The following is a 72,089-nucleotide window of genomic DNA, read 5'->3' on the forward strand; positions in this document are numbered from 1 at the left end:
AGAAAATTAGAGATATCAAGGAAACATTTCATGCAAAGATGGGCTCGATAAAGGACAGAAATGGTATGGACCTAACAGAAGCAGAAGATATTAAGGAGAGCTGGCAAGAATACACAGAAGAACTGTACAAAAAAGATCTTCATGACCAAGATAATCATGATCACGTGATCACTGACCTAGAGCCAGACATCTTGGAATGTGAAGTCAAGTGGGCCTTAAAGAGCATCACTATGAACAAAGCTAGTGGAGATGATGGAATTCCAATTGAGCTATTTCAAATCCTGAAAGATGATGCTGTGAAAGTGCTGCACTCAATATGCCAGCACACTTGGAAAACTCAGCAGTGGCCACAGGACTGGAAAAGGTCAGTCTTCATTCCAATCCCAGAGAAATGCAATGCCAAAGAATACTCAAACTACCACACAATTGCACTCATTCTCACATGCTAGTAAAGTCATGCTCAAAATTCTCCAAGCAATATGTGAACCATGAAATTCCAGATGTTCAAGCAGGTTTTAGAAAAGGCAGAGACACCAGAGATCAAATTGTCAAAATCCGCTGGATCATGGAGAAAGCAAGAGAGTTCCAGAAAAACATCTGTTTCTGTTTCACTGACCAGGCCAAAGCCTTTGACTATGTGGATCGCAACAAACTGTGGACAATTCTGAAAGAGATGGGAATACCAGACCACCTGACCTGCCGCTTGAGAAACCTGTATGCAGGTCAGGAAGCAACAGTTAGAACTGGACATGGAACCACAGACTGGTTCCAAATAGGAAAAGGAGTACGTCAAGGCTGTATATTGTCACCCTGCTTATTTAACTTCTATGCAGAGTACATCATGAGAAACGCTGGGCTGGAAGAAGCACAAGCTGAAATCAAGATTGCTGCGAGAAATATCAATAACCTCAGATATGCAGATGACACCACCCTTATAGCAGAAAATGAAGAGGAACTCAAAAGCCTCTTGATGAAAGTGAAAGAAGAGAGTGAAAATGTTGGCTTGAAGTGGGAAATAGATGGGGAAACAGTGTCAGACTTCAGTTTTTTGGGCTCCAAAATCACTGCGGATGCTGATTGCAGCCATGAAATTAAAGGATGCTTTCTCCTTGGAAGGAAAGTTATGACCAACCTAGACAGCATATTAAAAAGCAGAGACATTACTTTGCCAACCAAGGTCCATCTATTCAAGGCTATGGTTTTTCCCATGGTCATGTATGGATGTGAGAGTTGGACTGTGAAGAAAGCTGATTGCTGAAGAATTGATGCTTTTGAACTGTGGTGTTGGAGAAGACTCTTGAGAGTCTTTAGGACTGCATGGATCCATTCTCTCCATTGTAAAGGAGATCAATGTGTGTTCATTGGAAGGACATGCTAAAGCGAAACTCCAATTTGGCCACCTCAAGCAAAGAGTTGACTCACTGGAAAAGACTCTGATGCTGGGAAGGATTGGGGGTGGGAGGAGACGGGGACGACAGAGAATGAGATGGCTTGATGGCATCACCTACTCGATGGACATGAGTTTGAGTGAACTCTGGGAGTTGGTGATGGACAGGGAGGCCTGGCGTGCTGTGATTCATGGGGTCGCAAAGAGTCAGACACGACTGAGTGACTGAACTGAACTGAACTGAATATCCAAATATAATATGAAGTCTCCATTTAGTTTAATTGCAGTTAAACATTTAACATTTTCCCTGAAAAAGGAAGAAGAGATTAGCTGATGGAAACTCTACATTGAAATGTGCTGTATAGTCATTGTTTTCCTCTATAGAGATCATGTGTGTTATGCTTTCACATTTCAAAGTAATGAACAAGAAATTAAACATTCAATGTGGTTTATTTTCAGTCAAGAAAGAGATACATCAGAGATACTAGGATTGAAATAGCCAAGCCAAAATTTAGTAAGAAAAATGGAAAGTTTCCAATGCAAGAATATATATAAGCTGAAGATCAGAAAGGAACATCAAAGAACAAGGGAGTATGGTAGAAGAAGTTGAGGTCCATTTCAGAACAACAATCACAAGCCAGTCAATCAGTGAGGAGAAAAGGTAACAGATAGTGCTTTGAAGACACAAATTTAAGCTGAAACCAGGACAAAATCAGACAGCCTCTTTTTAATTCCATGTGGACTGACTGGCTTTTCTCAGCATATTTTGATAAGCAGTTTATCTCACTTTAAACAGAAATCGAGTTTATTACAAAACAGGCAGGATGTTTTATAAACATTGATGATGCTTAGATAAAATGTAAAAGTATAAAATGAATCTGGTATTTCATTGTTGATAATGTTCAGTTCAGTTCAGTTCAGTTCAGTCACTCAGTCATGTCCGATTCTTTGCGATCCCATGAATCACAGCACGCCAGGCCTCACTGTCCATCACCAACTCCCAGAGTTCACTCAAACTCATGTCCATCGAGTCGGTGATGCCATCCAGCCATCTCATTCTCTGTCGTCCCCATCTCCTCCCACCCCCAATCCCTCGTAGAAGAGACAAGCAAAGAAATTGAAGCAGAATGCCAGAATTGCAGTATATATTTTTCACTTAAAGGCTCAGAACAAACAACAACCTTAATAAAATTTAAAAGATGCTCTTTAAAAAGATATATTTTATTTTCTTCATTTTTCATAGATAGTACATTTGTAACTTACTAAATTCTAAAGGAATTGAAGAGTAAGCATTTTGAAGAGTCTCACTCAGGACACTTTGACTATGACTCCTGAGCTCCAATCTTCAAAGATGATTATCAGGTTGTAGTGTTACCATTCCCATATACTATGCATATGCAAAGATGTGTACTCTTATTTGAACACATCTGTGTCTTTCTTTCTTTTGAAAATTTGGGTCTTCAGGGTCCAGATATTGCTTCAAGAAGAGGCACTGGTCTTCGATGTAACCATATTTCTTTTCTCATCATTAACCCAACTGTAGATCAGCATGATATAAATTTCATCAATAAAAGTAATGATGGAAATTAGAGATTTATATCAACCAAAAGATGCAAAGCTCTGCTTTGTCCTGCGTTACAAATATTTAATTCTCTTTCAATCTGTATTTATTGCTTCCCCATTCCTAGCCTGGTCTTTGTCAGTTGTATGGACCATGATCTATCTTTACCATTATGTTAGGAAATGTTTCTACTTCTCTCCTTTGTTGGAGCCTCTTTTTTTATTTTTTTTAAGTAATTAATTTATTTTTTATTGGAGGCAAATTATTTTACAATATTATATTGGTTGGTTTTACCATATATTGACATGAATTCGCCCCGGGTCTACATAAGTTCTCCATGAGCCTCATAAGCCTCTTTTTTTAAGTGCCCTGTACATCCAACCCTTTATACTCTTTTGGTTTAATCTCCAGTTATGTTCTGTATATGAGAAGTTTTGTTCATTTTGTCTTTTAATCTTGGCATATCTGTCATTTTTTTATTCTGTCATTTTGCATAATTGGTGATCTTATTCAAGGTTGGAGACACTTTTCTTTACAAGTTTTAAAGTATTAGGATGTTCAAAGTTTTCTATAAGGAATTTGATAATTATGATTCCTCAACTTTTTTCTTCTTAATATCTCTTTATAAGATCATAGAATCGTCTCTTTGCCCAGAGTTCTTAAACTTCAAGTGATAGAAAACGATATATGTGCTGTTTTATCCATCATGCGGGGTACTTAGGATGTTTCAATCAGGAAACTCATATATTTTCCTTTTGCAATGTTTATTGTTAGTTAATTATTTCATTAATGATATTGCTTACTCTATTTTATTTCTCTTTCTAAAACTTCGATTTTTTAAGGTTGTATTTCTAGTAGGTCCTCTAATTTTTTGTCATTTGTCTCCTGATTTTCAGGTCTTCATTATTGATCCATTTTGTGGGGCATACTTTAACCCCAGTTTTTAATTGCTTATCAAGTTATTATTTGAATGTTAGTTCATAGTTCTTTTAAAAAGAGAAAACTCCAGGACTTTCAAGATGGTGGAAAAGGAAGAGGGGGAGATCACCTTCTTTTCTGCAAATACATCATAAATACATCTACATATGGAACAACTCCTACAGAACACCTTCTGAACACTGACAGAAGACTCCAGACTTCCGAAAAAGCAAGTGCATCTTCACAGAATGAGGTACAACAAAAGATACTACAAAAAATAAGGAGACAAAGGATTTGAGATGGGGGACCTGTGTTTCAGGGTTGGAACTCTGAAGGAGGAAAAGGTTTTGAACACTCAGAATCAACTTCATGGGTAGGGACAGGGTTAGATTTATAACCTCAGAGGGGAGCACAGTGACAGATGCTCAGAAGGCAAAATGAAGAAAATTCAGCAAAGGGGTCATTGTCAACCAACACTTCCCAACTCAGTCACTGTTTGCATGCCTACTTCGGTGGGTGCTGAGGCTGAGGCTTTGCGGCCAGACCCTAGGGAGAGGAGTTGGATTGGCCACCACGAAGATACTCTAAAAGGGCTAGTATGAAAGAAATGAGGGAGTCCAGGGAAAATCCTAGGCCTTCCAGAAAGGTAAGAGATCACTGCCACAAGGGCCCTCCCACTCTGTGCTCTCACAAACTGCATGCAGGAACCTGCCTTTCTGAGTGCCATAGGTGGGACAAACCGTGGCTGTGGACTGCTACTCCAGAGGGTAGACACTGCTGCCCCAGAGGTAGACACACCAAAGCCTGTGTGAGTGCCACAGGCAAGGGACAAAATGCCGCTATGGTCCTGGCCCCAAAGGTAGCAGCTACCACCAAAGCACGAGCAGGTACAGGTCACTGCCCACCCCTTTCCAGGAGGCTGGGCAGCATGGCTCTGCCGAGGAACACATGATCTGGGGCCAACACGCGCCCTCTGCCCCCCGAGGGAGTTGAAAACCTGCCTCACACTGTAGCAACTCACTGCAGGCCTCAGCCACTGTTGCCACTCTCCACAGATCCCAATTGTATCTAGTGTACCCCGTTCTCCCTAGCCTGATAGGATAAGTGAGCCCCAGTAAGCTGCTAACTTTGCCCTTTCTTGTCTGGGTGGGGAACAGACACTGGTGAGTGGCCTACAGGCAAAGGCAGGCCCAAACCAAAGCTGAGCACCAGGGGCTGTGTGATGAAAGAGGCATGCTTGCATGATCAGTTGTGTCCAATATTTTGTGACCCCATGGACTGTAGCCTGCCAGGCTCCTCTGTACTTGGGATTTCCCAGCAAAGAATGCTGGAGTGAGTTGCCATTTCCTCCTCTAGGGGACCTTTCTGACACATGAATTGAACCAGTGTCTCCTGCACTGGCAGGCAGATTGCTTACCTCTGAGCCAACTGGGAGGAAGGGAATTTGTTCCCTCAGTCAGACACGTATATTAAGTAGCTTTCAGTTCAGTTCTGTTCAGTTTAGTCGCTCAGTCGTGTCTGACTCTTTGCGACCCCAAGAAAAACAGCACGCCAGGCCTCCCTGTCCATCACCAACTCCCGGAGATCACTCAAACTCATGTCCATCGAGTCGGTGATGCCATCCAGCCATCTCATTCTCTGTCGTCCCCGTCTCCTCCCACCCTCAATCCCTCCCAGCATCAGACTCTTTTTCAGTGAGTCAACTCGTCGCATGAGGTGGCCAAAGTATTTGAGTTTCTGTTTTAGCATCAGTCCTTCCAATGAACACCCAGGATTGATCTCCTTTAGAATGGGCTGGTTGGATCTCCTTGCAGTCCAAGGGACTCTCAAGAGTCTTCTCCAGCACCACAGTTCAAAAGCATCAATTCTTCAACGATCAGTTTTCTTCACAGTCCAACTCTCACATCCATACATGACCATGGGAAAAACCATAGCCTTGACTAGACGGACCTTGGTTGGCAAAGTAATGTCTCTGCTTTTTAATATGCTATCTAGGTTGGTCATAACTTTCCTTCCAAGGAGTAAGCGTCTTTTAATTTCCTGGCTACAATCAGCATCTGCAGTGATTTTGGAGCCCAAAAATAAATAAAGTCTGACACTGTTTCCACTGTTTCCCCACCTATTTCCCATGAAGTGATGGGACCAGATGCCATGATCTTCGTTTTCTGAATGTTGAGCTTCAAGCCAATCTTTAAGTAGCTTTAGTTGTGTCCAACTCTTTTCCACCATATGGACTGTAGCCCACCAGGCTCTTCTGTCCATGGGATTCTCCTGGCAAGAATGTTGGAGTGGGTTGCCATGACCTCATCCATCTTGAAGACCCAGGGATGGAACTTGCAACTCTTACATCACCTGCATTGGCAAGCAGATCCTTTACCACTCCTGCCACCTGGGAAGCCCATGGTAAATTTATTCCTAGATTTTTTTTTTTTAAGGAATCTCCATACTGTTCTCCATAATGGATGTATCAGTTAATAGTCCCATCAATAGTGCAAGGGAATTCCCTTTTCTCCACATCCTCTCTAGCATTTATTGTTTGTAGATTTTTTTGATCATGGCCATTCTGATTGGTGTGACATTATAGTTCATTGAAGTTTTCACTTGTATTTCTCTGATATTTAGTAATATTAAGCATCTTTTCATGTGTTTATTGTCCATCTGAATCTCTTCTTTGGAGAAATGTCTGTTTAGGTCTTCTGCTCATTTTTTGATTGGGATGTTTGTTTTTCTGATATTGAGCTGTATGAGCTATTTATATATTTTGGAGACTAATCCTAGTTAGTTACTTCATTTCCAATTATTTTCAGCCATTCTGAAGTCTGTCTTTTAATCTTGTTTATAGTTTCCTTTCCTGTGCAAAAGCTTTTAAGTTCAATAAGGTCCAACTTATTTATTTCTGTTTTCATTACTCTAGGAGGTGAGTCAGAGGATCTTGCTGCAATTTATGTAAAATAGCGTACTACCCATGTCTTCCTCTAAGAGCTTTATATATAGTTTCTGGTTTTACATTTAAGTCTTTAATCTGTTTTGAGTTTATTTTTGTGCATAGTGTTAAGAAGTGTTCTAGTTTCATTCTTTTACGTATAGTTGTATGGTTTCCTTAGAACAAATTGTTGAAAAGTCTATCTTTTCTTCATTATATATTCTTGCCTCCTTTGCCAAAAATAAGATTACCATAGGTGTGGGGGTTTATCTCTGGGCTTTCTATCTGGTTCCATTGGCCTATATTTCTGTTTTGGTGCCACTTCCATACTGTCATGATGACTGTAGCTTTGTAGTATAGTCTGAAGTAATGAAGGTTGATTCTTTCAGCTCCATCTTTCTTTCTCAAGAATGCTTTGGTTAGTCAGGGTCTTTTGTGTTTCAATGGATATTGTAAAATTTTGTTCTAATTCTGTGAAAAATGCCATTGGTGTTTGATAATGATTAGTAGTTTGATTTGTGGAGAAGGCAATGGCAAGCCACTCCAGTACTCTTGCCTAGAAAATCCCATGGACAGAGGAGCCTGGTAGGCTGCAGTCCATGGGGTCACTCAGTCAGACACGACTGAGAGACCTTACTTTCACTTTTCACTTTCACACATTGGAGAAGGAAATGGCAACCCACTCCAGTGTTCTTGCCTGGAGAATCCCAGGGACGGGGTAGCCTGGTGGGCTGCCGTCTATGGGGTCGCACAGAGTCGGACACGCCTGAAGCGACTTCACAGCTTCGCACCGCAGCTTCACACCGCAGCTTCGCAGCAGTAGTTTGATAGGCTTTCCATTCATGCTTGGTTTTTCTTGATTGGATTGGCTGCACAGGTAGAAACTAACCTGCAAATTGGAAGCTCTGTGCATTTGGTTTGTGGGAGAATGAATTTCTGCCTTTGAAATTAACTGTAGGCTTTGAATTTCACTAGGATGTTAGTGTATTTATTTATTTATTTTAATTTTTTTGTTTAGACTGTCCCTTCTCTTCAGTGTTTAAAGGGAAAATGTTGACCTGCTAGTGTTCCCAAGTCTAGTTTCAGAAGTATCCTGAAGTCTTTGTGATTCATTTATACATATAATCACTTACTCCTCTGTTTCTAGCATGATACCCAGGTTCTCATCTGTGCCTGGCTCCCCAAGCCAGCCGCTTCTTTCTTTTGTATTCAGTGAAGATAAATCTTCATATTCCTCTGAGGGTAAGGAAGAGACCTGGAAATGTAATGAATAGCTTTGATCCAATCCTTATTTTGATCACCTTTGCAATTTCACTTTCAGAGATATTATGTACTTGGTGATGGACAGGGAAGCCTGGCGTGCTGTGATTCATGGGGTCGCGGAGAGTCGGACACGACTGAGCGACTGAACTGAACTGAATACCTGAAGTGTCCAAAGAAACTGTGAAAACACCAGAGCATTTATCAGCTATTTCTACTGTTGGCTTAATATTTTACTTCTTCAAGTCTTCTCAAGTAGGTGTAATTCTATACTTCCATTTCTTTTACATCTTTCAGAATGAGAGCTATATACATTTCTTTTATTCTCCTGAGAGAATAACTTTTTAAAAAGAAGTGAAAAATAAATGTGGGCATAATTTAGTCAATCTAACATTTAAATCAGATTATTTCAATTTTTTTACCAACTATAATGTTAATTTTGATAAATTATTTCTTGTAAAAAGTACAGTAATTATAGAAAATTAAAAATACATTTCACCCACATTAAAATTATGTTTCTTAAAATTTAATCATATGAGTAAATACTTTTTATAGTTTCGGAACTTCCGTTGTTTTATAGATTTTATGTCTCTGATGATATGCTTTATCTTTACCTTCATATACTTGAGAATAGTTATAAAAGTTGCTCTAAATTTCTCATCTGATAATCTCAACATGTGTGTTATTTAGGGCCACTGCCATTGATTGCCTGTTTTTCTTGAAAATTACAGTTTCTTTGTTTTAATATTGGGTAATTTTGGATTGCATACTAGACATTGCGATAATGTGTCTACTCCATACTAGAATCTGTTCTGTACTTGTAGAGACCCAAGCTGAAAATTCTGTCTCCCCATTAGTGGGTAGCAGCTAGAAATTTAATTCCCTTTGTTTAAGTCTAACTTTTTGGAACTTAACCTAAAAATGTGTTGTTAGAGTCAGCCAGGGAATTTGGCTTAGACAGTAAAGAATCTGCTTGCAATGTGGGAGACCTGGGTTAGGTCCCTGGGTTAGGAAGATCCACTGGAGAATGGAACAGCTACCCACTCCAGTATTCTGGCCTGGAGAATTCTCTGGCAAAGGAGTCCAGCAGACTACAGTCCATGGGGTTACATTATCAGGTTTCTCTAGTAGCTTAACTGGTAAAGAATCTGTCTGCAATGCAGGAGACTCTGGTTTGATTCCTGGGTTGGGAAGATCCCCAGGAGACAGGAACAGCTACCCTCTCCAGGAGAATTCCATGGACTTTATAGTCCATGGGGTTACAAAGAGTTGGACACAACTGACCCACTTTAACTTTCACTTATACATTAGAGTTTGGCCCTATGCCTCTCTTGCTTTCTCTGAGCTTTTAAGGATTTTTTGCTTCAATTTATGTTGATTTGTAGATTCTTGAAACTCTGTCCTCTAATGTTTAAGCCAATAAGCTTGCAGATTTTCCATTGGAATTTTAGCGACCCTACATTAGACAGACTTGGGCAAGCCACAGGCTAAATCTAGTGAAAGACAGTAAAATCACCAGTGTTAGTCCATTCTTCCAAGTTTCAACTTCCCATCAGTTCAGTTCAGTCACTCAGTCATGTCCAACTCTTTGCAACCCCGTAAACTGTAGCACACCAGTCCTCCCTGTCCATCACCAACTCCCGGAGTCCACCCAAACCCATGTCCATTGTATCGGTGATGCCATCCAACCATCTCATCCTCTGTCTTCCACATTTTTTCCTGTCCTCAATCTTTCCCAGCATCAGGGTCTTTTCAAATGAGTCAGCTCTCCACATCAGGTGGCCAAAGTATCAGAGTTTCGGCTTCAGCATCAATCCTTCCAATGGACGCCCAGGACTGATCTCCTTTAGGATGGACTGGTTGGATCTCCTTGCAGTCCAAGTGACTCTCAAGAGTCTTCTCCAACACCACAGTTCAAAAGCATCAGTTCTTTGGCACTCAGTTTTCTTTATGGTCCGATTCTCACATCCACACATGACTACTGGAAACACCATAACCTTGACTAGATGGACCTTGGTTGGCAAAGTAATGTCTCTGCTTTTTAATATGCTATCTAGGTTGGTCATAACTTTCCTTCCAAAGAGTAAGCATTTTTTAATTTCATGGCTGCAATCAGCATCTGCAGTGATTTTGGAGCCCCCCAAAATCAAGTCTGACACTGTTTCCCCACCTATTTGCCATGAAGGGATGGGACCAGATGCCATAATCCTTGTTTTCTGAATGTTGAGCTTTAAGCCAACTTTTTCACTCTCCTCTTTCATTTTCATCAAGACGTTCTTTAGTTCCTCTTAAATTTCTGCCATAAGGGTGGTGTCATCTGCATATTTGAGGTTATGGATATTTCTCCCAGCAATCTTGATTCCAGCTTGTGCTTCATCCAGCCCAGAGTTTCTCGTGAAGTACTCTGCATATAAGTTAAATAAGCAAGGTGACAATATACAGCCTTGATGTACTGCTTTTCCTATTTGGAACCAGTCTGTTGTTCCATGTACAGTTCGAACTGTTGCTTCCTGACCTGCATACAGGTTTCTCAAGAGGCAGGTCATGTGGTCTGGTATTCCCATCTCTTTCAGAATTTTCCACAGTTTATTGTGATCCACACAGTCAAAAGCTTTGGCATAGTCAATGAAGCAGAAATAGATGTTTTTCTGGAACTCTCTTGCTCTTTCAATGATCCAGTGAATGCTGGAAATTTGATCTCTGGTTCCTCTGCCTTTTCTAAAACGAGCTTGAACATCTGAAATTTCACAGTTCATGTATTGCTGAAGCCTGGCTTGAAGAATTTTTGAGCATTACTTTGCTAGCGTGTGAGATGAGTGCAATTGTGTGGTGTTTGATCATTCTTTAGAATTGCCTTTCTTGGGGATTGGAATGAAAACTGACCTTTTACAGTTCTGTGGCCACTGCTGAGTTTTCCAAATTTGCTGGCATATTGAGTGCAGCACTTTCACAACATCATCTTTCAGGATTTGAAATAACTCAACTGGAATTAAATCACCTCCACTAGCTTTGTTCATAGTGATGCTTCCTAGGGCCCAACTGACTTCACATTCCAGGATGTCCATCTCTAGGTGAATGTGAGTGATCACACCATCATGATTATCTGGGTTGTGAAGATCTTTTTTGTTTAGTTCTTCTGTGTATTCTTACCACCTCTTCTTAATATCTTTTCTTCTGTTAGGTCCATACCGTTTCTGTCCTTCACTGAGCCCATCTTTGCATGAAATGTTCCCTTGGTATGTCTAATTTTCTTGAGATCTCTAGTCTTTCCCATTCTATTCTTTATTTTTGCTTGTACTCCAATGCCTTATTTTACTCTGCATTGATGTTTCTCTGAGGCTTGCTAGTCTCCAGTGTTCTATTGTTTTTATATCTAGGTAAAAGATGCATAGTGTTTCATCCTCTTTATTCTTATAATTACTTCCTATTTGTGAGAAATGTATGCTTTATAATCTATAGGACATTAATTTTGCAAAAAGCATGAGCACACAAAATCTAAAATTTAAAGATACTTTTCTTTATCATTTAAATTCTGATGGAAAATATACAATAGAAACAAGCAAGTAAAGGGCCGGAGAAAGAAGTTATGTTGCTGACAGAGCAGTGCTTAGGAGCAGAATGGAAATACTATATTGAAATTTTTAACTTAGAGAAAAGCCACTTTCTCTGTAGTAATAGATGAGACAAAGAGGAGATAAGTACTGTTTTCAATTATTGATAAACCTCAAAAATTGTGTAAAGAATGAGGAAATATAGGAAAATGTTGAAATGATAGAAGGAGAAAAGAAGTGAAGGACACAGGAGGATAATTCTATATAACAATGGATATGAGGCAGGAGGTAAGATTGACACCTTATCTCTTAGGGAAAACAAATTGAGTTTACTCCCTGTGGCCAGAACGTCCAAAATACCAATAGTAGTATAATTGAAGCAAGAGCCTAGGCCCTGCCCAGACAAAAGAGATCACATATTTCTCATTCTCAAAGCCAAGGAAGCCTTCCCAACTGGAAAATTCCTTGGAGGTCAAAAGGGGAGGGGTACCACCCCATAGTAAGTGATAGCAACTCCCTGTAGGCCTCTTCAGTGAAATCTATCTTGACAGAAAGTTTGTGTGTATATGCATGGGAGGATCCTGAGATATATCAAATACAGACTCAGAACCAGGCAAATCAGAGTGTTTGATCAGCCAAAACAAACCCAGAACAAATGTCCCATATAAGTGATTTAAAATATCATGAGGGCATGCCTTTCTGAGTCTGCCCATGTCTCTATCCATGCATACCATACTCTTTCTCCCCTAATAAACACCTTACTTCTTTCTGTCTTTGTGGGAATTCTTTTCTGTGAACCTGAAGAACCAGGGCCTTGTCACTGACCACTGGTCTATTGGCTAGTATTTGACTCTCACTGCTGTGGCCTCAGCCTCTGGCCAGGAACTGAAACCTTGCTTCAAGCAGAAGCAGACTGAAGCCACCCTAAGGTCAGAGATTCTCTAAAGGTAAGTTATCTGGAAAGATTGTTGGTGGGGACTAGGATTTCTGATTTAATATTTGGTGGTTGAGAGAATTTGTGGCAACTCTTAGGACATGATACAAAAAGAAAAACACTGTGGTGGTGCAGAGTGGGAAGGTCAGTAGAGCTTATGCTGAAGTAAAGAAAAGGCAGGATGTTAGATAAGTTTTGAAATAATCTAAGATAAAGGCGAATATTATGAAATCAGATACTAAAAGCCAGGTAGGCTGTATCTTTATAAATGTGGTAAACAGGAAATCTCTACTTTTTTGTTTGTTTGTTTTCATAACAAGTTAAGGGAAACAGTAATCTGAGTTTCAAACAAACAAAATTATTTTTTAAAAAATATAAAAATAAGGGAGAAATAGTCTAAACAAGAAGACATTGATTCCATATCCTGAGTCTAAGGTACAGAAGACATGAGAAAAAAATAACTTTGGCTTTAAAAGTGTGCAGAAAAAGTAGTCACGTTAGAGTCTAGTTCAGGCCAGGATATAGAGTATCTATGGACGAGTTTAAAATTTTAGAGGGTTAACTCATAGTGAAGAAGATATATTAGAAGACACATTGTAAAAAGATTTAGGGGAAAGGTGAGGAGTAAGATGTTAGTTAGAAGAGAAAGCTAACATCTATAACCATTGACAGACCATTGGTGCATTGCCATCTTCATTGTGTCTTGAAAGAGAGTGGATGCTTTTTTGATGAGTATATGCAAATAAAATAAAATGTTCATATCTCACAAGCAAGCAAACAGATATATCCAGATTCTCTCAAGTCATAAAGACTAATATTTTTCATTTAAGACTGGCACAGTCTGAAACTTATAAAGATAAAATCTTTTAAAATGCATGTCCTCTGTTAGAAAGGAAGGAAAAGGTTTGGCAGTCTAGCGTACATGCAACTGGAAGCACTTCTGGGTGATAAAACAGTGTCATCTAGCGAGAGTTTTAGGTGAGAAAATTCCATGCCTAAAGAGGTCTATTTACAGGATTCAAATTTCTAGGATTTAAAAAAATCCATTATCACTTCAATGATATGTAAATGAGAGTGGATGATTTAGATGAGCTTTCCATACTGAAAAAGACACAAAGATTCAGAAAATCAAGAAACACCTTACTTAGTACCATAAATGGTATATTATTAGGTAGTCCAGATAAAAATTTTGAAAATTCTGTATTTAAAGATTCATTCCTTTGTATTACGGAAGCATAGAGGTAGTTCACTGCTTTTCTTTTCTTTGTTTGGTGTTTTGCTTTGTTTTTTATTTCCCTCTGAGAAAACAAATAGCTCCTGAAACAATTAAATCATGAATGCCAAAGAATGCTCAAACTACTGCACAATTGCACTCATCTCACACGCTAGTAAAGTCATGCTCAAAATTCTCCAAGCCAGGCTTAAGCAATACGTGAACCAAGAACTCCCAGATGTTCAAGCAGGTTTTAGAAAAGGCAGAGGCACCAGAGATCAAATTGCCAACATCCGCTGGATCATGGAGAAAGCAAGAGAGTTCCAGAAAAACATCTATTTCTGCTTCATTGACTATGCCAAAGCCTTTGACTGTGTGGATCACAATCAACTGTGGAACATTCTGAAAGAGATGGGAATACCAGACCACCTGACTTGCCTCTTGAGAAACCTGTATGCAGGTCAGGAAGCAACAGTCAGAACTGGACATGGAACAACAGACTGGTTCGAAATAGGAAAAGGAGTCAAGGCTGTACATTGTCACCTTGCTTATTTAACTTATATGCAGAGTACATCATGAGGAACGCTGGGCTAGAAGAAGCACAAGCCGGAATCAAGATTGCTGGGAGAAATATCAATAACCTCAGATATGCAGATGATACCACCCTTATGGCAGAAAGTGAAAAAGAACTCAAGAGCCTCTTGATGAAAGTGAAAGAGGAGAGTGAAAAGGTTGGCTTGAAGCTCAACATTCAGAAAACGAAGATCATGGCATCTGGTTCCGTCACTTCATGGGAAATAGATGGAAAAAGAGTGGAAACAGTGTCAGACTTGATTTTTGGGGGCTCCAAAATCACTGCAGATGCTGATTGCAGCCAGGAAATTAAAAGACGCTTACTCCTTGGAAGGAAAGTTATGACCAACCTATATAGTATATTAAAAAGCAGAGACATTACTTTGCCAACAAAGGTCCATCTAGTCAAGGCTATGGTTTTTCCCGTGGTCATGTATGGATGTGAGAGTTAGACTGTGAAGAAAGCTGATCACCGAAGAATTGATGCTTTTGAACTGTGGTGTTGGAGAAGACTCTTGAGAGTCCCTTGTACTGCAAGGAGATCCAACCAGTCCATTCTAAAGGAGATCAATCCTGGGTTTTCACTGGAAGGACTGATGCTAAAGCTGAAACTGCAATACTTTGGCCACCTCATGCGACGAGTTGACTCACTGGAAAAGACTCTGATGCTGGGAAAGGTTGGGGGCGGGAGGAGAAGGGGACAACAGAGAATGAGATGGCTGAATGGCATCACCAACTCTGTGGACATGAGTTTGAGTGAACTCCGGGAGTTGGTGATGGACAGGGAGGCCTGGCGTGCTGTGATTCATGGGGTCATGGAGAGTCGGACAGGACTGAGAGACTGAACTGAACTGAACTGATTCTATTAGTTTAAGTTTTCTTGTTCAAATGTTGATTGACAACTGTTAGGACAAAATAGATATGGTTGCACAGAGTGGCACTCATTTTGGAAGTGTTGTTAGGTTTTACAAAGAAATACTGAAAGTGTAAAAGGGGATCATCACAGCTTGACTTTCCTGTTCAAATATATCCATTAACTGAGGCCGCCTTCATCCTCAGGTTAAGTGTACATGCCTTTTAGAAATCACTATTGACAGTATCAAATTCAAATATTGTCAATACTTTTGACAGCATTCTCTGAGATTTTGTCCCCCTGGAAATATCAAAACTTCTTTCACAAATTACTTTGAAACAAAATCCAAAAAATACCTTAGAAATTTGGAAGTTATTTAGGGTAGAATTTTCACAGTGTTGAGAAATCCACTAAAAAGCACGCTTGTAAGAAGTGAGTAGGCAAATGGTATACGTTTGGCCTGTAGTGTAGTAGGTCCATAAGGGAACAAGCAGGCGATGCTTTTTGTCAGAATAGTACTGCCATACAATTTAATGACATCTCTTTTGTGTTAAGTTCCAGAGACAATTCCACATGGAACACATTTTTGAGATGGTAGCATTTTTCACTGTTTTTATTGTTACATTGTCTTTCATACCGATGACTCAGCTCTTTTATGAGTTCTCTTCTCAATCTAAACTGGAATCTCAAGCATTTATTAAATTCCAAGGTATTACTGTAACTGAATAAAATGAGCCCAAACATTAAGAAACCCTTTATTCTAACAGTAAATAAAAAGTATCACTAAAGCATGAAATGCTACTCAGTCAATGAATAATTCAATTGAGCTTGTTTAGAAAGTCACTTAATAGCATTTACTTAGAATAAATATAATCTGATTTTAAATAAACTTAATAATTGCATACTAAAATGTTATTAAGGCTATTGGCCTTCTAATCTGGATCATAAGATACAATTGAATGTAGTAAATGTCAGTTCTTAGTTGGAAACCTTTAGACAATTGTGATTTTTAATGAAACTTGAAAACACTATTTTTCAATTGAAAATTAATTAGTAGCACTAGTTATTCATGGCCACTTGCACATAATTTGTCATTTCAATGCAATTAAATTTTCTTCCAACACTAATATTCTCATTCTTCATAATAGTGATTTAATTTATTGTGATTATGGCATCAATTTAAAAAATCCACAGGGGAAGATTATCACCATAATCTGTTTAAGAGACCCCCACTATGCATTCTACCCCTATTTATCTAGGCCACTATAGCAAGCCAAGTCTCTCTCTTTCTATGTGGAAGCTGATCCCCTTGAAGTTCCTTGTGTTCACCAACCCAACTCTGTTTTTTCACCTCTCACTAAGCTTTCACTGTGTACTCTGGACTTCAAGCCCTCCATCAGCACACTCCCTCTATCACTCACATCTTTCCCGAAGTTCTGCTCACTTTCTTGTGAGAACTGTTTCAGGCTGGAGGCACTGCTCCCTCTGAGGCTCACTGACTCAGCTTTGCCTCCCCACATCACTCGATCTGGAGGTGTAGTAGCTCTTTTTTGGCTTCACTTTAATGAATCCAGGCTTTTCTCAATTATTCTCTGAAAAACATCACAGTCTTTGAAGTTTTGACCTCAGATTTTTGCTGTCAGAATTCTTGAAGTTTTCACTATCCACAAAGTAAATGAATTTGTTGGTTGTTCAGCTCCTCTTCTTCAGTGCCATTCTCCCACTACTTCAGCTACCAATACCTATGAACACATCTAAATATCATCACTAATGATAATAGTACTTCCTCCATAATGCAGTCTTCAGGTTGTTATGCTCCATCTGCCAGTTTGTTCTTATTTTTCCAGCTCATAACCCCTACTGAGCAAGCTCCAAAAATTATTAATCCACCTAGGGACTCCAATTCATTGACCTTACCACTATTCTCAATCTCCACTTCCTCATGTCCTCATTTTCTCTAATTATTGAGATTAGATGCTAACAGCCATACATATTATAACTCCATTTTGTGAAGCCTTCCATGAACCCATAGTGCTCTGGATTTTCTCTCTTCATCATTTTAACCTGGCAGAATACCAACTATGTCTTTATCCAAATATATCCAGAGTGCATCCACCAAATAATCAATGCATTTTGTAGCCTAATATTCTGCTACCTCACTATTATTTTCCTTCTCTTTCTGCAGGCATCCAGTACTTGTTTCTGATTCAGCTGTTGATCTTGCTACCCTTCCCCACTTATCAGTTCAGTTCAGTTCATTTCAGTCGCTCAGTCCTGTACGACTCTTTGCGACCCCATGAATCACAGCACACCAGGCCTCACTGTCCATCACCAACTCCCGGAGTTCACTCAAACTCCTGTCCATCGAGTCGGTGATGCCATCCGGCCATCTCATTCTCTGTCGTCCCCGTCTCCTCCTGCCCCCAATTCCTCCCAGCATCAGAGTCTTTTCCAGTGAGTCAACTCGTCGCATGAGGTGGCCAAAGTATTGTAGTTTCAGCTTTAGCATCAGTCCTTCCAGTGAACACCCAGGATTGATCTCCTTTAGAATGGATTGGCTGGATCTCCTTGCAGTCCAAGGGACTCTCAAGAGTCTTCTCCAGCACCATAGTTCAAAAGCATCAATGCTTCAGCGATCAGCTTTCTTCACAGTCCAACTCTCACAACCATACATGAACACAGGAAAAAGCATAGCCTTGACTAGACGGACCTTTGTTGGCAAAGTAATGTCTCTGCTTTTTAATATGCTGTCCAGGTTGGTCATAACTTTCCTTCCAAGGAGTAAAGCGTCTTTTAATTTCATTGCTGCAATCAGCATCTGCAGTGATTTTGGAGTCCAAAAAAATAAAATCTGACACTGTTTCCACTGTTTCCCCATCTATTTCCCATGAAGTGATGGGACCAGATGCCATGATCTTTGTTTTTATAAAATAAAGTAAATCAAACCAAATGAGAAGCACCATCTCATAGAAACAGAGGACAGATTGGTGGTTGCCAGAGGCAGAGTGTGGGGAGTGGTGAAATTGCATAAGGAGATCAAAAGCTACAGACTTCCAGTTGCAAGATAAGATCTGGGGATATAATATACAGCCAACAACACTGTACTATACAATTTGGAATTTGTTAAGAGAGTAAATCTTCCAAGTTCTTATCACAAGGGGAAAATATATGTAACATGATGAATGTTAACTAAACTTATTGTGGTAATAGTTTTGAAATATATGCATATATTGAATCTTTATGTTGTATAGTTTAACCTGTTATAGGTAGATGTCAATTATAGATCAATAAAACTGGGGAAATAAAAGTCAGTTTAAGGATATCTTCTGGCTTTTAGCATCAAGTTTGAGCACATATGTTCTGCCTTCCTCATTCATAAGTCAGGTTTCTCCATATTTCGATGAAGCTGCAACCACTCTTCCATCCAAGCTCATCCCTCCAACAATTTTCTACTAAATGATTCTCTTCAGCGTAAAATCATTATGTAATAGATCTTAACTTGAAAAAGAAAACCTGCCTTTCCATTCAACTACCTTGTTTCTCTGTTTTGTCTTTCAGTAAGTGTTATTAAAAAGTTGCCTATACTCACTATCAATTTATATTATCCAATGTTCTCTCATTTCAGTCTATTTAGGAGTTCACTCTCATCACATAACTTAAATAGCTTGCCCAAGTTGCCATTAACTTTTCATCTTTCATGGCTTATCAGCACCATAGGATACATTTAATAGCTCCTTTTGTTTTCTTTACTTGACTTTCAGGATCCAACACTCTCTTTTTCTGCTGCTCAAAAGGAGTATTTTTCTCTGCTTCAATGGTTCCTTTTTATATCACTGATCTGTAAACTATCTAGTACTATCTAGTATCTGTAAACAGTCCTTGGTGCATTCTATTTTTAATCCACTCAATGGATGATCTAATTCACCATTAGAGGCTTTAGATACTGGGAACCTCCAAATATGTATGTCTGTCAGTCAGTCAGTTAACTAGTTCAGTCGTTTAGTCGTGTCCGACGCTTTGCGATCCCATGAATCACAGCACACCAGGCCTTCCTGTCCATCACCAACTCCCGGAGTTCACTGAAACTCATTTCCATCGAATCGGTGATGCCATCCGGCCATCTCATTCTCTGTCGTCCCCGTCTCCTCCCACCCCCAATTCCTCCCATTATCAGAGTCTTTTCCAGTGAGTTAACTCGTCGCATGAGGTGGCCAAAGTATTGCAGTTTCAGCTTTAGCATCAGTCCTTCCAAGGAACACTCAGGATTGATCTCTTTTAGAATGGACTGGTTTGATCTTCTTGCAGTACAAGGGACTCTCAAGAGTCTTCTCCAGCACCACAGTTCAAAAACATCAATTCTTCAGCGATCAGCTTTCTTCACAGTCCAACTCTCACATCCATACATGACCACAGGAAAAACCATAGCCTTGACTAGATGGACCTTGGTTGGCAAAGTAATGTCTCTGCTTTTTAATATGCTATCTAGGTTGGTCATAACTTTCCTTCCAAGGAGTAAGCGTCTTTTAATTTCCTGGCTGCAACCAGCATCTGCAGTGATTTTGGAGCCCCCAAAAATCAAGTCTGACACTGTTTCCACTGTTTCCCCATCTATTTCCCATGAAGTGATGGGACCAGATGCCATGATCTTTGTTTTCTGAATGTTGAGCTTCAAGCCAACCTTTTCACTCTCCTCTTTCACTTTCATCAAGAGGCCTTTGAGTTCCTCTTCACTTTCTGCCACAAGGGTGGTGTCATCTGAATATCTGAGGTTACTGATATTTCTCCTGGCAATCTTGATTCCAACCTGTGCTTCCTCCAACCCAGCGTTCCACATGATGTACTCTGCATATAAATTAAATAAGCAGGGTGACAATATACAACCTTGATGTACTCCTTTTCCTATTTGGAACCAGTCTGTTGTTCCATGTCCAGTTCTGACTGTTGCTTCCTGACCTGCATACAGGTTTCTCAAGAGGCAGGTCAGGTGGTCTGGTATTCCCATCTCTTTCAGAATTTTCCACAGTTTATTGTGATCCACAAAGTCAAAGGCATTGGCATAGTCAATGAAGCAGAAATAGATGTTTTTCTGGAACTCTTTTGCTTTCTCCATGATCCAGCGGATGTTGGCAATTTGATCTCTGGTGCCTCTGCCTTTTCTAAAACCTGCTTGAACATCTGGGAGTTTATGGTTCACATATTGCTGAAGCCTGGCTTGGAGAATTTTGAGCATGACTTCGCTAGCGTGTGAGATGAGTGCAATTGTGTGGTAGTTTGAGCATTCTTTGGCATTCCCTTTCTTTGGGATTGGAATGAAAACTGATCTTTTCCAGTCCTGTGGCCACTGCTGAGTTTTCCGACTTTGCTTGCGTATTGAGTGAAGCACTTTCACAGCATCATCTTTCAGGATTTGAAATAGCTCAATTGGAATTCCATCACCTCCACTAGCTTTGTTCATAGTGATGCTCTCTAAGGCCCACTTGACTTCACATTCCAAGATGTCTGGTTCTAGGTGAGTGATCATGCCATCATGATTATCTTCATCGTGAAGATCTTTTACACTAATCCAAGTCTATGCCCCAACCAGTAATGCTGAAGAAGGCGAAGTTGAACGGTTCTATGAAGACCTACAAGACCTTTTAGAACTAACACCCAGAAAAGATGTCCTTTTCATTATAGGGGACTGGAATGCAAAAGTAGGAAGTCAAGAAACACCTGTAGTAACAGGGAAATTTGGCCTTGGAGCACGAAATGAAGCAGGGCAAAGGCTAATAGAGTTTTACCAAGAGAACGCACTGGTCATAGCAAACACCCTCTTCCAACAACACAAGAGAAGACTCTACACATGGACATCACCAGGTGGTCAACACGGAAATCAGATTGATTGTATTCTTTGCAGCCAAAGATGGAGAAGCTATATACAGTTAGCAAAAACAAGACCAGGAGCTGACTGTGCCTCAGATCATGAACTCCTTTTTGCAAAATTCAGACTGAAATTGAAGAAAGTAGGGAAAACTACTAGACCATTCAGAAATGACCTAAATCAAATCCCTTATGATTACACAGTGGAAGTGAGAAATAGATTTAAGGGACTAGATCTGATAGATAGAGTTCCTGATGAACTCTGGATGGAGGTTCGTGACATTGTACAGGAGACAGGGACCAAGACCATCCCCATGGAAAAGAAATGCAAAAAAGCAAATTGGCTGTCTGAGGAGGCCTTACAAATAGCTGTGAAAAGAAGAGAAGCGAAAAACAAAGGAGAAAAGGAAAGATATAAGCATCTGAATGCAGAGTTCCAAAGAATAGCTAGGAGAGATAAGAAAGCCTTCCTCAGCAATCAATTCAAAGAAATAGAGGAAAACAACAGAATAGAAAAAACAAGAGATCTTTTCAAGAAAATTAGAGCTATCAAGCGAACATTTCATGCAAAGATGGGCTCGATAAAGGACAGAAATGGTATGGACCTAACAGAAGCAGAAAATATGAAGAAGAGGTGGCAAGAATACACAGAAGAACTGTACGAAAAAAAAAAAAAAATCTTCACGACGAAGATAATCACAATGGCGTAATCACTCACCTGGAACCAGAAATATGTATGTACCTTATACCAAACACCTGATTGATTCCCTCATCCCTCAATCCATCTGAAATTCAACTTTTCCGTTTGGATGCTTAATAGATACTTCAACTTTAACATAACTTAAACTCATTTCCTTATCTCTACTCTTTTTTTCCAAATCAATTATATATCAGAAAATAATAGGTTTAATTTTCCAATTGCTCAGTCTCTAACTCAGAGTTTTCTTTGACTCTCATAACTTACTGAATCAACTAAAAAATCGTATTTGATTCTCACTTCAAGTTCTATGATGAATACACCCAGTTCTCATCACTTGCATTGCTGACTTCCTAATCCAACTTGCCATCCACTTTGAATTAGTTATCTATTGCTAGTGATAATAAACAGCATAAAACCTATCAGCTTAAAATAACAAGTTTACTGTCGGACAGCTCCACAGTTCAAAAGTCCTAAAATCAAAGTGCTGGAAGAGTTGCATTCCTTATAGAGGCTTTAAAGGAGAATATTTTCCTTATCTTTTTCAGCTTTTAGAGGTAACTATGCTCCTTGGATTATGGACCCTTTTTCCATCTTCAAAGTCAGCATCATGGCATCTTCAGGTATCTTTCTCTCTGACCTCTGCTTCTATTGTCATATTTCCTTCTCTCATTCTGTCACTCCTACCTCCACCTTATAAAGACATTTGAAATTATCTTGAGCTCACCTGTATAATCCAGTATATTTTACTATGGCAAGATCCTTAACCTCATTTGCAGTCCTTTTGTCTTGTAAGATAACACATATATAGGTTTCAAGGATTACGACATTGACATCTTGGGGGAGGTTCCTTCCTCCACCACCACACACTTCGATCTGTAATACTACTAGAGTTTGAACTGGTTCCCCAAACTCTACCCTTCTCACACCACACCCCCAACTGATTCCTTTAAAATCTGTCAAAATTTTAGTTTTTATGGATGGATGGAAAGATAGCATCAAAAGATATAAGCCATTTAAACTAATCTGTAGACTGTTATTCCACTTGACTCTGTGAGGAGTTCTTTTCATAAAATTTGAAGAGATGATTGTAGGCAATGGCAAGCCACTCCAGTACTCTTGCCTAGAAAATCCCATGGACAGAGGAGCCTCGTAGGCTGCAGGCCATGGAGTCGCTACAAGTCAAACATGACTGAGCAACTTCACTTTCACTTTTCACTTTGGAGAAGGAAATGGCAACCCACTCCAGTGTTCTTGTCTGGAGAATCCCAGGAATGGTGGAGCCTGGTGGGCTGCCGTCTATGGGGTTGCACAGAGTTGGACACGATTGAAGCAACTTAGCAGCAGTAGCACCAGCAAGTATTAAGAAATAGATACAATTTTAAAGAAAAAATAAGAATACATAATACTTTAATGATTTCAAAGTTTATTGTAAAAGAGTAGTAGTTAATATAGTAAGATTGAGTCTGTGGAGTAGATAAAAATATAACTAAGCACAATAGAAGGTTTATATAAAAGTTTTCACATATATAGAAATAAATCTGATGATATATTGTAGCTCAAATGATACTACTGGTTATGCATAATGAATAATTAAATTTCTTTAAGATTTACACAAAAATATCTATCAATTTAGAAGAAAATATAAAAGATATACCTAATTAACTTGAATAGAGAAGTTCTGTTAAACATGGTATGCACTCCCAAACCCTCAAACAATATGGAGAAGATTGATAAATTTACCCACATTTAATTAAATAATTGTGTTTATTAAGAGAATTTCTAAAGAATGGAAGTACAAGCCATGAGCATGAAGAAGAAATTTGCAATGGAGTTAATCAATAAAGAAATAATATCTTTAATATATAATCTTATATATGGATAAGAAAAAAGCACTCCTGCTGAAACTAGTCAAATGACATGAACAGGCTTTCTATAGAAGAAAGATTATAAATAGCATATCAACATATGGAGATGTGGCTTGCCTAATTAATAATCATAAGTATATAAATAAAATCACAATGGTACCACTTCAAATCCACTTGATTAAAAAATTATTTTAAGCAATTTTAAAATAAAATAAAATTCAATAAAGTTTTTATTTATTAAAAACAAACTTATTAGTTACTGCAAAAAAATAAGGTCTCTCTCATTCTGTTGGTGTGAATATAAATTGGTAGAATTTGAAAAAGAACTTTTCCTACATGAATAAAGTGCATATACACAATACAATCTAAACCAACAATTCCAATTCACCTCTCACACATTAGGACAGGACTCCTTCCAGACAAATCCAACTACCTCTTTGCGTAAATAATATTTTATTAGAACACAGCCATGCCCATTCAAGTACATATTGTTTAGGATTACTTTTGTCCTAATAAGAAAAGGTTGAATAGTTGCAACAGAGACCACATGGTCTGCAAAGTCTAAATTATTTATTGTGTGGCCCTTTATAGAAAATTTGCCAGCCCCGTCCTCTAGGAACTGCTGTATGTAAGCAATAAGAGTTGTGAACTGGAAAATTCATAGCACTATTGTTAGAAATAATGCAAAAATTGGGGGACAACTCTAATATCAATCAAAATAGAGTGGGAACACAGTTTTATATTCTTATCATGACATAACATAGAGCACAGAAAATGAATATCTTCATATATACCTTCATATGTATGGCTCAGATAAAATGATAACAGCAAAATCAAGTCACAAAAGAATATTCACTAATATGACTCTTTCTGTAAGGATTAATGAACATGTTAAAAAGAGCAATATATTGTTTCACTGTGTCTAACTGTGTGGTAAATCTTTAAAGAAAAGTAAAAGAGTAATTAACCACAAAATTTAGGAAACTGGTTACAGATGGAGAAGGATGAGGATTGCAGTAACTAGAATGAAAATATTCACTCAAGACAAAGTTATCTGTGTCCAAATCTTTGCAACCCAATGGACTATAGCCTGCCAGGTTCTTCTCTCCAAGGAATTCTCCAGGCAAGAATATTGGAGTGAATAGCCATTCCTTTCTCCAGGATATCTTACCAACACAGGGATCGAACCTGGGTCTCCTATTTTGCAGGAAGAATCTTTATTTTCTGAACCACCAGGAAATGGACAAAGGTGACTTAAAAGTTTTTATGATATTCTGTTTCATAAGCTAATTTATAGCTATTTATTTCTTAATATCCTTATAGTGTATGTTATATATAATTTTTGTTTGTATGTTGTATTATTTTACCTAAGTAATCGTATACATGTGAAGATATAGTTTTGCAAACAAAAATTTTATGAAATTGATATCATGAAATAAAGTTATCTTTCATTGTGTTTATACTTTGACAGCACTATTCTGAGCTATTTGCTTAAATTATTTCTTTTTAAAAACTTTTTATGTTGGATTGTAGTTGATTGCAGCCATGAAATTAAAAGACACTCCTTGGAAGGAAAGTTATGACCAACCTAGATAGCATATCAAAAAACAGAGACATTATTTTGCCAACAAAGGTCCGCCTAGTTAAGGCTATGGTTTTTCCAGTGGTCATGTATGGATGTGAGAGTTAAACTGTGAAGAAAGCTGATCGCCGAAGAATTGATGCTTTTGAACTGTGGTGTTGGAGAAGACTCTTGAGAGTCCCTTATACTGCAAGGAGATCCAACCAGTCCATTCTAAAGGAGATCAATCCTGGGTGTTCATTGGAAGGACTGATGCTGAAGCTGAAACTCCAATACTTTGGACACCTCATGCGACGAGTTGACTCACTGGAAAAGACTCTGATGCTGGGAGGGATTGGGGGCAGGAGGAGAAGGGGATGACAGAGAATGAGATGGCTGGATGGCATCACGGACTCGATGGACATGAGTTTGAGTGAACTCCGGGAGTTGGTGATGGACAGGAAGTCCTGGCATGCTGTAATTCATGGGGTCCAAAAGAGTCAGACACGACTAAGCAACTGAACTGAACTGAACTGATAGTTGATTAGCAATGCTGTGATAGTTTCAGGTATACAGCAAAGTAACTCGATTATACATAGTGAAAAGTGAAAGTCACTCAATCGTGTCAAACTCTGCAACCTCATTGACTATAGAGTCCATGCAATTCTTCAGGCCAGAATACTGGAGTGGGTAGCCTTTCCCTTCTCCAGGGGATCTTCCCAACCCAGGGATCAAACCCAGGTCTACCACATTGCAGGCAGATTTTTACCAACTGAGCCACAAGGGAAGTCCCTCAATTATACGTGTGTGTGTCTTCTTTTTCTGAGGTAAATTCACCCATTCCAGTCCATTTTAGTTCGCTGATTCCTAGAATGTCTATGTTCATTCTTGCCATCTCCTGTTTGGCCACTTCCAATTTGCCTTGATTCATGGACCTAACATTCCAGGTTCCTATGCAATATTGCTGTTTACAGCATCGGACCTTGCTTCTATCACGGGTCACATCTACAAATGGGTATTGTTTTTGCTTTGGCTCCATCCCTTCATTCTTTCTGGAGTTATTTCTTCACTGATCTCCAGGAGCATACTGGGCACCTACCGACCTGGGGAATTTCTCATTCAGTATCCTATCATTTTGCCTTTTGATACTGTTCATGGGGTTCTCAAGGCAAGTATAATGAAGTGGTGTGCCATTCCCCTCTCCAGTGGACCACATTCGTCAGACCTCTCCACCATGATCTGCCTGTCTTGGGTATCCCCACATGGCATGGCTTAGTTTCATTGAGTTAGACAAGGCTGTGGTCCATGTGATCAGATCGACTAGTTTCCTGTGATTATGATTTCAGTGTGTCTGCCCTCTGATGCCCTCTCGCAATACCTACCATCTTACTTGGGTTTCTCTTACCTTGGTTGTGGGGTATCTCTTCACAGCTGCTCCAGCAAAGCGCAGCTGCTGCACCTTACCTTGGATGAGGGGTATCTCTTCAAGGCAGCCCCTCGTGACTTTGAACGTGGAGTAGCTACTCTTGGCCCTCCTGCACCTGCGCAGTTGCCTCCACTTGGACGTGGGGTAGCTCCTCTCAGCCATGCTTCTGCGTGTGGTCGGTCATGGATCGGTGTCGCTTCTGCACGCTCAGAGCCGCTGGCATGAATTTAACTCAAATGACCATTATATCTGCTACTGTGGGCAGGAATCCCTTAGAAGAAATGGAGTAGCCATCATGGTCAACAAAAGAGTCCGAAATGCAGTACTTGGATGCAATCTTAAAAATCGACAGAATGATCTCTGTTCGTTTCCAAGGCAAACTATTCAATATTACAGTAATTCAAGCCTACGCCCCAACCAGTAAGCTGAAGAAGCTAAAGTTGAAGGGTTCTATGAAAACCTACAAGAACTTTTAGAACTGACACCCAAAAAAGATGTCCTTTTCATTATAGGGGACTGGAATGCAAAAGTAGGAAGTCAAGAAACACCTGGAGTAACAGGCAAATTTGGCCTTAGAGCACGGAATGAAGCAGGGCAAAGGCTAATAGAGTTTTGTCAAGAGAACGCACTGGTCATAGCAAACACCCTCTTCAAACAACACAAAAGAAGACTCTACACATAGACATAACCAGATGGTCAACAAAGAAATCAGATTGATGATATTCTTTGCAGCCAAAGATGGAGAAACTCTATACAGTTAACAAAAACAAGACTGGGAGCAGACTGTGGCTCGGATCATGAAATTCTTATTGCCAAATTCAGACTGAAATTGAAGAAAGTAGGGGAAACCACTAGACCATTCAGGTATGACCTAAATCAAATACCTTATGATTATACAGTGGAAGTGAGAAATAGATATAAGGGACTAGATCTGATAGATAGAGTGCCTGATGAACTCTGGACAGAGGTTCATGACATTGTACAGGAGACAGGGACCAAGATCATTCCCATGGAAAAGAAATGCAAAATGGCTGTCTGAAGAGGCCTTACAGATAGCTGTGAAAAGAAGAGAAGCGAAAAGCAAAGGAGAAAAGGAAAGATATAAGCATCTGAATGCAGAGTTCAAAAGAATAGCAAGGAGAGATGAGAAACCTTTCCTCAGCGATCAATGCAAAGAAATAGAGGAAAACAACAGAATAGAAAGGACTAGAGATCTCTTCAAGAAAATTAGAGATACCAAGGGAACATTTCATATAAAGATGGGCACAATAAAGGACAGAAATGGTATAGACCTAACAGAAGTAGAAGATATTAAGAAGAGGTGGCAAGAATACACAGAAGAACTGTACAAAAAACATCTTCACGACCCAGATAATCATGATGGGGTGATCATTCACCTAGAGCCAGACATCCTGGAATGTGAATTCAAGTGGGCCTTAGAAAGCATCACTACAAACAAAACTAGTGGAGGTGATGGAATTCCAGTTGAGCTATTTCAAATCCTGAAAGATGATGCTGTGAAAGTGCTGCACTCAATAGGCCAGCAAATTTGAAAAATTCAGCAGTAACCACAGGACTGAAAAAGGTTAGTCTTCATTCCAATCCCAAAGAAAGGCAATGCCAAAGAATGCTCAAACTACAGCACAACTGAAATTTCACACGCTAGTAAAGTCACGCTCAAAATTATCCAAGTCAGGCTTCAGCAATACATGAACTGTGAACTGCCAGATGTTCAAGCTGGTTTTAGACAAGGCAGAGGAATCAGATCAGATTGCCAACATCTGCTGGATCATGGAAAAAGCAAGAGAGTTCCAGAAAACACCTACTTCTACTTCATTTACTATGTCAAAACCTTTGACTGTGTGAATCACAATAAACTTTGGAAAATTCTGAAAGAGATGGGAATACCAGACCACCTGACCTGCCTCTTGAGAAACCTGTATGCAGGTCAGGAAGCTACAGTTAGAACTGGACATGGAACATCAGACTGGTTCCAAATAGGAAAGAGAGTACGTCAAGGTTGTATATTGTCACCCTGCTTATTTAACTTATATGCAGAATATATCATGAGGAACACTGGGCTGGAAGAAGCACAAGCTGGAATCAAGATTGCTCGGAGAAATATCAATAACCTCAGATATGCAGATGACACTACCCTTATGGCAGAAAGTAAAGAGGAACTCAAAAGCCTCTTGATGAAAGTGAAAGAAGAGAGTGAAAAAGTTGGCTTGAAGCTCAACATTCAGAAAACAAAGATCATGGCATCTGGTCCCATCATTTCATGGGAAATAGATGGGGAAACAGTGGAAACAGTGTCAGACTTTATTTTTGGGGGCTCCAAAATCACTGCAGATGCTGATTGCAACCATGAAGTTAAAAGACGCTTACTCCTTGGAAGGAAAGTTATGACCAACCTCGATAGCATATTAAGAAGCAGAGACATTACTTTGCCAACCAAGGTCCGTCTAGTCAAGGCCATGGTTTTTCCCGTGGTTATGTGTGGATGTGAGAGCTGGACTGTGAAGAAAGCTGATCACCGAAGAACTGATGCTTTTGAACTGTGGTGTTGGAGAAGACTCTGAAAGTCCCTTGGACTGCAAGGAGATCCAACCAGTCCATTCTACAGGGGATCAGTCCTGGGTGTTCATTGGAAGGACTGATGCTGAAGCTGAGACTCCAGTACTTTGGCCACCTCATGGGACGAGTTGACTCACTGGAAAAGACTCTGATGCTGGGAGGGATTGAGGGCGGGAGGAGAAGGGGACGACAGAGAATGAGATGGCTGGATGGCATCACCGACTCGATGGACATGAGTTTGAGTGAACTCCGGGAGTTGGTGATGGACAGGGAGGCCTGGCGTGCTGTGTGATTCATGGGGTTGCAAAGAGTCGGACACGACCGAGCAACTGAACTTAACTGATTCTTTTTCTAATTATTTTTCCAGTTAGTTTGTTTCATGATATTTAATAGTTATTTGTGCTATATAGTAGGTCCTTGATGGTTATCTATTTTAAATATACCAATATGTACGTATCAACCCCAAATTATAACTTCTCCCTTCCCTTCTACCCTGATAACCATAAATTCTTACTCTATGAATTTTCTTTTGTTCTGTAAGTTCATTTGTATCATTTCTTTTTAAATTCTGCTTATATGTGATATCACCTGATATTTCTCTTTCTCTGTCTGACTTGCTTTACTCCATATGACAACCTGTAGGTTCTTCCACATTGCTGCAGATGACATTATTCTTAATGGCTGAGTAGTATCCCATTGTATATGCCCCATCTTCTTTATCCATTCCTCTGTCAGTGGACATTCAGATTGCGTCCGTATCTTGGCTATTGTAAACAGTGCTGGAATTAAAATAGAGCTGCATGTATTCTTTTGGACAATGTTTTCTTGTGGATATATGCCTAGGAATGGGATTGCTGGATCACAGGTAGCTTTATTTTTAGTTTAAAAATAGCTCTGTACTGTTTTCCACAGTGGCTGTATCAATTTACATTCCCACCAATAGTGTAGGAGGGCTCCCTTCTCTTCATTCCCTCTCCAGCTTTTATTGTTTGTTGATTTTTTGTTGTTGTTGTTGTTGACAGCAATTCTGACTCTGTGAAGTGTGAAATGTGAGGTGTGAAGTGACAGATATTTCATTGTAGTTTTCAATTGCATTTCTCAAATAATTAGCAACGTCAGACATCTTTTCATATGCCTCTTAGCTATCTGGATATCTTCTTGGAGAAATGTCTATTTAAGTCATCTGTCCATTTTTTGATTGTTTGTTTTGATGACAGTTAACTGCATGAGCTGTTTGTAAATTTTGGAGACTAATCCCTTGTCAGTCACATAATTTGCAAATATTTTCTCCCAATCTGTGGGTTATTTTTTCATTTTGTTTCTGGTTTACTTTTCTGTGGAAAAAAAAAATTGAGTTTCACTAGATTCTGTTTATTTTTGTTTTTCTTTCCATTATTATAGGTGATGGACTGAGAAAAGCATATTGCTGCGATTTATGTCACAGAGTGCTCTGTCCGTATTTTCCTCTAAGGATTTTTTAGTGTCTGGTCTCAAGTTTAGGTCTTTTATCCATTTTGAGCTTATTTTTGGGTATAATATTAAAAAGCATTCTAATTTTTTCTTTTTTTACATGTAGCTTTTACATGTCCATTTTCCTAGCACCACTTTTTTATTTTTAGGGAAATTAAAAATTTTAATCTGATGTAAAGTCTTCGACAGGTTCACAATAAGACTATAAAACTAATTAAAAGATATAAAAATTGAAATGGAAGCAATATAAATATGATTATTTGCAGATATATTGCTATCTATATGTCGTCTTATAGAAAATATGATACAAATATTAGAATTAATAAAAGAACTTAGCAAAGGTATTGGATATAAAATCCATATGCAAAAGCCATTTATAGTTCTGTACACTAAAAATGACATTAATAATTATTATTAATATAATAAATTTGAAATTTATAAACAGTGGTTAATGATATGAACTAGGGTTCAAATTTCTTCTCCATCATTTCTAATTATGTGACTTTTTTCTTTTCATGATGAACTTTATTTTTTTTCTTAACGTATGTATTTTATCAAATTATGAGGAACGCTGGGCTGGAAGAAGCACAGGCTGGAATCAAGATTGCCAGGAGAAATATCAATAACCTCAGATATGCAGATGACACCACCCTTATGGCAGAAAGTGAACAGGAACTCAAAAGCCTCTTGATGAAAGTGAAAGAAGAGAGTGAAAAAGTTGGCTTGAAGCTCAACATTCAGAAAACTAAGATCATAGCATCTGGTCCCATCACTTCATGGGAAATAGACGGGGAAACAGTGGAAACAGTGTCAGACTTTATTTTTTTGGGTTCCAAAATCACTGCAGATGCTGATTGCAGCCATGAAATTAAAAGACGCTTACTCCTTGGAAGGAAAGTTATGACCAACCTAGATAGCATATTAAAAAGCAGAGACATTACTTTGCCAACCAAGGTCCGTCTAGTCAAGGCTATGGTTTTTCCCGTGGTCATGTGTGGATGTGAGAGTTGGACTGTGAAGAAAGCTGATCGCCGAAGAATTGATGCTTTTGAACTGTGGTGCTGGAGAAGACTCTTAAGAGTCCCTTGGACTGCAAGGAGATCCAACCAGTCCATTCTAAAGGAGATGGATCCTGGGTGTTCATTGGAAGGACTGATGCTAAAGCTGAAACTCCAATACTTTGGCCACCTCGTGTGACGAGTTGACTCACTGGAAAAGACTCTGATGCTGGGAGGGATTGGGGGCGGGAGGAGACGGGGACGACAGAGAATGAGATGGCTGGATGGCATCACCAACTCGATGGATATGCGTTTGAGTGAACTCCGGGAGTTGGTGATGGACAGGAAGGCCTGGTGTGCTGTGATTCATGGGGTCACAAAGAGTCAGACACGACTGAGCGACTGAACTGAACTGAACTGAACTGATAGTTGACTTACAATGTTTCAGATACTAAACAAGGTGTTTCAGTTACATATATCAGTTCAGTTCAGTGACTTGGTCATGTCCGACTCTCTGCGACCCCATGGGCTGTAGGATGCCAGGCTTCCCTGTACATTATCAACTCTCGGACTTTTTTCAGACTTACATACATCAAGTTGGTAATGCCATCCAAACATCTCATCCTCTGTCGTCCCCTTCTCCTCCTGCATTCAATGTTTCCCAGCATCAGGGTCTTCACATCAGGTGATCAAAGTATATATATACATATATACCTATATACCTATATATACTATATATAATACTATATATTATATAGTATATATAACATATATAATAATAGTTACATAATAATATAATTATATAATAATATCATATTTTATTATTATAATTATATGTATATATATAATTCTTTATATATAATTATAAGATGCATTTGATTTCTTTTTTTTTTTTCCCACCTTCAACATGCTTTAATGTGTCTTATTCTTTCTTTAAATTTATCTTATTGCAGTATAGTTGATTTACAATGTCGTGTTAGTTTCTGCTGCACAGCAAAGTAATCCAGTTATACATATTATACACATTCTTTTTCACATTCTTTTCCATTATGGTTTATCACAGGATATTGAATATAGTTCCCAATACTATACAGGCTTCCCAGGTAGAGCTAGTGGTAAAGAACCTGCCTGCGAATTCATGAGACTTAAGAGATGTGAGTTCGATCCCTGGGTGGGGAAGATCTCCTGGAGGAGGGTATGGCAACCCACTCCAGTATTCTTTCCTGGAGAATCCCATGGACAGAGGAGCTATACTGTACAGTAGGATCTTGTTTCCTATCCATTCTGTATGCATTGCATCTGCTAACCCCGAATTCCCAACGCGCTCCTCTCCCATCCCCTTCCTCCTTGGCAACAGGTCTATTCTGTGTGTCTGTGAGTCTATTTCTGTTTCAAGATAAGTTCATTTGTGTCATATTTTAGAGTCCACAGATAAGTGATATCATACGATATTTGTCTTTCTCTTTCTGACTTACTTTGCTTGGTATTATAACCTCTAGCTGAATCCATGTTGCTGCAAATGACATCATGTCATTCTTTTTATGGTTGAGTAGTATTCTGTTGTATATATGTACTGCCTCTTCTTTATCCGTTCATCTGTGGATGGGCATTCAGGTTGTTTCCGTGTCTTGGCTATTGTGAATAGTGCCGCATTGAACTTAAGGGTGCATGTGTCTGTTTGAAGGTAATATATCTTATTCTAAGCACTAGTAACACTTAAACACAATTTTAAAAAAAGATCAGCACTCACTACATGAATAGTTTTGTGTCCTGACTTTTTCATGTACCATTTCACCATGAGCATTTTCCTGGTCATTAAGATGTTTTCTTGGGGAGGGACCACGTGGGGTCTGGCGGAGCTGAATTTCTGGCAGTCCTCCAGTTGGGGGCTAGATTGGAAATGTGGAGTTGCCGAAGGAAACTTTACCCAGCCTTGTGCCCCTGGCAGCCTGGGAGTGGAACCTTCCCCTTAATGTGTCCACTTGTGTGGAGCATCCATTGGAGGCTGTGAGGTACTGGTCAGATCGGGTGTTCCTGCTCCAGTTTCCAGCTTGAGCAGCCAGCTGCTGGGCTGGCTCCCTCTGGCCATTTATGGACCCTTGTGCTGCCCCCAAGGAAGATTTCTACTCCCCTGGAGTCCAGACAGAGGCCAGAGTGGCTGACCTCACTTGATACCATCAGAGCCAGAGGTAACCTAGTGGCTTCCAGCTCAGGTGCTGTTGAATTGTGGGTGCCGGATGAAAATGAGACACTCATTGGCAGCAAGTTCTACAAGTTTGAGTCGATGACGTCACGTCTAAAGGGTCCTGGGCTGTGGCACACAAGCTGTCAGAGGAAACAAAGACTTCTGCATCAAGATCCAGGACCTTGCTCAGCAGATGGTTCTGAATCCAGACCGAGTTCACTCTGGGCAGGTCCCCTGTATTGCTGCCTCTCCCCACAAGGACTCCATGTTACTTTTCTTTTAACTGTTTTTCATTTATTGGTAACTCACATCATTCTGAATAGCCTTTGAAGCCTTGTTTCAAGCAGTGTTAGAAGCCAACCCAGTAATAGTTGAGATTTATGATATGCTCACTATGGTTTAATTTTGGCCAAATATCAAATATATATTATAATTAAATTTATTTATTTATATATCATATATAATGTATAACATTATAATAATATAAAATAATACATAGTTTATATGTCAATATATATTATATATAACATATTAATATGTATATTATATATTAATACATAAATTTATAATTGTATATCATTATATATTCATATTTTATAATATAATATAATATAATATATCATATAATATAATAATATTTTATATATTATATGTATATATTATGTTACATTTTATATTATACATATTATATATAATATAATGTATTTTATTACATTATATAATACATATAATGTATAACATATATAATAAAATAATAATTATATATAATAATAATATATAATATAGATTGGTAATATATAATATTATAATCATATAATATAAAACTATGTTATATAATTATATATTTCTATTAACATATTAATATTAACTAAATATAAAATAATATATAATATAATAATATACAAGTATATAATATACATAATATGTATATATTATATAATATATAACTATATGTTTAATAAATTTTATATATTATATTTTTAATATACATAACATATATATAATGTACAGTATATATAATAGTCCTTCCCTGGTGGCTCAGAGGTTAAAGCGTCTACCTGCAATGTGGGAGACCTGGGTTCGATTATATATTATATTTTTAATATACATATCATATATTATATTTATTATACATTATATATAATATATTTACAAAAATATTTATAATAATATATAAATATTATTATATATTTATATATTACTATGATTAAGTATATTATATATTAAATATATAATAATAATACCATATATTATATATAAATAATATATTATTATAAAATATATTTTATATTATATATATTATATTAAAATTATGCCCAGCATATGGAATCTTAGTTACCCCATGTGGAAGGAATCAGGGCCTCTTGTAATGGGAACATGAAATTTTAACCTCTGACCTGCTAAAGAAGTCACGAAAGCTATACAGATTGATCCAGGTAATAACTTTCATCAACATATCAGAATAAAAAATAAGTCACACTATTTCATTGTTATATTTTAGCTTTATAGTGTGCAGTCAGGAACCCTTGGCAGCTGGTAAATTTAGAATCCTTGCAGCACAGCATCAGAGTGGGAATTTTGGAAGCTCAACACTTAACATCTTCAAAAATTGAGTTCACCAAAGTTTCATACCATCATCAATTGAGCAGCTATTTTTATTTATTTATGTATATTTTTAAAGCAGCTATTTTTAATGCCAATTTCTCATTAAACAGAAGAAATGTACATAATGCATAGATAGTTATTCCCTTTCTATTATCTTAATATTTTAATACTTGACCCTAACAAAGCCCAGAAGAGGAAACAGCAAACTGTATGAAGTACTTGCCAGCTAAAAGAAACATAGTGATCAACCTCAGATTATAGGAGACCATAAAAAGAAAATCAGTTCAGTTCAGTTCATTTAAGTCGCTCAGTCGTGTCCGACTCTCTGCGACCCCATGAATCACAGCACGCCAGGCCTCCCTGTCCATCACCAACTCCCGGAGTTCACTCAAACTCACGTCCACAGAGTGGGTGATGCCATCCAGCCATCTCATTCTCTGTCGTCCCCTTCTCCTCCCGCCCCCAACCTTTCCCAGCATCAGAGTCTTTTCCAGTGAGTCAACTCATCGCATAAAGTGTAAGTCCATATAAAACCAGCATCAAGCTGGACCTGAATGCACATCAGTTCACTGAGGTCACACAACTATGAGATAAAACAGTCGCACCCAAACATCATTAGATTGTGAAAGAGTATTATTTTACCTAATGAAAAGCCATTTAGAAATAATTTCTTGCTCAGTAGAGATGTTTTCCTTACAAAATTTAATGCACATCATTTTGGCCAAAGCAACAGTGGAAGCTGATTACATGTCAGCTACATTAGACAGAGTGTCCTGCTTTATAATTGCTCTGCTGGCCTGAAAATCCTGGAGTAAGATTATGTGACAGCTGTTCCCCTGTTTCACCATAAAATTGAGATGTTTGTTTCATAAAACAACCCTGTGACCAGAGATTGCCTTTAATAGGCAACTAATAGATTTAATGAAATAAGGGAAATGGAAAACAATGACCCAAAAGGTCTAACTCTCATTTTCCTTGTCCTATTATTTTTATACCTTTATTTGGTAATAACTCTGTGTGTATAGTATGTATGTGGGCTTGTACTTCTAGAAATATTCTCATATAATAGGCATAAATGTATGAGGAAATATATACATATATTCTTATGTGACTTAATAAAAGAATAAAAAAATAGGAAGAGCTCATAAGAAAAATATGATAGAATAAGGAATATAATCCACTATATGAACACTTTACTTGCCCTCTATAATATTCAGAAAGTGTATTTCTTTACAGTGCAAAACTGTAACATATACTTAAAATCAGTAAGTATACCATAAATCTAGACATTTAATTAGTGTCTAGAAAAATATTTTACAAAATATTTTAAAAAATATTTTGTAGCATTTTAAACATGCTGAAGTCCTGTCTCTCTCATTACTTCTCTACCATTTTTTATTAACATGTATCATTGTATTTTAAAAGTTTAATATAATTCCTATATTTTTATATTTGTCCACTGATGAAGTATCTGTTTCTCATACTAAACCAAGTGTTTCAAGGATAAGATCATCTCTTTCCCCATCTTTGCATTTCCAGCACCTGAAAAGTGTGTGTATGTCAATCTTTAGATCAAGAAAGAGTTGAGGCTGAAGATGCTATCATGGATATAGGTAATACTTAGTTGGATAAGATAAGGGATAAGATACCTTAGTGGCTAGAGCACCAGTCTTTTTAAACCAGGGGTGGTGAGTTGATTCTAGCTGGTGCCTCTTGTTCACCCCTGCTTTAGGGGCTTCCCTGGTGGCTCAGACTGTAAAGAATATGCCTGCAATGCAGGAGACCGAGATTCCATCTAGGCTGGAAAAGATAATTGGTGGTATGAATTGGAATCAGCAAAGAAAACTGAAAAAAAATCTTTCAGCCATTCCATAAAGAGTTCTATAGAGGGATGTTCTTGAAGCTAAGTGAAGTACTTCCACTTGTTATATGTAGAAATCTTTGTATGTTCTATAAAAAATACTTTCATTTTCATGATACACACCAATGAACACATCAAAGCTTTATATAATTTTCATGCCATGAACTATAACTTCATCTTTTATTTTATCCTAAAGAATCTGAATAAGATGCAAGTGCTTGAAAGTGATATAATTATTGCTGCTAAGTCACTTCAGTTCTGTCTGACTCTGTGCGACCCCATAAACACCCAGAACCCACCAGGTTACCCCATCCCTGGGATTCTCCAGGTAGGAACACTGGAGTGGGTTGCCATTTCCTTCTCCAATGTGTGAAAGTGAAAAGTGAAAGTGAAGTCGCTCAGTCATGTCTGACTTGTAGCGACCCCATGGACTGCAGCCTACCAGGCTCCTCCGTCCATGGGATTTTCTAGGCAAGAGTACTGGAGGGGCTTACCATTGCCTTCTCCGGATATAATTATTATCACAACCTTAAATTTATTCTGTATGATAAAAATAATAAACCAATCAAATTTTACATCATAGTGACATAAACTGCAAGTTGGGAGACTACAGACTGTAGCTACCATGCCTGAGCCAGTTCAGCAAATATATTTTGAGAATTTTATAGTAAAAGGGAGCAGACTTAGAATTTTAAGTGTAGTGATAGTATGATAACACTTTTTGTATATTAAAATATTATAAAACTAAGATAATACATAATGGCTTTTGAACTAAAATGTTTTGATTGACTTTACAGTTATGTGTAAAAATACAAATGTGCTGAAATCACAGAAAATGACATCAAAGGGCTTCTATGTAAATACCTCAAAAATCATCCTGCAGGACTTCCTCTTGTTTTGGAAGATTATTGTCTTGACCAGTTTTAATCCACAAATATTCTAAAAAGATCTCTATAAATTCTGAGATTCTCAATCAAATACTAACAAGAAATTTACTATTTTTATCTACAACAGGCTAAATTGTTTGTCAAAGAGTAATTAAAATATTAAACCAAAACACTAAATATCAAATTATATTAACATATTCATAGTAATTTAGATATAGTAGAATTACAAGTGTCACTCATTTTTAATGAAAATTACAGCATTAAAAATAAAAAGCAGAATACATTTAATATTTCCATATTTTTACTCAATAGAATATAAGGGTTGGTATAATAATTCTTAAAATTTTACATAGATAAAAAACAGAGGAAGCCTACTTATTGTGATGCACCCCCAACCATCACCTCTATCTCTACCCCAAGTATATTGGGTATTAAAAAAGAAAGCTAAAAAAATTTTTATTCTGAAAAATAAAACAAAAAAAAATGCAATTGACCTCCTCATGAGGCTATAGCTAATATATATATGAAATATAAATCTCTGCACATGGTGTTGAGTTCTTCAGACAGCCAGAACAGTAAATGTTTATACATGAAAGACAGAGAGCATTGAAGGAATTGGCTCATGCAGTTATGGAGGCTGGCAGATTTGAGATCTTCAGGGCAGACTGAAGCCTAAAGACACAGGGAAGAGCTATGCTCAAGTTTGAGTCTAAAGCAGTCTGGGTACAGAATTCCTTCTTCCTTGGTGACCTCAGTCTTTTCTCTAAGACCATCAGCTAATCAAATGAGACTCATCCAGGTTATGGTGGTAATCTTCTTTACTCAAAGTCCACAGATTTAAATGTTAATCACATCTGCAAAATATTTTCATAGCTATATTTAAACTGATGTTTACCAAACAACTGGGTACCATAGCCTAGTCAAGGTGACATATAAAATTCCATTTCACATGGAAACATAACAAATGAAGCAGATAGCACTTAGAGGCTACACTTTGAACTAAACCTTTGCAACAAAATCTGCAATATTGCCAATATCACTATAGATGGGTAAACACAAATATAAACATGTAATTTAATTTTAGTCTGAGAAACTTAGGAAGACAGTTGAAATTGAAATCAAAATAGTAGCCTTAAGAGGTATAATCTGGAACACAAAAAGTGCACATTAAAGATGAGTCTACAAAATACATCCAAAAATATGTAATGAAACTTGATACTAAGAGAGCTAACAAAAAAATTGAGACAAATCTGTTTAGAATTCTAAGCAAGACAACCTTAAAAGAGCTATCCAATGAATATGCATGTATCCTCAAGGTGATAACGAATATAGTTAATTGAAAATGCAAATAATTATGAAAAAATCCTCAACTTCAAGTGACATAAGCCAGTAGCAATGAAGATGGACAAATTAAAAATACTATAAATACAGCCTTCAAAACAGTGTAATATTAGTAAGAGAAGGGACAAATAGATCAATGAAACAGAATAAAGAGTCCAGAAACAAACTTACACAAGTATAGTGAACTGATATTTAATAAAGAAGCAAAAGTAATATAACAAATTGTGCTGGACAACTGGACTTACACATGTAAATAAATTTTAAAAAATCTGTACAGAACTTATACCCTTTAGGAAGATTAATTCAAAATGAATCATAGACCTAAATGTAAAATGCAAATCTGTGAAATTGTTAGAAGATAATATAGCAGAAAATGTAGATAACCTTGCATTTGCAAAAACTTTTTAGTTACAACACCAAAAGCATAATCCATGAAGAATTGCTTAGCTGGACTTCATTAAAATGAAAAATTTCTGTTCTGCAAAAACACTGTCAATGGGGAAAAAAATTATAGACTAGACTAAAACATCTGCAAACCACAGGCAACAAAGAATTTATCCAAAATATTTAAAGAACTCTTAACATTCAAAAGTAAGCAAACATACAATTCAAAAAAAAAATGGGGCTAATATCTTAATGGACACTTCACCAGAGAAGATGTACAGATGGCAAATAAGCTTATGAAAACATACACCACATTATATGTCATTAAGGAATTTGAAATTCAAACAATAATGAGTACCACTACATGCCTATTAAAATAACCAAAATTCAAAACACTGACAATACAAAATGCTGGTGAGGATGTAGAGCAACAGGAATTTTCATTTACCGCTGGTAAGAATGCAAAATGATGCAGCCACCTTGTTAGACAGTTGGGAAGATTCTTACAAAAGTAAATATTCTCTTACCATACAGTTCAGCAATCACGCTTCTTGGGTTGAAAGTTTATGTCGATACAAAAACCCACACAGATCTTTATAGCAGCTTTATTCATAATTGCCATAACATAGATGCAAACAAAGATGGCTTTCCAAAGGAAAATGCATAAATAAACTTTGATACATCCAGAAATGAAATATTATTCAGAGACAAAATATGATTTGGCTATCAAGCTGTGAAAAGACATGGAATAATCATGAATGCATCTTGCTAAAGGAGATAAGCCAATCTGAAAAGAGTGGATATTTTATTTTCAACTATATGACCTCCTGGAAAAAGCAAAACTACAGAGGTAATAACAAGATCAGTGGTCACCAGGTATTAGTGGGGAGAAATAAATAGGTGAGACACAGAGGATTTTTAAGGCAGCTAAACAACTCTGTACAATACTATAATGGTGCCTACACATCACTGTGCATTTGCGCAGATCCATAGAATGTGCAATGCCAAGAGTGAACTCTAATGTCAACTATGGGCTCTAAATGAAAATGATATATTCAAGTAGGATCATGGATTGTAACTAATGTACCACTTTGGGTAAGGAGTTATACTTTCCTCTCAATTTTGCTTTGAGGAACTGTTCTGAAAATAAAGTCCACCTGGGACGACCCGCTGAGGTGGCCCAAAGGAGAGCGGAACGTTTCTCTTTTGGAGGCGGTCTCCTGTGGGGGAAAGGGACCGGAAGTGACGCGAGCGAGTTCCCGTTGGCCGGAGCCCAGCGGAGAGTGTGAGAGTCCCTCGGGGTCTCTTTCAGGATCCGGGGATCCGAGAAGCTGGAGTCAGAGCGGCTCCCCAAGAGTTATTGATCTATGAAATGGCAGAGAATGGAAAAAATTGTGACCAGAGACGTGTAGCAATGACCAAGGAACAGTATAATGGAACCTTCACAAACCCCTCTTCAGTGAATGAAAAGAAGAGGAGGGATCGAGAATAAAGACAGAATATTGTCCTGTGGAGACAGCCACTCATTGCCTTGCGGTATTTTTCTTGATTTGAACTAGTATTCTATGAATTAAAGCTGGTATTTTATCAGAAGAAAAATGTAAACCCTCAATATCACTCAGATTGAAAGCAAACTCTTGCGTCCTGAACAAATTCAATTCATACAAATATTATGGGAAAAAATGAATAAATCAAACATGATGAAATAGAAAAAGGAAGGGAGTAAAGGACTAAGGTAAAAGAATAGCCTTATAAATAAAAATACAAAATAAAGTAGTAGAAACAAAGCTCCATTTTAGTAGTATGATAAACAAATGTGGATTTACTTATAAGACCATCAAAAAGGATAAATTTTAGATGGAAGTGGAAAAGTTTTTCCTAAAGTCTTTGTACTATAATAAAGGTTAGTTTTGTGCTTATGGTTTTACTCCTTAAAGTAAGCCATGACATGACATTGAACCATTTGGATACTTAAGTTTTAGTAGGATTTGGAACATAAAAAGGAACATAAAAATTTATCATATTTAAGCATTAATTTAGTTCTATTAATTAATAACATAGTTATCATTTTTTCCATAAAAGTAAATACAGTTACAGTAATTATAATCAGAGATATCAGTGTCTGACTGGGTTTGAATCCCTTTTCTCTCATTCACACACTGTTAAGGCACATTACTTACCCTCTATGTTTTTCATTTTCTTTTAAAATAACAGTACCCACTTCACAGGGTAATTATTAGTGTGAACTAGGTTGAGATAGACAAAGTGCTTAAGCAATGGCTGAATATGATAGACTTTCTGTAGGAGCTCTTATAGTTTATCCACTACATATGAATGCATGCTGTTCTGAGAGTCTGTAAGCCCAATTTGTTCATAAGTCCAACAAAGTTAACCTAGGTACCCAACTAACACAATCATCTATATAGTACTGTACTTTAATAGGTGTAAAATACTTTTCACTCAAATAATACATAAAAAAGAAAAACACAGAAAATAAAGAGAACATTTTAATCTTACAGTATAGTATCATGAAAGGTACAGTAGTACAGTACAGCAGCTGGCATATAGGGACACATTCTCATCTTTGAAATGTCACAACTTGAAGGTTCAAATGTAGGGAACTTATTTAGTATCCTCCAAGATAGCATTCCTTAGAGAAAATACTATATCTTTCCTAACTTAACATATCATTAACCAAACAGCAAACCGTGTTTGCCAATAAAGTCATCTCTCTCTCTCTCTTTTTTTTTTTTTACATATATTTGCATTTTAGAGTGACAAGTCAAAACATTGAGACTGGAATTTAGTTTTGGAAAAAGAGGTTTTTACATAAGCTACTATCTATTCAAATATTTTCTCAGATCCTTTCTCTCTCTCTTCTCCTTCTGGGACTCCTATAATGTGAATTTGATGTATTTAATGTGACTGCGAAGACAGCTGATTGCCGAAGCATTGATGCTTTTGAACTGTGGTGCTGGAGAAGACTCTTGAGAGTCCCTTGGACTGCAAGAAGATCCAACCAGTCCATTCTAAGGGAGATCAATCCTGGGTGTTCATTGGAAGGGCTGATGCTGAAGCTGAAACTCCAATATTTTGGCCACCTCATGCGACGAGTTGACTCACTGGAAAACACTCTGATGCTGGGAAGGATTGGGGGCAGGAGGAGAAGGGGATGACAGAGAATGAGATGGCTGGATGGCATCACCGACTCTATGGACATGAGTTTTAGTGAACTCCAGGAGTTGGTGATAGACAGGGAGGCCTGGCGTGCTGTGATTCATGGGGTCGCAAAGAGTCGGACATGACTGAGCAACTGAACTGAACTGAACTGAATGTTGTCCCAGAGGTCTCTTAGGTTCTCTTCATTTCTTTTCTTTCTTTTTTTCTATATTCTGTTCTGTGGCAGTAATATCACCATTCTGTTCTCCAGGTCATTTATCTGTTCTTCTGAATCAGTTGTTCTGCAATTGATTCCTTCTACTATATTATCCATCTTTGTTTATTTGTTCCTTAGTTCTTGTAGGGCTTGGTAATCATTTCTTGCTTCCCGTCCGTTATTTTCCCAAGATCCTAGATCATCTTCACTATCATTATTCTGAATCTTTTTCTGAAAGGCTTCCTATCTCCACTTCATGCTGTTGTTTTTCTAGGGTTTTATCTTGTCTCTTCATCTAGGACATAAGTTTCTGCTTTTTCATGCTGATTATCTTTCTGTAATATGGTTTACATTTTAGTAGCTGTGGGATTCTTGTTCTTCTGGTCTATTCTGTCTGCCCTCTGATGAAGGACCTGATGGGAAGAACTGGCAGTGGGAAAAATTGGGTCTTGCTCTGGTGGGCAGGGCCTTGCTCAGCAAAGCTTTAAAACAATTATCTCCTTCCCTGTTAATTGTTTGGCCTGAGGTAACCCAGCCCTTGATTCATTAACTTATCTGCAGAGTACATCATGAAAAAGGCTGGGCTGGAGGAAGCACAAGCTGGAATCAAGATTGCTGGGAGAAATATCAATCACCTCAGATATGCAGATGACACCACCTTTATGGCAGAAAGTGAAGAGGAACTCAAAAACCTCTTGATGAAAGTGAAAGAGGAGAGTGAAAAGGTTGGCTTGAAGCTCAACATTCAGAAAACAAAGATCATGGCATTTGGTCCCATCACTTCATGGCAAATAGATGGGGAAACAGTGAAAACAGTGTCAGACTTGATTTTGGGGGGCTCCAAAATCACTGCAGGTGCTGATTGCAGCCAGGAAATTAAAAGACACTTACTCCTTGGAAGGAAAGTTATGACCAACCTAGATAATATATTAAAAAGCAGAGACATTACTTTGCCAACCAAGGTCCATCTAGTCAAGGCTATGGTTTTTCCAGTGGTCATGTATAGATGTGAGAGTTGGACTGTGAAGAAAGCTGATCGCTGAAGAATTGATGCTTTTGAACTGTGGTGCTGGAGAAGACTCTTGAGAGTTCCTTGGACTGCAAGGAGATCCAACCAGTCCATTCTAAAGGAGATCAATCCTGGGTGTTCATTGGAAGGACTGATGCTAAAGCTGAAACTCCAATACTTAGGCCACCTCATGGAAGAGTTGACTCACTGGAAAAGACTGATGCTGGGAAGGATTGGGTTTGGGAGGAGAAGGGGACAACAGAGAATGAGATGGCTGGATGGCATCACCGACTCGATGGACATGATTTTGAGTGAATTCCAGGAGTTGGTGATGGACAGGGAGGCCTGGCATGCTGTGATTCATGGGGTCGCAAAGAATCAGTCATGACTGAGTGACTGAACTGAACTGAAGAAGAACCAAAGAGCCTCTTGATGAAAGTGAAACAAGAGAGTGAAAAATTTGGCTTAAAGCTCAACATTCAGAAAACTAAGATCATGGCATCCAGTCCCATCACTTCATGGCAAATAGATGGGGAAAGAGTGGATGACTATTTTCCTGGGCTCCAAAATCACTGCAGATGCTGATTGCAGCCATGAAATTAAAAGACGCTTACTCCTTGGAAGGAAAGTTATGACCAAGCTAGAGACCATATTAAAAAGCAGAGACATTACTTTGTCAACAATGGTCCATCTAGTCAAGGTTATGGTTTTTCCAGTGGTCATGTATGGATGTGAGGGTTGGACTATAAAGAAAGCTGAGCACTGAAGAATTGATGCTTTTGAACTGTGGTGTTGGAGAAGACTCTAGAGTGTCCCTTGGACTGCAAGGAGATCCAACCAATCCATCCTAAAGTAGATCAGTCCTGGGTGTTCATTGGAAGGACTAATGTTGAAGCTGAAACTCCAATACTTTGGCCACCTGATGCGAAGAGCTGACTCATTTGAAAAGACCCTGATGCTGGGAAAGATTGAGGGCAGGAGGAGAAGGGAATGACAGAGGATGAGATGGTTAGATGACATCACCGAATCAATGGACATGGGTTTGGGTGGACTCCAGGAGTTGGTGATGGACAGGGAAGCTTGGTGTGCTGCAGGTCATGGGGTTGCAAAGAGTCGGACATGACTGAGTGACTGAACTGAACTGAACCCAGCCCTGTGGTGTATGGGCTCTCAGTTCAGTATAGGGCTCACGGCTGAAAAAGGACACGTGGCAAAGGCGCACCCATAAAGATGGCACCTGACAGATGTCAGGAGGGCACAGCCCCAGATAATCACAAAAAATTGTGATTGGCCCCTGAACACTTCCCCTTGCATGAACAGTGCGTGATCACCCTAGACCTCTATTGTGATGTCAGCGCGTGATGACCTGACCTTTAATACGATTGGAGCTGACCGCAGGAAGTCCCTTGCAAAACCCCCCACGCTTGCCTTTATATACGAGAGCTTGTAACAATAAAGCGGAACTGCTTTGACAGAACCCCTGCCTTGTCTGAGTGTCTTCTCCAGGCGAGGAGGGTTGCAGGGCGGGCGGCCAGCTCACCCTTCCCCTGGGGTTTCTTCCCCAACGCTCCAGCGCGGGGAGGCAAAAAGGGCTCCACATCCCAGGCTGAGGACTCGCCGACGCCTTGATCTCCCCAGCAGCACCACCGGGGGAGAAACAAGGGGACCCTACAGTTCAGTTCAGTTCAGTCGCTTAGTCGTGTCTGACTCTTTGCGACCCCATGAACCACAGCACGCCAGGCCTCCCTGTCCATCACCAACTCCCGGATAGCACTAATGGCAACTTCAGAGAAGGCTTATGCCAAAGGAGACCTTTCCAAACTGCTACTGCCTGTGCCCCTGTCCCTATGGTGAGCCCCTGCTGACCAAAGTCTTCACAGAAGCCCCTCCAACACTAGCAAATAGTTTTGGCTCAGTCTCCTGTGGGATTACTGCTCCTTTGCTCTGGGTCTTGATGCTTGCAAGATTTTGTTTGTGCCCTCCAAAACAGTCTGTGTTACCCCTAGTCCTATGGAAGTCCTATAAGCAAATCCCACTGGTCTTCAAGGTCAGATTCCCTGGGATTTCCAGTCTCTTTATTGGATTAGAACAGGCTGGAAGTGGGGTTCAGAACCTTCACAACAGTTGGAGAACTTCTTGGGTATTACTGTTTTCCAGTTCGTGGGTCATCCACCCAGCAGATATGAGATTTGATTATTTCATGATTGCACCCCTCCTACTGTCTTGCTGCAGCTTCTTCTTTATCTTTGGACCTTGGGCTTTTTTATTTTTATTTTTTGGTCAGTTCAGTGTCCTCCTGTCCACAGTTGTTCAACAGTTAGCTGCAATTTTTGTGCTTTCCTAGGAGGAAATGAGCTCTCATCCTTCAACTCCACCATCTTGAATCGGAAGCAGGTACTCTTTTTAAAACCATATTTTTAAACAATTTTTATCATTAGTTTAAGAAAAATATATATTTAATATATGCATTTAATATATATTGGTAACAAATGTATATCAAATATTTATTTTCCTTAAATTAATGATAAAATTGTTAAATATATGTGTATATGTATACACACATATATATGTTTATGTATATGTATATAAAACCGTTGAAGAAATTATCTGAAAGTGCTATGTAACATGTTTGAAGGAGATTAGAACTGGAAGTAGTGCCTAGTAGCTCCATCCTTGACCTTGGGAAAGTCATTTACCATCTCTTGGTCTTGGTTTCCTCCGCTGCAAAATGTGTCTGATTTAATAATTTTTAAGATTGTAAACACAGTGGATGTAAGCTGCCAATTTATAGACACTTAGTGTTTTGTTTTCCTTTCTCTAGCACAAGCAAATTTTAATTTCTAAGAAGCTTAGGAAATACTGGTATGTGCAAAAATAAGTTATTAACTAATCCATTATAGCTTTTTGATTTTTCACTCCTAATGTTGTTACTCTTGTTGAGACAATGCTCTTTTCTGCCTGGGCTATTACAATAGACGTCAAATTCCAGTGTTCACAATGGCTTTCCAGTGTCGTGTTTCTCTCATCTGTAATTAAATTCCCAAGGACTTTTTAAGGAATATTATCTTGAAACAACTCCAAGTAATATACTTCTCGGTGATTCTTCTGGGTTTACAGGATGTCAGAATCTTTTGTCTGTATTTAAGGCTTTCATATCCTGACCATGACTAATCTTTCCATCTACATTTACATGTACTTTCTATCATGCACTTAAGATTCACTCTTCACATCTCACCTTCTGCTCATTGCAGAAACTGTTTGAAGTGCATTCCTTCCTTACAAAATGAAAGCTTACCTCTTCTTCCAGGCCTACTTAAAATACTAAGTCTACTGAAAAATTTTCCTTAAAAACATTCTCAAACACAACCACAATACTCTTCAATCCACACACCCGTACCTCTCATGACAAGTGGAAACTTTTCATTTTGAATTAAAATTATGTTTTATACATGTAAAAGGCTCTGTCTAGTTTCCCACCAATTTTCCTTCCAAACTGAAGACTGTTGACTTCTTAAAGCAGCAACATTTTGTCTTTACATTTGTTACATACCGGGTACTGTCTGACACATGTACTTTTTAATGGTAGATCGAACTCTCTGCTTTAAGAGGGTATATTTTGCTCTCAAAGTCTTTATTTAAATGTACAATGGAAATTCCTTTACTATAAATTAACTTTGTAGTAATCTACAGTGATATATTTAGACTTTATTCATTGTTTTGTTACAATTTATATAATCTATATCATAATGTTCTTGATCCTACAGTGGAAGTGGAGACTTATACCCTCAGGCAGAGACCTAATTTTGTATGCCTCAAGAAAATCAAATCAGAAGTTAACATATAAGAAAGTAATATGTGCAAATAATGTGACTAATACATATATACATATGAAATTTTATATGTGAGATAGATTAAATGCAATATTTATCACCTTATATTTAAATAAGGTGAATATCTATTTTTGCATATATGGACAAATAGATATTCTGTTTAAAATGTGGTTACTCTTGCCTAACATGAAATAGCAGGATCAAAAGAGCTCTGAGAAGCATACATATTACAGTCAAGAGTTGCTAATTATCCTGTTCTTTTTTGGGAGGAGCAATTTGTGAGGCATGCAGGATTGTTCCCCCACCATGGATGGAAGTCAGGCTCCTTGCAGTGGAAGACTGAAGTCTTAACTACTGGACCGCCAAGGTAGTTCTGATGCTAATTATTGTTCTAATGAATGCGATTGCATTTAACTCATAAAGTTCTTATAAAGTCCTCCAAATAAAGTTCTTTCTAAATAAAACTCTCCTATTTAGGTTATTTTTCTAAAAAGTAAAGCTTCATGGTTGAGCTTTCCCCCAAATTTATATTTAAATTATACTAAAGATACTCAAATGGTATAGAAAACATGGTGATCTTAACAGTCATAAGTTTTCCTTATGCAGTAAAATGTATACCTAGTGAAAAGTAACTTTTATGACTTCAAAAAATGCTTAATTATGCTGGAGATGATCTGACAATTTTGTATGGCCTTTCTACATTCAAAATTTTTCACCTACCACTGGAAAATATGCCTTAAGAAATTATTGTTAGCATACTAATCAGACAACTAAATGTGACTTTTAAAATAGGACTTAGACATTTAGTTACACAAATGATTTATTACATAATATTTGACTTTGATAACAGAAGGGAGGTCATTTAGGTAGTAGCAATACAGATATACAATTCACTTTATTTTACCTCAATGCTTGAATTTTAAATAAGGTGAATATCTATTTTTGCATACATGGACAAATAGATATTCCTCTTAAAATGTGGTTACTCTTACCTAACATAAGATAGCAGGGTCAAAAGAGCCCTGAGAAGCATACATATTACAGTCAAGAGTTGCTAATTATCCTGTTCTTTTTTGGGAGGAGCAATCTGTGAGGCCTGCAAGATTGTTCCCCGACCATGGATGGAAACCAGGCCCCTTGCAGTGGAAGACTGAAGTCTTACATTCAGTATTCTGAATACTGAGTACACCTTTAAATTCAGTATTCTCCTTACATTGTTTATTAATTTGAGGTGGATTCAAGCCCTTTCAAAACTAGGTCAGCAGAAAACTTCTGCTTCTGACTAAGAAAAGTAGTGTTTAGCTAAATAATTCCTCCATGGGAATAATCTAGAAATCTAGAAAAATTACAAATGTATTTATTTACTAATTTGATGGCTTAATAATTTGTGTTTCATTTAAAGGCAGCATAATGTTGCTGAGATAATTATGAAAGGCTATTTTTATAGAGGGTGAGTGTGGAGAGATGAGCAGATGTCAGCCATTTCTTCTTTTAGGATATTTCTGTTTCTAGGTATTTGGAAAGAGGCTGTTGTAGGCACAGGGCTTGAGAGAAGGATGACAGTTGAGCATCAGAGAAGATCAGCAAGTGTTTTGAATTTTTGTGTGACAGAAGACATGAAATTTGGAGATGAGAATGTACAAGATTCTGGTAGAAAGAAAAGTTAAAGAACTGAGCATAAATGCAGATGATTTTTTCAATCAAGATATTTTCAAATTATAAACAATGCAAGTAAGAAGTGAAGAAAGTGAGTCAAAACTTTCTGAAAAACATAACAGAAATTTATCTTGTCTCAATGTGCTGAATGGACAAAGATTATAAGGTTCAAACCTCAGTGGGAGGCCAACTCAGTGAATATCTCAGTGATTTGGAATCACTGGAGGGATATGATGAGACGTGGGTGGGGACTGTAAAACACATAAGACATATTATTACTGCAACTGCAGCTCATTTCAAAATCAGCAAGTTCATAATGAGATTCAGTTCCTCAGCTAGGAATACAGATTTGGGATAAAGCTTTTATAGAAGAAGGCACAATTCAGAACATATACTCTTCAAATGACATCAAATATTTACTGAAATTACTAGAGTTGCCAAAAGATAGGACCAAATGACCAAAATATAAGAGAAAACTCAGTCAATAGTAGTGAGATAAGAATTTTAAAGTGTCTGTGTTTAATATCTGTAATGAAATACACAAAGAGGTAGAAAAAAAATAAAGAATACCAGAGAATCTGTACAATAAAGTTAAGTGCATCATTTAGCATAGCTTCTTCCAAGGTTTTATGTGTGTATATAACACAAGCTCAAACTACATTGAAGCTACTATATAGAAAAATCATAGTTTTAAAATATAATGTTATGAGTTGTATCTCTCTTGAATTCTTGAAGTGCTAATTGGGGAAATTTAGAATAGACATTAAACACTACTGGAACATGCTTTTACCAGGGAAATTTGACTCAATAAATGTTAAAAATAAAATGTAGCAAAGATCTTCATTGGAGATAATCTTTCCCTTAGGCTGATACTTTCTAGCAAGGAGATCCAACCAGTCCATTCTAAAGGAGATCGATCCTGGATGTTCATTGGAAGGACTGATGCTAAAGCTGAAACTCCAATACTTTGGCCAACTCATGCGAAGAGTTGACTCACTAGAAAAGAGTCTGATGCTGGGAGGGATTGGGGGCAGGAGGAGAAGGGGACAACAGAGAATGAGATGGCTAGATGGCATCACTGACTCGATGGACATGAGTTTGAGTGAACTCCGGGAGTTGGTGATGGACAGGGAGGCCTGGTGTGCTGTGATTCATGGGGTTGCAAAGAGTCGGTCAGGACTGAACAACTGAACTGATACTTTTTAGTAGAAAAAAAAATATATATATATATATATATATTTACGTGGTAACTCTTGAACTCTCTCTTTATTCCATATTAACTGTTTAAAGGAAAGAGTAGACTTTATGGTTGGCAATTGTAGTAGGAAGGATTCTAAGATGGCTTCCAAAATTCCCAGACCTTAGTGTTAACATGCTCCATAATGTCTTTCCTTTGTTTGTATCAAGAATTGATCGATGGAATTCACACCCATGATGATGTTACACTAAGTGACAAAGGTGAATGCATTTTGCAGATGAAAGCAGTCTTTAATCAGTTTCACATTGAATTAATTAGAAGAAAAAAATATTCTAGGTGGGCCTGCCTTAACAGGTGAATCCTTAAAAGACTGTTTAGGCTCTTGTTGAGATCAGAGAGATGCTCCATCTGGTCCTGAATTAAAAAGCTGCTATGTGTTCAAGAAATGAGCTCTGTCCATAGTCACATGAACTTAGGAGAGAACCCTGAGCCTCAGCCCTTCCCAGTGTGACTTTGTAGGATGTGATTCTCTGCACCCAGTACCCATAATAAACATGCCTGGTCTTCTGACATATGTGTGAGGTAATACCTGAGTGTTGGTTTAAGCCAGTAAGTCTGTAGTGATTTTTATGCAATGATAGACAGTTAATACAGTAAGTTTAGGATAAGCCTGTAAGAAAACATTGCTCAATATTTTATTCTTTGAGATCTTCCTGATCACAAGATGCATGGGACAATTCTCTCATAGAAATCCTGTAATTTTTCTAGTTGTGCTTCTAATTAGGTTAGTTAATAAATCAAAACCAGGGATAAGTGGTAACAAATTCCCTTCACACATATGTAAAATCATGCTCTTCACTCAGCTTTATTAACGGTAAAAGTAAAGTTTAGATCTCAATCAATCTAAATCCTGAATCTCTCTCTCAGATGGTTCTGAATTAGTTTGGAGAAAAGAAAAACACATTCCTTATAAACCCTCAAATCTACAATATTTTCAGTTGTTGTAGAGTAATAATGCATTACCAACATTACACATCATTACTGCTAAACAAGGCAACTGAAAGAGAAATGAAGCAACCAGAAAATAAAGTGCATCATGGGGAAATGGCATTTCTCTAACAAAATCTATAACAGTTTCAATGTAATCATCAAAACAACCACCCCTGAGATTCATTATTTTCTTCCTGATGTTAAATGGGTTGAAAATTTAACTTTTCTTCTTAAATGCACAATTACAAAAATGGTCACAGTAGAAGAATAATCTTTACAAACACAGCGTCCTTAAATGACATTGGAGTTGTTGTTTTGTATGAATTTGCATCACTGGCAGCTTTGAGTTTCCTAAACCTCTTTGGCAGAAATAATGCCCCAATTGTTTTTTTTCCAGAAAAAAGATGACAATGTTCTTAAATAAAATTCTCATTAAATTTTCTTTTGAATTATGACTGTATGATTAAATAAATATTGTCTGCTGAAACTGGCTGTAAAGGTAAGTCTTTCATGACAGTTCACGTGCAAAAGTTTTGGCCCCTTTTTATATTGGAAGGGTGAAAGAAAATATTTGGTATCTATTTAATTTGAATGTACTATCAAATCAGATGCATAAGTTTCTGAAGTCAAATAGCTATTTTATTGTATTATGTTATTAAAATGGCACATTTTGTACTGAGGACAATTCAGTGATATATGCTGACTTTTGTATGCATGATTTACTATCAGAAAGAAATACATCTTATTAAATGTAAGTTATTGAAGAGAAATGTGAAGTTTTTATAATATGTCTATATGAACTTTTCACACACACACACACATATATATATATATGAGTTTCCAAATTTTCATCAGAATTTCCCTTCACAATTAAATTATCATACATTTTACTACAAATATTCTTGGATTCCTTAATATACTTCAGAAACATATATTAGTTCTTTTAATAAAACATCTCTGTTTAGATTATTTTGAATTGAACTTCACCTGATTTACCATGTGCATACTTTGCTTAATATCATAATTTATTATATCAATTAAAAATAAATTTCACTTGTTTAAAGATTCAAAAGATTGATAAGATTTATTTTTCTACAGACTATAAGGTTTAGGCCTAATATTATTTAAAATAAAAGTACACTGGATGAGAAATAATGTAAATACTTGTACTTTAGAAATATGTGAATGATTTCTCATTCCCTACAGATTAGTTCAGAAACACCATACTTTCCTGTCTTGTTAATATCCATTGCCTCCCTTCATTGACAGAGTGGCAATGGGTTCTGATGTCATTTGTGCAAAGTAATAAACAGTCTTTCCTGAAAATCCTCACTCTTCTTTAAATGTGTAATTTTGTTATTACCTTATTTCATGGTGGGTCTACTTTGTATCTGCCCCCAAATCCCCTTTTGTGTGAGTTAGTAGCCCCCTTCCTAATTACTATTGTGGTTGTTGCTTTTATAAAAGTTCACCTCTTTTTTTTATAATTGAATTTGTCGCTTATTTACTTATTTTATTTTTTACTTTATAATATTGTATTGGTTTTGCCATACAATGACATGAATCCACCCTGGGTGTACATGTGTTCCCCATCTTGAACCCCCCTCTCACCTCCCTCCCCATATCATCCCTCTGGGTTATCCCAGTGCACCAGCTCCGAGCATCCTGTATCACGCATCGAACCTGGACTGGTGATTTGTTTCACATATGATAATATACATATTTCAATGCCATTCTCCCAAATCATCCACCCTCACCCTCTCCCATAGAGTCCAAAAGACTGTTCTATACATCTGTGTCTCTTTTGCTGTCTTGTATACAGGGTTATCATTACCATCTTTCTAAATTCAATATATTTGAGTTAGTATAGAGAACAGTGTGGAGATTCCTTAAAAAACTGGAAATAGAACTGCCATACGACCCAGCAATCGCACTCCTGCGCATACACACCGAGGAAACCAGAATTGAAAGAGACACATGTACTCCAATGTTCATCGCAGCACTGTTTATAATAGCCAGGACATGGAAGCAACATAGATGTCCATCTGCAGACAAATGGATAAGAAAGCTGTGGTACATATACACAATGGAGTATTACTCAGCAATTAAAAAGAATACATTTGAACCAGGTCTAATGAGGTGGATGAAACTGGAGCTTATTATACAGAGTGAAGTAAGCCAGAAAGATAAACACCAATACAGTATAAGTGCACCTCTTAAAAAATACTATTCCTTTTTATATCTCTAGAACTAAAAGCAAATGATTCTAAAAACACAACACAGGAAAAAATATTGAATTCTTAGAATTAAATAGCTGACAGAAAGAATGATTAAGAAAATAAAAGGTCAGAGATGCAGAGATAAGAAAAACTCACAATTAAAACATAGAAAGTAGAAGGAGGGGGTGAAAGAAAGAGGTGCTAGATGAAAGAGCTCAAATGATAACATTGTGTCCTATGATAGAAGATAAAATCAAAGAAGGACCATAAATCTATGTGAATGCAGAGAAGTATGAGAAAGAAGACACTAAATTAATAGTAAACAAAATGACTCCAGTGAATTTGAAAAAAAAAGAAAATCATTTACCACAAAATGGTAGACTAGAAAGCTAAATTCTATAAAGACTAAACAAGTATGTAATCTATTATCCCAAAGTTACTCTCTACCTATGGCTTGCCCATGAGTGTCTAGGAGTCTCCAGCAGAGGTGTGGGTTCCCTGTGACCTGCTGCAGGGTTTTGGGCAAGGGTGTAATAGTGCCTGCATGGGACCTTTGGAAGGAGGTCGCCATTGTCTTCATTACCTCCATCATAGATTGGCACCAGGTAAATAAAAGGGAGGGAACACAGCCCCACACATCAACAAAAAATTGGATTAAACATTTACTGAGCATGGACCCAACCATCAGAACAAGACCCAGTTTCCCCTTCAGTCAGTCTATCCCATCAGGAAGCTTCCATAAGCCTCTTATCATTCTCCAACAGAGGGCAGACAGACTGAAAATCATAATCACAGGAAACTAACCAATCTGATCACATGGACCACAGCCTTGACTAACTCAATGAAATTATGAGCCATGCTGTGTAGGGCCACCCAAGACAGATGGTTCATGATGGAGAGTGCTGACAAAACGTGGTCCAATGGAGAAGGGAATGGCACACCACTTCAGTATTCTTGCCTTGAGAACCCCATGAACAATATGAAAAGGCAAAAAGATAGGACACTGAAAGATGAACTCCCCAGGTTGGTAGCTGCCCAATATGCTGCTGGAGATCAGTGGAGAAATAACATCAGAAAGAATGAAGAGACAGAGCCAAAGCAAAAACAACATCCAGTTGTGGATGTGACTGGTGATGGGAACAAGGGCCAGTGCTGTAAAGAGCAATATTGCATAGGAACCTGGAATGTGAGGTCCATGAATCAAGGCAAATTAAAAGTGGTCAAACAGGAAATAGAAAAAGTGAATGTTATCATTTTAGGAATCAGCAAATTAAAATGGACTGGAATCAGTGAATTTAACTTAGATGACCATTATATCTACTACTGTGGGCAAGAAACGCTTAGAACAAAAGGTGTAGCCCTCTGAGTCAAAAAGAGTCTGAAATGCAGTTCAGTTCAGTTCAGTCGCTCAGTCGTGTCCAACTCTCCGCGACCCCATGAATCACAGCACGCCAGGCCTCCCTGTCCATCGCCAACTCCCGGAGATCACTCAAACTCATGTCAGATAGTCACGATAACATGATCACTGACCTAGAGCCAGATATCTTGGAATGTGAAGTCAAGTGGGCCTTAGAAAGCATCAATATGAACAAAGCTAGTGGTGGCGATGGAATTCCAGTTGAGCTATTTCAAATCTTGAAAGAAGATGCTGTGAAAGTGCAGAAGTCAATATGCCAGGAAATTTGGAAAACTCAGCAGTGGCCACAGGACTGGAAAAGGTCAGTCTTCATTCCAATCCCAAAGAAAGGGAATGCCAAAGAATGCTCAAACTACCGCACAATTGCTCTCATCTCACACACTAGTAAAGTCATGCTCAAAATTCTCCAAGCCAGGCTTCAGCAATATGTGAACCGTGAACTCCCAGATGTTCAAGCAGGTTTTAGAAAAGGCAGAGGCACCAGAGATCAAATTGCCAACATCCGCTGGATCATGGAGAAACCAAGAGAGTTCCAGAAGAGCATCTATTTCTGCTTCATTGACTATGCCAATGCCTTTGACTGTGTGGATCACAATAAACTGTGGACAATTCTGAAAGAGATGGGAATACCAGACCACCTGACCTGCCTCTTAAGAAACCTGTATGCAAGTCAGGAAGCAACAGTCAGAACTGTACATGGAACAACAGACTGGTTCCAAATAGGAAAAGGAGTGCGTCAAGGCTGTATATTGTCACCTTACTTATTTAACTTATATTCAGAGTACATCATGAGGAACTCTGGGCTGGAAGAAACACAAGCTGGAATCAAGATTGCTGGGAGAAATATCAATAACCTCAGATATGCAGATGACACTACCCTTATAGCAGAAAGTGAAGAGGAACTCAAAAGCCTCTTGATGAAAGTGAAAGAGGAGAGTGAAAAGGTTGGCTTGAAGCTCAACATTCAGAAAACAAAGATCATGGCATCTGGTCCCATCACTTCATGAGAAATAGATGGGGAAACAGTGGAAACAGTGTCAGACTTTATTTTTTTGGGCTCCAAAATCACTGTGGATGCTGACTGCAGCCATGAAATTAAAAGACGCTTACTCCTTGGAAAGAAAGTTATGACCAACCTTGATAATATATTAAAAAGCAGAGACATTACTTTGCCAACAAAGGTCCGTCTAGTCAAGGCTATGGTTTTTCCCATGGTCATGTATGGATGTGAGAGTTGGACTGTGAAGAAAGCTGATCGCCGAAGAATTGATGCTTTTGAACTGTGGTGTTGGAAAAGTCTCTTGAGAGTCCCTTGTACCACAAGGAGATCCAACCAGTCCATTCTAAGGGAGATCGATCCTGGGTGTTCATTGGAAGGACTGCAATACTTTGGCCATCTCATGCGACGAGTTGATTCACTGGAAAAGACTCTGATGCTGGGAAAGGTTGGGGGCGGGAGGAGAAGGGGACGACTGAGAATGAGATGGCTGGATGGCATCACCAACTCTTGGATGCAGTCTCAAAAACAACAGGATGATCTCTGTTCATTTCCAAGGCAAACCATTCAATATTACAGCAATCCAAGTCTATGGCCTGACCAAGAATGCTGAAGAAGCTAAAGTTGAACGGTTCTACGAAGACGTACAAGACTTTCCAGAACTAATACCCAAAAACATGTCCTTTTCATTATAGGGGACAGGAATACAAAAGTGGGAAGTCAAGAAACACCTAGAGTAACAGGAAAATGTGGTTTTGGAGTACAGAATGAAGCAGAGCAAAGGGTAATAGAGTTTTGCCAAGAGAATGCACTGGTCATAGCAAACAATACAGAAGAAGACTCTACACATGGACATCATCAGAAGGCCAACACTGAAATCAGATTGATTATATTCTTTGTAGCCAAAGATGGAGAAGCTCTATAGAGTCAGCAAAAATATTAGACTGGGAGCAGACCGTGCATCAGTCTATAAATTCAAATATGGCAAAATTCAGACTTAAAGAAAGTAGGGAAAACCACTAGACCATTCAGGTATGACCTAAATCAAATCCCTTACGATTATACAGTGTAATTAAGAAATAGATTTAAAGGACTAGATCTGATAGAGTGCCTGATGAATTATATGGATGCAGGTTCATGACATTGTACAGGAGATAAGGATCAAGACCATCCCCAAGAAAAAGAAATGCAAAAAAGGCAAAATGACTGTCTGAGGAGGCCTTACAAATAGCTGTGAAAAGAAGAGAAGCGAAAGCAAAGGAAAAGAGGAAAAATATACCCATTTGAATGCAAAGTTCCAAAGAATAGCAAGGAGAGATAAGAAAGCCTTCCTCAGTGATCAGTGCAAAGAAATAGAGGAAAACCATAGAATGGAAAAGACTAGAGATCTCTTCAAGAAAATTAGAGATACCAAGGGAACATTTCATGCAAAGATGGGCTCAATAAAGAACAGAAATGTTATGGACCTAACAGAAGCAGAAGATATTAGGAAGAGGTGGCAAAAATATACAGAAGAACTGTACAAAAAAGATTTTCATGACCCAGAAAATCACAATGATGTGATCACTCACCTAGAGCCAAACATCCTGGAATGTGAAGTCAAGTGGGCCTTAGGAAGCATCACTATGAACAAAGTTAGTGGAGGAGATGGAATTCCAGGTGAGCTATTTCAAATCCTAAAAGATGATGCTGTGAAGGTGCTGCACTCAATATGCCAGCAAATTTAGAAAACTTAGTAGTGGCCATAGGGCTGGAAATTGTCAGTTTTCATTCCAATCCCCAAGAAAGGCAATGCCAAGGAATGCTCAAACTACTGCACAATTGCACTCATCTCACATGCTAGTAAAATCATGCTCAAAATTCTCCAAGCCAGGCTTCAACAGTACATGAACCACGAACTTCCAGATGTTCAAACTCGTTTTAGAAAAAGCAGAAGAACCAAGATCAAATTGTCAACATCTGTTGGATCATTGAAAAAGCAAGAGAGTTCCAGAAAAACATCTACTTCTGCTTTATTGACTATGCCAAAGCCTTTGACTGTGTGGATCATACAAACTGTGGAAAATTCTGAAAGAGATGGGAATACCAGGTCACCTGACCTGCCTCCTGAGAAATCTGTATGCATGTCAGGAAGTAACAGTTAGCACTGGACATGAACAAGAGACTGGTTCCAAATCAGGTAAGAAGTCTTTCAAGGCTGTATATTGTTACACTGCTTTTTTTAACTTATATGCAGAGTACATCATGAGAAATGTTGGACTGGATGAAGCACAAGCTGGAATCAAGATATCAGGGAGAAATATCAATAATCTCAGAAATGCAGATGACACCACCCTTATGGCAAAAATGGAAGAAGAACTAAAGAGACTCTTGATGAAAATGAAAGAGGAAAGTGAAAAAGTTGATTTTTCAGAAAACTAAGATCATGGCATCTGGTCCCATCAATTCATGGCAAATAGATCGGGAAACAGTGGAAACAGTGGCTGACTTTATTTTGGGGGGGGCTCAAAAAACCACTGCAGATGGTGATTGTAGGCATGAAATTAAAAAACACTTGCTCCTTGGAAGGAAAGTTATGGCCAACCTTGATAGTATAGTAAAAAGCAGAGACATTACTTTGCCGACCAAGGTCCGTCTAGTCAAGGCTATGGTTTTTCCCGTGGTCATGTATGGATGTGAGAGTTGGACTGTGAAGAAAGCTGATCGCCGAAGAATCGATGCTTTTGAACTGTGGTGTTGGAGAAGACTCTTGAGAGTCCCTTATACTGCAAGGAGATCCAACCAGTCCATTCTAAAGGAGATCAATCCTGGATGTTCATTGGAGGGACTGATGCTAAAGCTGAAACTCCAATACTTTGGCCACCTCATGAGACGAGTTGACTCACTGGAAAAGACTCTGATGCTGGGAAGGGTTGGGGGCGGGAGGAGAAGGGGACGACGGAGAATGAGATGGCTGGATGGCATCACCGACTCTGTGGACATGAGTTTGAGTGTACTCCGGGAGTTGGTGATGGACAGGGAGGCCTGGCGTGCTGTGATTCATGGGGTCGCGGAGAGTCGGACACGACTGAGCGACTGAACTGAACTGAACTGCTCCTTGGTAGAAAAGTTATGACTAACCTAGACAGCTTATTAAAAAACAGAGACATTACTTTGCTGACAAAGGTCCATCTAGTCACAGCTATGGTTTTTCAGCAGTCATGAATGGATGTGAGAGTTGGACTATAAAGAAAGTTGAGCACCGAAGAACTGATGCTTTTGAACTGTGGTATTGGAGAAGACTCTTGAGAGTCCCTTGGACTGCAAGGAGATTCAACCAGTCCATCCTAAAGGAGATCAGTCCTGGGTGTTTATTGGAAGGACTGATGCTGAAGGTGAAACTCCAATACTTTGGCCATCTTATGCAAAGAACTGACTCATTTGAAAAGCCTCTGATACTGGGAAAGATTGACAGCAGGAGGAGAAGGGGACAACAGAGGATGAGATGGTTGGATGTCATCTCTGACTCAGTGGACATGAGTTTGAGTAAACTCTGGGATTTGGTGATGGACAGGGAGGCCTGGTGTACTGCAGTCCTTGGGGTCTCAAAGAGTTGGACACGACTTAGCAATTGTAGTGAAACAGATCAATAAAGAAACATCTCCTTAATGCACAACACAAAGAACATTGCCACTACTTTCTAATAACTTTTTATGTGCAAAAATATCAAGTCATTCTGTGCACATCCGAAACTAATAAAGTATACTATACTTCAACCAAAAAGAAAAAAAGAGAGAAACACCTCTTTTCCTGCTTTGGAGTGATTTACTGAGTAACTGTCAAGAGAGCAAGATCTGCCTACCATAGAGAAGGGTAAAAGGGTGTAGACCATCTCCTCTTTTGTTACAAATGTGCAAAACCTGCCAAAATATGAGAGTGAAAGAACACTGAGAAATCCCCCTACCAAGCTTCATATGAACCACAAGGAAACTGCAGCCCAGGGACACGAAACCTCTTGTACTCTGAAAATAACTTTATTAAAAGCAAAATTCTGAAACAGTTTAGTCACTGAGTGGATTGACTCAATCCTTATACTAACAGTCTGATGAAAGATAAGGTATTACCATTTCCAAGCAGGAATACAATACGCCTAAGTTTTTTTTTTTTCCTTTCTTTGCACAAGTAAAAATTTCAGGATTTATAAAAAAAGCAAGATGACAAAAATCAGATTCATGATAAAAAATAAAGTCATCTGAGACCCAGAGATTTAAAAAATGTTAGAATCATAAGAATTATGACTTTTAAAAATAACTATATTGAATATATTAAATGTTTTAGTGAAAAAAGTAAACAGCAAGCATGAGAAAATGAAATTGTTGAAAATAGCCAAGAATTTCCAAAGTAAATGAAAGTCCACAAATCTATTTAAACCTAGAGAACTACAACCCAGTGAGAATCACAACAATTTTCTTATCAGAAACTATGTAAGCAGAAGACAAGATGAATACCTAGCGGATGACTTTTTTTAACTAGTGGAATCCTGAACACAGAAAAAATGTCTTCCAAAAACTTCAGGCAAAATATTAAGAAAAAAAAAAAAAAAAGCTGGGTGAGGCCATTACCAATGACTGTACTATAAGAAATGTTGAAGAAGTTATTCTGGCAGAAGTATGACACCAAATGAATATGTGCTTTTACAGAAAGGAATGAATAGCACCAGAAATCATAAAAATTGTGGTATATATTTTAAAATTTCACTTTAAATTGTTTAAATGATACTAAATTGACTAAACAGAATATAAGATTTATGACATACATAGAAATAAAATGTATGAGGGTAATAGTACAAAAGACTTGAGGGAGAAAATGAAAGTCTTTTGTTATAAAGTTCTTTATCTATATGAAAGATGGTATATATTCCCTGAAAGTAGATTGTAATAAGTTAAATTTGCAATATTTAAAACTCAGAGTAACTTCTAAAAATGAATTAGCTAAAACCAATTATGGAAGAACAAAGTATAGTCATAATACCCAATTCAAAGGAGGGCAGGAAAAATGCAAGTATAGCATATAATGCTGATAGATTTTTATTTCTCTCCAAATTTATATATAGTAAGTTGTAAAAGAAAGAAAAAATATTTTAATGTTTGCCTTGGTATTACTATTAGCAGCAATTCTAACTTTATATTGTCAGGAAACTTGGGGTTAATCCAAGTTCTGCCTTTTCTGAACTGTGTAATAATTTGTCAAATTCTTAGCTTCTCTTATCCTTGTTCTTTTTCTTATACGAGAGGACTTTTAACCTCCATTTTGAAACTATGTAAAAATTATTTCAAAATGCAGCTTAGTTCTACATTTAGAACTTACTTCATGTAAGTTCTACAAATTCTATACATTATTATCATACTATAGATATTAAGTTCATAAGCTGAAAAATGTCATGTTTTTTTCCTGTAATTACACATTCTTACCTCCATCAGACTCCAAACCAGTACATAAAAGTAACAGCATTTTGAAATGTCCGGTTAATGCAGCCATATTGTAGTATGTTTTGTCTAAAGACTTATTATCACCTAAGCAATATCAAGATAAATATGTAGTGGGAAATTAGTTGTAACTGTACAAATATCATCTTACCTCATCCTTTAACCATTACAAATATCAAAGGAAATGTGTTGGAGCTCAGACAGGACCTCTCAACAAGGAAAAGCTTGATGTTGAAAAAAAAATGTTCTTGATCTCAAAAAGCAAATGTAGATCTTAAAAAAAATCCACAAAGATTGAATTATAGCTATTAATATATTATATAGATTTTAATAAACTAGCTGTTCATTCACTGATTAATAAAGGAGAGAAAATTGTAACTTTAAAGTGACTGAAATATAACTGTCTTTTTACAGCCAGTACTCTCTTCATTCACCAAAGTTCTAATAGAAGAGTTTTTGAAAACAGAAGCAAGATGGGTTTGATTTTTATGTGCACACAGTACTAAAGCAAATATATTTAATATATCATGAACAATGACTGTGGCTCAGATCATGAACTCCTTATAGCCAAATTCAGACTTAAATTGAAGAAAGTAGGGAAAACCACTAAACCATTCAGATATGACCTAAATCAAAACCCTTATGATTATACAGTGGAAGTAAGAAATAGATTTAAGGGACTAGATCTGATAGAGTGCCTGATGAACTATGGACGGAGGTTTGTGACATTGCACAGGAGACAGGGACCAAGACCATCTCCGTGCAAAAAAAATGCAAAAAAGCAAAATGGCTGTCTGAGGAGGCCTTTACAAATAGCTGTGAAAAGAAGAGAAGCGAAAAGCAAAGGAGAAAAGGAAAGATATAAGCATCTGAATGCAGAGTTCCAAAGAATAGCAAGGAGAGATAAGAAAGCCTTCCTCAGTGATCAAAGCAAAGAAATAGAGGAAAACAACAGAATAGGAAAGACTAGAGATCTCTTCAAGAAAATTAGATTCAAAGGGAACATTTCATGCAAAGATGGGCTTGATAAAGAACAGAAATGGTATGGACCTAACAGAAGCAGAAGATATTAAGAAGAGGTGGCAAGAATACACAGAAAAACTATACAAAAAAGATCTTCATGACCCAGATAATCACGATGGTGTGATCACATACCTAGAGCCAGACATCCTGGAATGTGAAGTCAAGTGGGCCTTAGGAAGCATCACTACAAACAAAGCTAGTGGAGGTGATGGAATTCCAGTTGAGCTATTACAAATCCTGAAAGATGATGCTGTGAAAGTGCTGCACTCAATATGCCAGCACACTTGGAAAACTCAGCAGTGGCCACAGGACTGGAAAAGATCAGTCTTCATTCCAATCCCAAAGAAAGGCAATGTCAAAGAACTCGCAAACTACCACACAATTGCACTCATCTCACACACTAGTAAAGTCATGCTCAAAATTCTCCAAGCCAGGCTTCAGCAATATGTGAACCGTGAACCCCCAGATGTTCAAGCAGGTTTTAGAAAATGCAGAGGCACCAGAGATCAAATTGCCAACATCCGCTGGATCATTGAGAAAGCAAGAGAGTTCCAGAAAAACATCTATTTCTGCTTCATTGACTATGTCAAAGCCTTTGACTGTGTGGATCACAATAAACTGTGGAAAATTCTGAAAGAGAAGGGAATACCAGACCACCTGACCTGCCTCTTGAGAAACCTGTATGCAGGTCAGGAAACAACAGTTAGAACTGGACATGGAACAACAGACTGGTTCCAAATAGGAAAAGGAGTACGTCAAGGTTGTATATTGTCACCATGTTTATTTAACTTCTATGCAGAGTACATCATGAGGAACGCTGGGCTGGAAAAAGCACTAGCTGGAATCAAGATTGCCGGGAGAAATATCAATAACCTCAGATATGCAGGTGACACCACCCTTATGGCAGAAAGTGAAGAGGAACTGAAGAGCCTCTTGATGAAGGTGAAAGAGGAGAGTGAAAAGGTTGGCTTGAAGCTCAACATTCAGAAAACAAAGATCATGGCATGTGGTCCCATCACTTCATGGGAAATAGATGGGGAAACTGTGGAAGCAGTGTCAGACTTTATTTTTTGGGGCTCCAAAATCACTGCAGATGCTGATTGCAGCCATGAAATTAAAAGATGCTTACTCCTTGGAAGGAAAGTTATGACCAACCTAGATAGCATATTAAAAAGCCGAGACATTCCTTTGCCAACCAAGGTCCGTCTAGTCAAGGCTATGGTTTTTCCCGTGGTCATGTATATGTGAGAGTTGGACTGTGAAGAAAGCTGATTGCCGAAGAATTGATGCTTTTGCACTGTGGTGCTGGAGAAGCCTCTTGAGAGTCCCTTGGTTTGCAAGGAGATCCAACCAGTTCCTTCTAGAGGAGATCAGTCCTGGGTGTTCATTGGAAGGACTGATGCTAAAGCTGAAACTGCAATACTTTGGCCACCTCATGTGATGAGTTGACTCACTGGAAAAAACTCTGATGCTGGGAGGGATTGGGGGCAGGAGGAGACGGGGACGATAGAGACTGAGATGGCTGGATGGCATCATGGACTCTTTGGACATGAGTTTGAGTGAACTCCAGGAGTTGGTGATGAACAGGGAGGCCTGGCGTGCTGTGATTCATGGGGTCTCAGGGTCAGACACGACTGAGCGACTGAACTGAACTGAACTGAGCAATGTTTAATTTGACTCTTGCAGAAAAAGTAAAAAAGAAACACCTCTGCCCTCTGTGAGAGTCCAAATAATATCTAGGTCCTAAACTCTGAAACCTGTGAATGATATAAAACTATAAAAATATCCCAAGGGACTTTGTAGATGTGGTTAAATTAAGGTCTTGAAATGGGGAGATGATCCTGTATTACCCTGCAAAGGCCCTGGAGGTAATCAAAGTATCTTTAACAGAGAAAGGCTTCAGTTCAGTTCAGTCACTCAGTCGTGTCTGACTCTTTGGAACCCCATGGACTGCAGCACACCAGGCTTCCCTGTCCATCACCAACTCCCAGAGATAAAGACAGGAGCTAGGGAAGGCATCTCTGTAAACTGGGAAAGACCAGGAAACCAAGGATCTCCCTTGACATTTGAGAGACAAAATGGCCAAGCTGACACCTTGATTTCTTCCCAGTGAATCTGATTTTGAACTACTGACAACCAGAACTGTAAGAAAGTAAATGTGTGTTTAAGATATCAACTTAAAAAATAGTAACAACCTAAAAGTTGAGAGTTGTGTTTTATTCAGCAGGAGTTTTTAGAACTTCAGTTCTGGGTAACAGCATCACAAGTAGCCCTGAGAAACCTGCTTCAAGAAAGTGAGGCGGGGGAGCCAGGTTGTATAGAAGTCTTGCAACAAAGACAGTTTTGATGTTCAGGTGGTCTGAACACCAAAATTTTATTTTTAATTAAAGAAAACAAGATATCCTAGGACTTCCCTAGTGGCTCAGCAATAAAGATTCCATTTGCAATGCAGTAGCTATAGGAGATGTAGGTTTGACTCTGGGTCAGGAATATCCCCTGGAGGAGAACATGGGAACCAACTCCAGTATTCTTGCCTGGAATAGCCCATGGACAGAGAAGCCAGGTGGGCTACAGCCCATGGGGTCACAGAGATTTGGACACAACTGAAATGACTTAGCACACATTCACAGACACCCCAAGTTAAGGTATTTAGTGCTTTTCTATATATGAAAAGTTGCAAGAGACTGCTCAATGAAAGTTTTCATTTCATATGCATCTCACCTATTCTGGGGCCAGTATCCTGTGTTTTTCACATCCTGAGTTCCCTTGGACTCACTGTAGGGATTGGTTTCAATCTAATAGCTGCTAAATCACAGGTATTTTTCTCCTTCCTGAATGCCCTTAGGCTCACATTGGGGGAGTGGAGTCACTGATAATTGAGACATTCTTATTTACTGATATGGCAAGAAATATTCCACTTCTTTAAAATGTGTGTAAGATAAATAAGTATTAACACAAGCCTTGTAATAATTTTTTAATAGCAGCTGTAGAAAAATAATGTACTCCCATGCCCCCCTCTACAAATAAATTGCAAGTAACATTTTCCACTGGAGGAGGGAATGGCATGCCACGTCAGTATACTAGCCATAAGAACCCCATGAACTTATAAAGAGGCGAAAAAAAAAAAAAGACACCAAAAGATGAGTCCTCCCAGGTTGGAAGGTGTCCAATATGCTACTGGGGAAGAGCAGAGGATAACTATTAACAGCTCTAGAAAGAATGAAGAGGCTGGGTCAAAGCGAAAATGATGCTAAGTGGAAATGTGGTTGTGTCTGGTGATCAAAGTAAAATGATGCCTTAAAGAACAGTAATTCATAGGAACCTGGAATGATAGGTCTGTGAATCAAGATAAATTGGATTGGTCAAGCAGGAGATGGCAAGAGTAAACACAGCCATCTTAGGAATCAGTGAACTAAAATGGTGAGAAATAGGTGTATTTAATTCAAAGACAATTATATCTACAACTTTGGGCAAAAATCCCATAGAAAAAATGGAGTGGCCCTCATAAGCAACAAAAGAGTCTGAAATGCAATACTTAGGTGCAACCTTGAAAACAACAAAATGATCTCAGTTTCTTTTGAAAGCAAAGCATTCAACATCACAGTAATCCAAGTCTATGCCCCAACCACTGACACCAAAGAAGCTGACGCTGATCAGTTCTATGAAGGCCTAGAAGATCTCCTAGAACTAATAGCAAAATAAGATATCCTAGTCATCATAGGGGTTTGGAATGCAAAATTAGGAAGTCAAGAATTACCTGGAATAACAGGCAGGTTTGGCCTTGGAGTACAAAATGAAACAGGGCAAAGGCTAACAGAATTCTGCCAAGAGAACGCATTGATCATAGCAAACATTCTTTTTCAATGACACAAGAGATGACTTTACACATGGACATCACCAAATGGTCAATAATGAAATCGAGTTGATTACATTCTTTGTACCTGGAGATGGAGAAGCTGTATAAAGTTCCAAAAAAAGACCTGGAGCTAACTGTGGCTCAGATCATCAGCTCCTCATAGCAAAATTCAGGCTTAAACTAAAGGAAGCAGGGAAAACCACTAGGCCAGTCAGGTACGACTTATATGAAATCCCCTGTGACTATACAGTGGAGGTGACCACAGATTCAAGGGATTAGATCTAGTAAACAGAGTGCCTGAAGATCTACGGAGAGAGGTCCATAACACTGTAGAGGAGGCAGCAAAAAAACCATCCCAAATAAAAAGTTGTGCAAGAAGGCAAAGCGGTTGTCTGAGGAGACTTTAAAAATAGCCGAGGAAAGAAGAGAAGAGAAAAGCAAGGGAGATAGGAAAAGGTACCCCTAACTAAGTACAGAGTTCTAGAGAATAGCAAGGAGAGACAAGAAAGCCTTCCTCAGTGATCAATGCAAAGAAAAAGGAAAATGACAGAAAAGGTAAAATTAGAGGTCTCTTCAAGCAAGTTGGAAATACCAGAGGAACATTTTTTTCCGAAGATGGGCACAAGAGATGGGAAGATGGGAATACCAGACCACCTTACCTCCCGCCTGAGAAATATGTATGCAGATCAATAAGCAAGAGTTAAAACCGGACATGGAACAACAGACTGGCTACAAATCGGGAAAGGAAGTATGTCAAGGCTGTGTACTGTCACCCTTGTCAACTAAAAATTGGCACTTGCCAAGAGCACTGCCGACGACTGAATAAGAAAGGCGCTTGCCATCTGCCCCTACGGAGATTTAGCCTTGTGCTGCTATAGCTGGTGACCTTCAACAACCCATGAGGGGGTTCAGGGTGGAGGGAGGCACTCTGTGCTCCAGGGAATCTGGTGGGATGGGTCTTTAGAGAGTTGGATGTTTTTAGAAACAGATTTCATGATCTTAATCCTTGCATCTCCTCATATCTAGAGAAGCACTAAATCCCTTCATGGTGATATCGGATCCTCATGACTAACAAAAAGATTTTTGTAAAATGAGTGCTTCTTGGTATTGAACTCCCCCTTCACCAAAACTTTATATATTGACTTTCCCCAACTGCCGCTTTGGACCAGTCTCTCAGAGTTATCTGAGATGCTGCCTCCTGGGCTGCAGTTCTCATTTTGTGCCAAATAAAATTTAACTCACAACTCTCAGGTTGTACATCTTTTTTTAGAGGTCACCCTGCTTATTTACCTTATATGCAGAGTAAATCATGTGAAATTCTGGGCTGGATGAAGCACAAGCTGGAATCAAGATTGCTGGGAGAAAAATCAATAACCTCAGACATGCAGATGACACCACCCTTATGAAAGAAAGCAAAGAAAAACTAAAGATCCTCTTGATGAAAGTGAAAGAAGAGAGTGGAAAAGTTGTCTTAAAGCTCAACATTCAGAAAACTAAGATAATGGCATCTGGTCCCATCACTTCATGGCAAATAGATGGGGAAACAATGGAAACAGTCACATCATCACTTTTGACGGGCTCCAAAAACACTACAGATGGTAACTGCAGCCATGAAATTAAAAGATACTTGCTCCTTCGAAGGAAGAAAACTTATCACCAACATAGTTCAGTCGCTCAGTCATGTCCGACTCTTTGTGACCCCATGAATCACAGCATGCTAGGCTTCCCTGTCCATCACCAACTCCCGGAGTTCACTCAAACTCATGTCCATCGAGTCGGTGATGCCATCCAGCCATCTCATTCTCTGTCCCTGCCTCTTCCCGCTCCCAATCTTTCCCAGCATCAGAGTCTTTTCCAGTGAGTCAACTCGTCGCATGAGGTGGCCAAATTATTGGAGTTCCAGCTTTAGCATCAGTCCTTCCAATGAACACCCAGGATTGATCTCCTTTAGAATGGACTGGTTGGATCTCCTTGCAGTCCAAGGGACTCTCAAGAATCTTCTCCAACACCACAGTTCAAAAGCATCAATTCTTCAGCCATCAGCTTTCTTCACAGTCCAACTCTTACATCCATACATGACCACTGGAAGTCAAGTGTGCCTTAGAAAGCATCATTACGAACAAAGCTAGTGGAGGTGATGGAATTCCAATTGAGCTATTTCAAATCCTGAAAGATGATGCTGTGAAAGTGCTGCACTCAATATGCCAGCAAATTTGGAAAACTCAGCAGTGGCCACAGGACTGGAAAAGGCCAGTCTTGATTCCAATCCCAAAGAAGGGCAATGCCAAAGAATGCTCAAACTACTGCACAATTGCACTCATCACGCACGCTAGTAAAGTCATGCTCAAAATTCTCCAAGTCAGGCTTCAGCAATATGTGAACCGTGAACTCCCAGATGTTCAAGCAGGTTTTAGAAAAGGCAGAGGCACCAGAGATCAAATTGCAAACTGGATCATGGAGAAAGCAAAAGAGTTCCAGAAAAACATCTATTTCTGCTTCATTGACTATGCCAAAACCTTTGACTGTGTGGATCACAATAAACTGTGGAAAATTCTGAAAGAGATGGGAATACTAGACCACCTGACCTGCCTCCTGAGACACCTGTATGCAGGTCAGGAAGCAACAGTCAGAACTGGACATGGAACAACAGACTGGATCTAAATAGGAAAAGTAGTACATCAAGGTTGTATATTGTCACCCTGTTTATTTAACTTCTATGCAGAGTACATCATGAGGAATGCTGGGCTGGAAGAAGTACAAGCTGGAATCAAGATTGCTGGGAGAAATATCAATCACCTCAGATATGCAGATGACACCACCCTTATGGCAGAAAGTGAAGAGGGACTCAAAAGCCTCTTGATGAAAGTGAAAGAGGAGAGAGAAAAGGTTGGCTTGAAGCTCAACATTCAGAAAATGAAGATCATGGCATCTGGTCCCATCACTTCATGACAAATAGATGGGGAAACAGTAGAAGCAGTGTCAGACTTGATTTTTTGGGGCTCCAAAATCACTGCGGATGCTGATTTCAGCCAGGAAATTAAAAGACACTTACTTCTTCGAAGGAAAGCTATGACCAACCTAGATAATATATTAAAAAGCAGAGACATTACTTTGCCAACCAAGGTCCGTCTAGTCAAGACTATGGTTTTTCCCGTGGTCATGTGTGGATGTGAGAGTTAGACTGTGAAAAAAGCTGATCGCCGAAGCATTGATGCTTTTGAAATGTGGTGTTGGAGAAGACTCTTGAGAGTCCCTTGGACTGCAAGGAGATCTAACCAGTCCATTCAACAGGAGATCAGTCCTGGGTGTTCATTGGAAGGACTGATGCTAAAGCTGAAACTCCAATACTTTGGCCACCTCATGGGACGAGTTGACTCGCTGGAAAAGACTCTGATGCTGGGAGGGATTGGGGGCTGGAGGAGATGGGGACGACAGAGAATGAGATAACTGGATGGCATCACCAACTCGATGGACATGAGTTTGAGTGAACTCAGGGAGTTGGTGATGGACAGGGAGGCCTGGCGTGCTGTGATTCATGGGGTCACAAAGAGTCGGACACGAATGAGTGACTGAACTGAACTGAGGAATCCCCTAACACACAGATTTAAAAAACAAAAAATTCTTGTGAAAGCAGCGTTAATGACAAAGAACAGAGAAAAGGTAAACATGAAACTGTAAGAGGACATAAAAATCACAAACTGTGAGGGAGGAGAATAAGAAAACTTAGATTTTCTTTTTTAGAATCTGTTTGAGCTTACATGGCTAGAAGTATAAAATGAGTAAATATAATAATGGGTTAAAATACTTAGAAAATGGGTTGATTACAAAAAAGATAAAATCGACTCACAAAAACAAAATATAAGAGAATACAAACAAAATACAAAAGAACACCATCAAACCACAAAAAGGAAAAAAAGAAAGGAGCAAAGAAATAATACAAAATCTATTGGAAAACAAGGTTTAAAATGGCAATAAATCCATACCTATCAATAATTACCTTAAAAGTCAACGGGATAAATTCTCTAATTAAAGACATAAAGTGACAACTGGATTAAAAATATCCTATAAAATGCTATCTACAAGACCTCCATTTTAGGGCAAAGGAAACACAAAGACAGAAACTGAGGGGATGAAGAAAGATATTTCATGTAAGTAGAAATGAGAAGAAATTCATGGTAGCAATGTTCATAACACAGAAAATAGTTTTGAAAACAAAAGCCAAAAGGTAAAGGACACAATATAATGATAAAAGGATCACTGCAAGAAGACATTACACTCATTAACATGTATGCACCCAATATCAGAGGGCTTAAACACTAACAAACAAAGGGAGAAATTTATGGGAATCCAATAACAATAGGAGAATTTAACACCCTACTCACATCAATGGATGGATCTTCCAGTCAGAAAATCAACAAGGTAGCAGAGATACTCTTTTCAGAAAAACATCTACCTCTGTTTCACTGAATATGCTAAGGCCTTTGACCGTGCAGATCATAACAAACTATGGAATAATAAAGAGACGGGAATACCAGACATTCCTACCTGTCTCTTGAGAAACCTGTATGTGGGTCAAGAAGCTTATTTAGAACAACTTACTGATTCAAAATTGAGAAAGGAGTATGACAAGGCTATTTATTTTCACCCTGTTTAAACTTATAGCCAGAGAACATCATATGAAACACTGGGCTGGATGAGTTACAAGCTTGCCAGGATAAACAACAATCTCAGATACGCAGATGGTACCAATCTAATGGCAGAAAGTGAAGAGGAACTAAAGAACCTCTTGATGAGAGTGAAAAAGGAGAATGTAAAAGCTGCCTGGAAACTCAATATTAAAAAAATAAAATAAAACTAAGATCATGGCATCTGGCTCCATCAGTTCATGGCAAATAGAAGGGGAAAAGGTGGAAGCAGTGTCAGGTTCTCTTTTCTTGGGCTCTAAAATCACTGCAGATGGTGACTGCAGCCTTAAAATTGGAAGCCAATTTCTTCTTGGCAGGAAAACTATGACAAACCTACCGAGTACTTTTTAATAAAAAAGCAAAGACACGTTGCTGACAAAGATCCATATAGTCAAACTATGGTTTTTCCAGTAGTCACGTATGGATGTGAGAACTGGACCATAAAGATGGCAGAGCGCTGGATAATTGATGCTTTC

At 38.4% G+C, this 72,089-nt stretch overlaps 1 pseudogene; it reads left to right on the forward strand.

The window, feature by feature from the left end:
• Nucleotides 1-4,707: 4,707 nt before the first annotated feature.
• LOC148777785 (methylosome protein WDR77-like) lies at nt 4,708-41,263 on the forward strand (annotated as a pseudogene).
• The last annotated feature ends 30,826 nt before the right edge of the window (nt 41,264-72,089 follow it).

The sequence above is a fragment of the Moschus berezovskii genome, chromosome 5 (genome assembly GCF_049115385.1).
Source record: "Moschus berezovskii isolate FMDL1 chromosome 5, NW_MosBer_1.0, whole genome shotgun sequence".
Classification (NCBI taxonomy): domain Eukaryota; kingdom Metazoa; phylum Chordata; class Mammalia; order Artiodactyla; family Moschidae; genus Moschus; species Moschus berezovskii.